The sequence below is a fragment of the Brienomyrus brachyistius genome, unplaced genomic scaffold, assembly GCF_023856365.1.
Source record: "Brienomyrus brachyistius isolate T26 unplaced genomic scaffold, BBRACH_0.4 scaffold27, whole genome shotgun sequence".
Classification (NCBI taxonomy): domain Eukaryota; kingdom Metazoa; phylum Chordata; class Actinopteri; order Osteoglossiformes; family Mormyridae; genus Brienomyrus; species Brienomyrus brachyistius.
Window position 1 is genome coordinate 1394568 of NW_026042306.1, and position 72089 is coordinate 1466656.

General features: G+C 44.1%; 1 protein-coding gene across 5 annotated transcripts; it reads left to right on the top strand.

Moving 5' to 3' along the window:
* Positions 1-11643: 11643 nt before the first annotated feature.
* LOC125720866 (kinesin-like protein KIF26B) lies at positions 11644-44816 on the top strand. 5 transcript variants are annotated; one of them, XM_048996737.1, is made up of 12 exons: positions 11644-12154; positions 14760-14943; positions 19728-19925; positions 24690-24783; positions 25378-25640; positions 25856-26018; positions 27552-27702; positions 27811-27973; positions 29042-32138; positions 40567-40764; positions 41369-41534; positions 42569-44816. In XM_048996737.1, the coding sequence occupies exons 1-11, from the start codon at positions 12120-12122 to the stop codon at positions 41521-41523; spliced, it is 4701 nt and encodes a 1566-aa protein (XP_048852694.1). In that variant the 5' UTR covers positions 11644-12119; the 3' UTR covers positions 41524-41534; positions 42569-44816. The 5 variants fall into 5 exon arrangements, 4 of the variants coding, with proteins under 4 accessions (XP_048852694.1, XP_048852695.1, XP_048852696.1 ...); XM_048996738.1 differs by having other exon boundaries at positions 41369-41519; XR_007385583.1 differs by lacking the exons at positions 41369-41534; positions 42569-44816 and having other exon boundaries at positions 29042-31697; positions 31855-32138; positions 40567-40700.
* The last annotated feature ends 27273 nt before the right edge of the window (positions 44817-72089 follow it).

Genomic DNA, 72089 nt, shown 5'->3' on the forward strand with positions numbered 1-72089 from the left:
TCAGATTCTGAGGACATCTCTTGTGCACAACCCTCTTCACCCCATCAATTTTCAATTGCATTATAGTCTGGGCTCTCATTCCAAAACTTTAATTTTCTTTTAACAAAGCCATTCTTTTGTTGATGTGGACGTATGCTTGGGATTGTCATGCTGATAGGTGAAATTCCTCTTCATCTTCAGCTTTCTAGCAGACACCTGAAGGTTGTGGGTCACAAAAGATTGATATTTGGATCTATTCATAATTCCCTGCACCTTGACTAAAGCCCCAGTTTCAGCTGAAGAAAAACAACCTCAAAACATGATGCTGACACCACTACTTCACAGTGGGTATGGTGTTCTTTTGATGATATGCAGTGTTGTTTCAGTGCCAAACATACCTTTTGGAATTGTGGACACAAACTTCAACCTTGCTTTCATCTGACCATAACACATTTTCCCATATGCTTTTGGGAGACTTGATGTTTTTTTTTTTTTCTTAAAAATTTGTCTGTTGTTCTTTGTAAGAAAAGGCTTCTGTCTTGTGACCTTACCCCATATACCAGACAATATGGGAGATTGTTGTCAGATGTAGTACACATCCAGCACTTACCAGACATTCCTGCAGCTCTTTCCATGTTGCTGTAGGCCTCTTGGCAGCCTTCCTGACCAGTTTTTGTTTTGTCTTTTCATCAATTTTGGAGAGACATCCATTTCTCTGTAATGTCACTGTTCTCCTATATTTTCTCCACTTCTTCATGACTGTCTTTACTGTGTTCCATGGTATATCTCATGCCATGGGCATTTTTTGTACCCTTCTCCTGACTGATACCTTTCAATGATGAGATTCCTTTGATGCTTTGCAAGCTCTCTGCGAACCATAGCTTTTACTGTAGGATGAAACTGAATAAATGTAAGGAAGATCCTTCCACGACCCCTGAACTTTATTTGGGGTTAATCAGAGTCACTTTAATTTATAGCAGGTGTATATCCAAAAAAGACTAAATACTGTATAATTAAATCAAAAAGTGCTTCAACAAAGTATTACTTTAAGAGTGTGCTCATTTATGCAACCAGCTTGTTGTATTTTTTTATTATTTGTTTTTCCCCTTAACAGATTTGTTTCTCTTTCAATTGAATTGTACAGCTTATAGGTCACATGAATTAATTTATCATGGTCTCATTTTTTACGTCGCAAAAAACCTGGCATTTTAACAGGGCTGTGTATATACACTGTATGCAGCAAACCAATCTGACGGATGCACCGTCCATCCATCTATTTTCTGAAACCGCTAAATCCCAATTGGAGTTGTGGAATTTTCTTTATTGTTTGTGAGGGTGCACAATTAAAAATTAAACATGACTAAGTAACTAGTCCTTCCAAAATGGATAATCATTGTCATGACCTGCGCGTACAATCCTTCTGTGTGCCACGCCCCCGATCAACCACGTGTGCTATTGTGCTCAGCTGTTTTCCATCAGTCTGATATGTTCTGTGTATTTAGTCCGTGTCTGAGTCAGTTTTCCCCAAATGTCATTGATATTTGGTTGTCGCTGTGCTGTGTTTTCTCTGTCTGCCCGCAATAAACCCCGTTTACCCGGCTCCCTTTGCCTGCTTCCCTGTTGCGATCACGACAGAATGACGGATCTCTAAGAAGACACACCGCAGCAGAACGATAACCAGCATCTTGGTCTGCTGCAAGAGATAGTGTTCTGGCTAAATCAGCCCGAGGTTTGGGAGGACCCCGTGGCTTCAGAGTGAGGCACCGCCGCCCAGAAACACGGACCCCAATCTTGAGGTACATGAAAATCTCCTCCGACTGATGGCGCGAACCATGGAGAGGCGGATCCAACTGATTATGCAGCCTAGTGAGGAGAGTGCCACTCCGACATCTGCCAGCTCCGACGCACTTCTAGCTTTGTCGCCCTAAGCCGACCGGAGGAAGAAAAAGAAGCGGAAAGAGAGGAGACCAGCGGAGGACCAAATGATATTCGTGGTATCCACCTCTCTCTTCCCCACTTCTCTCCCTGCCTGTGATCGAGGGGAATCCCCGATCACCCCAGACATCACCACCGCTTCTCCTCCGCAAGTATTCAAAGCCCGCCTAGCCACCACAGAGCAGCCGCCGCTGCTAGTGGCTTACCATTTCCAAGTGGCGCGACTGGCTAATATGGGGGCCAGGCCCGTATGGGATGCTATCCCATGGGTTAAAGGGACAACACCCGCTTTTCACTTATTGATGCCCCTGTCCTGCCTTTCCCGCAGGCACATCAGATGTGCCTGTCCTGCCTGTCCCGCTGGTGCCTGACGTGCCTGTCCCACCTGTCCCGTCGGCGCCTGATCTGCCTGTCCCGCCTGTCCTCCTGCTCCGCCCGAAGCCCTGGCACCGCCTCCGCCCTCTGCTCTGCCTGAGGTCCCGGCTGCATCCATACCTCCTGCTCTGCCTGTCCCTGAGGCGCCTGCTCCACCCATCCCGGAGGCGCCTGCACAGCCCGAGGTTCTGGCTGCACCCATGGCTCCTGCTGCTATGCCCGAGGCCCCTCTGCCTCTGCTTGAGGCTCCTGCTACAGTGCCGCCCGCTTCACCGCCCGAGGCTCCTGTACGGCGTCGCCTGTTGCACACCACCCAAGGTGCCTGCAGCACTGCCCGCACCCAAGGACCTGGAGACGCTTCCAGCACCATCCGCGCCAGAGGTCCTGGCACCGCCTGCAGTACCGCCCGCGCCCACAGTATCACCTGCTGCTTCACCTGACACTCCGGCTCCGCCTAATGCCACTGTGCCTGTGACTCATGCCCGTGTGCCTGTGACCCCAGTCCATGTCCCCGTGGTGGTCCTATACTTCTCCTTTGGAGGAGGAGGAGCTCGAATGGGACCCCTCAGGGACCTCCCTGATGGCCCCACTGGACCCCTCTAGCGGACTGACCCCTCCACCTTCGCCCCAGTGTGGTAAGTCCGATCCAGGTCTCTGCCTGTCGGTGTCCCGAAAGGGGAGGGGACACCTACGCAGGGGTCGGGTCCTGCCTGCCCTGCCCCCTAGTTCACCCTCACTCACCTTAGCTAGGGCACGGGGGGCACCTCCAGGTCTAGTGGGTCCCCTTCTGCCGCCTTGTTAGCAGTTCTCAGTCCCGCCTTCAACACCTCGTCAGTCGCCTGCAGGTTCCCTGGCGTCGACTCCTCGGTCGCCTGCGACTCCCCCTCGCTCCCCCTCCTCCGAGTTGTCGGTCTGCTGCTCCTTTGCTGGCTCTGGCTACACCATAGCCTGCCACGGCTCTACTTTCCTCCTTGCCTGCGTCAGGCTCCCCTCCGACTCCCTCCTCACTTCCCCTGGTGCCCCCTCTGACTTCCGTCTCCTTGGCTCCTTTGTGGTCCCCTCCTGCTCCTGCCTCCCGGCTCCCCGTTCTCCCCCGGCCTTTCCCATCTGGCCTCCTGTGTTTGCTCCTCGTCCTTCTGCCTCTCCTGTCTCTGCTCCTCGTCCCTCTGTGCCTCCCGTGTTCACTCCTGGTCCTTTTGTTCCTCTGTTCCCTCCCAGTCCTTTTGTCTCTTCCATTGGCGTTCTCCCGGTGTCTCCCTTTCTGGTTTGTCTGTCCGCGTTCCCTGTTCTGTGTTGGGTTCTCTCCTGGCTTCTGCCTTTGTGCTTGTTTTGTGTTTCGATCCTGTTCCCTGTGCCCCAGTGATGTTCTTGCTCTTGTTTTCCAGGTCCCGTGTCCCCAGTTATGTCTCATCCATCACCCAGAGTGAGCGCCTTTGAGGGGGGGGGGGGTTCTGTCATGACCTGCGTGTACGATCCTCGTGTGTGCCACACCCCCTGATCAACCATTTGTGCTCCCCGATTGTGCCCAGCTGTTTTCCAATAGTCTGATATGTTCTGTGTATTTAGTCCACGTCTGAGTCCATTTTCCCCAGATCCCTCATTGATGTTTGGTTGTCACTGCCCTGTGGTTTCCCTGTCTGCCCACAATAAACCTGTTGTCCTGTACTCATGACTACCTTCGCCTGCTTCCCCTTTGCGATCGCAACAATCATATAGTAAGCAGGTATATTTAAAAATATATGTATAAGTAAATTTAAAAAAGTGTTATGCTGACATTCGCATTTGTGTGGTCTGATAAAGGTACTCTGTCTATGCTAGGAAGATCTGAAACTCCTTTTAAATTTTTTTCTTCACAATTTTCGCATTATGTTGGAACTTGCTACAGGCTCTAAAATAAAGGTAAGTGTTAAATTCCCAGCTGGACCAATAACTTGGTAAATTTTCTTGGGAAGACCAAAACTGAGAAATAGTGTGACAAAGTAAAATTAGACACCTTTATTTATGCAAAAAATTAAAAATATTTTGAAAGGCATTGCTTGGGATATATTTCACAAAAAAATGGGATTTGGTCAATGCTGAATCTAGGTGAGAGTTTAGTTAGTTATGATTTGAATTTGAAGATTTGAATTCTCCCCGTGGATGATTATAAAAAGCATTGGCATGTAGTCCCTGATGCATCGAGGAACCTGTTGTACATGCGAACTAGGTCAGGACCAACTAGATGCAGACGCTGCCTAAAATGAGCCTCATTATCATTCACTATTCAGGTTTTCAACTGGCCTTTCTAAAACAGCCAAATTCAATATCATATTTAAGGATGCATTTATATACAACACAATAACAATTGTTTTTATTTTGTTTTACTGGGAATTTCCAAGTCAAGAAAATACTATTTATATTCACATTTATTTTACAGTTGGCCCTTTTGCATTGTGACATTTGTGGTTTCGATATATTTTTGGGTTCGAATAAGAAAATCAAATGGTAATTTTTTGGAATTTTCAGGAGTTTTGCAAAAGCCGTAGATGAAACACGAAGGCCAAAAGACACACGAAATGTTAATTAACTCATAAATGCATAAAATATTTGTACAGTGCTGGTTTGGAGGACCAAGTGTGTTTACCTCAGCCTCTCACATGCTATCTCATGTTTGTCATTTTTTTTTTATTTACTCACTAAGGGGACCAAAAAATTGTATGTGGTTTATCGCAGACCGCATAGGGCCTATGCCCCTAGCCCCTTTGATGTAGAACTGTATTTATAAATGGTGATGTGTAGAAAAACATATGAACAATACAATTCTCTCACAGATTTTCCTAGAGTCGATCACCTACTGGTTATAGGTCCATAAACATAAATGCTATATGATAGTGCTACTTACTGTAAGACTATGATTATGGCCCAGATTTTATTGCCACTGTAATACTTGACAATTATAATTTACAAAGTATTGTCAAAAGCTTAATTTGCTGCTACCATTTACAAATAAATTGTTCATTTCCAAATCCTGGAGCTGGGAATGGTGTGTTTTTAGAACTAATTAAGATCTAATTAATGTCTAATATACCTCTTTCAAATTATAGCAACATTACCCCATTCTCTGGATATAAGGCGATAATATCAAATGTGTAATTACCTGTACCCAAGTTTGACAAGGGTTAATGAACAATACATCAGGCTAGGTTTGCTTAATATACACAGAGAAATACATTCTCTTTTGGCCATTGATACCAGGGTTAAATTTCTACTGAGAAAGTCAGTAAACAAACGGATCAAAATATTTGAGAAGAACACAAGAGAACAAATGAGAATATGCATGAAAATGAATAGTCTTTTGATGAGTAGAAAGCCTAAATAGTCGCCTCATTTTCATTGTTGATGACTTAGCAGCTTGACCTTGTGACTACAGCTCCACCCACCTTGGCTGTAGAGAGTGACATCATCCTCAGGGGTCTCCTGTGTGGTGTCGCCTTTCATTTATTTATTGCTGTCTGAGCCTGCCAGCCTCTGTGATGGAAAGCACAGCTCAGCCTGTGGGGGTCTTCCTCTAATGGGCTTTGTGTTAATATCAGATTCCTGGGTGCAATATGCACGCGTCATACAGTGGCCAATGAGGAATATCATGACCTGTTAGTGAACAACTTAATGATGACAGGTCTGAGTGTGAAGGCAGAGAAAAGGCCCTCTAACACATGCACACACACACGCACACACACACGCACACACACGTAATCATGGTTTGTATTGCATAACATGCATTTAACTTCTTTTTATTCAATTTGTAACAGATTAGACATATAACTACTAAGTAATATATGCTAAAGTACAAACTGATTGTCATGCCCGGCTCGTCCGCTCCTCCTGTGTGCCACGCCCCCTAATTACCCACGTGTGATTTCCTGATCCTGCCCAGTCGTGTCTTGTTTCCTGCTGTCTGGTTCCGTGTATTTAAGTCCTGGTCTCCCCAGTTTGCTTTGTCTGTCATTAATGTCAGTAGAAGTCAGTCTGCGTTCAGTGTTCCCGGCTCCCCGAAGCCTGAATAAACCCCCGTTTTCCCGTATACTGTTGCCTGCCTGCTCCTTTCCCGCACGATCGCCGCTTTGCTTGCGATCGCTCACCTCGTCCCGTGACAGAATGACAGACCCAAACAAAGCACCTGCCGTGACAGAGGAGGAGTACTGCGGTTACGGCGAGCAGGTGCTCTTCTGGATATCCCGGCCTGGCATCCGGGAGGATTCTCCGGCTTGGAACCTTGTCAGCCGGAACCGGGATATCTTAGAAGGGTTATCCCTGGAGGAAGACGCGCACCTAATCAAGGAGGTGCGCGACAACTTCAGGAGGATAGCCGAGCTCCGGAAAGAGCGATATGTCGCTCCCAGCGAACCAGGGACTATCCTCGCGCCGTCCGTCTTTGCGGGCTTAGCGCCGCCTCCCGCTACCACCGGTCGCCGGAGGAGGAAGAGGAGACCAGCGATCGCCCCGTCGATCGTCCTAGGGGCGTGCTCCATCGCCCTCGCTCCTCTTCCTGGGGAGGATCGGGAGAGTATCCCGATTACCCCGGAAGTCTCCAGCGCTGTTAAGCTGCCTCCCAGGGCAGCTTCCCCTTTCCGGAAGACACGCCGGGACGCTGAACAGCTTGAGCAGCCGCCTCCGCTGCTCGCTGCGGCCGCCTGGTCAGAGGGGCTTCCCCCGCTCCTACCGCCTGCGCATCCCGCGCAGCCGTCGCCGCAGTCGCCGGCGCAGACTCCTCTGCCTGCGCTGCCTGCCGCTCTCAAGCGGGCACCCCCTCAGCCTGCGAATCCGGCTTCCGAGCAGGCGCTCCCTTTGCTCTTGCCGCCGACGCGGCCGCCGCTGCCTGCGGATCCCTATCCCGTGCGGCCGCCGCTGCCTGCGGGTCCCTATCCCGTGCGGCCGCCGCTGCCTGCGGGTCCCTATCCCGTGCGGCCGCCGCTGCCTGCGGGTCCCTATCCCGTGCGGCCGCCGCTGCCTGCGGATCCCTATCCCGTGCGGCCGCCGCTGCCTGCGGATCCCTATCCCGTGCGGCCGCCGCTGCCTGCGGATCCCTATCCCGTGCGGCCGCCATTGCCGACGGACCCCGCTCCCGTGCAGCCGCCATTGCCGACGGACCCCGCTCCCGTGCAGCCGCCATTGCCGGCGGACCTCGCTCCCGTGCAGCCGCCGCCGCCTGCTGCAGCTCCCGGGCCGGCGCCCCCACTGCAGCCACCTGCAGCTCCCGGGCCGGCGCCCCCACTGCAGCCACCTGCAGCTCCCGGGCCGGCGCCCCCACTGCAGCCACCTGCAGCTCCCGGGCCGGCGCCCCCACTGCAGCCACCTCCAGTTCCTGACCGCGCTCCAGTTCCTGCAGAGGCGCCCCCTCTGCCGCCGCCTGCTGCAGCTCCCGGGCAGGCGCCCCCTCTGCAGCCGCCTGCTGCAGCTCCCGGGCCGGCGCCCCCACTGCAGCCACCTCCTGTTCCTGACCGCGCTCCTGTTCCTGTCCCGGCGCTCCTTCCGCCTGCTGCAGTTCCCGGGCCGGCGCCCCCTCTGCAGCCGCCTGCTGCAGCTCCCGGGCCGGCGCCCCCACTGCAGCCAGCTCCTGTTCCTGACCGCGCTCCTGTTCCTGACCGCGCTCCAGTTCCTGCAGAGGCGCCCCCTCTGCAGCCGCCTGCTGCAGCTCCCGGGCAGGCGCCCCCACTGCAGCCACCTGCTGCAGCTCCCGGGCAGGCGCCCCCACTGCAGCCAGCTCCTGTTCCTGACCGCGCTCCTGTTCCTGACCGCGCTCCTGTTCCTGTCCCGGCGCTCCCTCCGCCTGCTGCAGCTCCCGGGTCGGCGCCCCCTCTGCAGCCGCCTGCTGCAGCTCCCGGGCCGGCGCCCCCACTGCAGCCAGCTCCTGTTCCTGACCGCGCTCCTGTCCCTGCAGAGGCACCCCCACTGCAGCCACCTGCTGCAGCTCCCGGGCAGGCGCCCCCACTGCAGCCACCTGCTGCAGCTCCCGGGCAGGCGCCCCCACTGCAGCCACCTGCTGCAGCTCCCGGGCAGGCGCCCCCACTGCAGTCACCTGCAGCTCCTGTCAGCGCTCCAGTTCCTGACCGCGCTGCAGCAGCTCCCGAGGCGCCCCCTGTGACAGTTTCTCCCTCGCCCCGGCGAACTCGACCCCGACCTGGGGTCATGTCTGTGTCCCGTAAAGGGAGGGGACACAGACGCAGAGCTGGGGTCCCGCCCGCCCTGCCCCCTGGCTCGCCCTGCCTCGCCTGCGCTGGGGCTCGGTTGGCGCCTGCGGGTCCTGGCCCTCCGGGTCGGCTGTCGCCTGCGGGTCCCTCTCCGGTGCCTCGTCGCCCTGCCTCGCTCCCCTCTCCGGGTCCTGGTCGGTCGCCTGGGGGTTCTCCGACGGCGGCTCCTCGGTCGCCTGCGGGGCCCTTACCTCCGGCCCTCCCCCGGACATCGCCGCCTGCTGCGGCTCCCCCCTCCTCCGTGCCTTCGCCCTGGCCCCTTCCAGCTCCCTCGTCCCCTTCCCTGGTGCTCCCTCCTGCTCCCTCCCTGGCCCCTCCGCGGGTCCCTCGCCCTGTCTCCTCTGCCCCTTCTCGGTCCCCTTCTCGCCCGCTGGGGCTCCCACGGGCTCCCCTTTGTTCCCCCGCCTTCTCTCCCTTCTCTCCTGCCCTGGTCCCTCCTTTGTTTGCTCCTCCTCCTGTCTGTCCTCCTTTCTCCGTTCCTCGTCCCTTTGTTCCTCCCGTCTCTGTTCCTTGTGCCCCGGTGTACCCGCCTTGCACTCCTGGCCCCTTTGTTCCGCCCGTTCCTTCTGTGTCTCCCTTCCTGGTTTGCCTGTCTGCCTTCCCGACCCTCTGTCAGGTTTTGTCTTTTGTCTTGTCCCTCGCTCTGTTTTGTACCTCGGTCCTGTTCCCTGTCCTGCGTTAATTCTGTTCTTGTTTTCCAGGTCCTGTCGTGCCTCGTCCCGTCCGTCGCCCCCTTCCTTGGCGCGCCCGGTGTAGCGCGCCTTTGGGGGGGGGTTCTGTCATGCCCGGCTCGTCCGCTCCTCCTGTGTGCCACGCCCCCTAATTACCCACGTGTGATTTCCTGATCCTGCCCAGTCGTGTCTTGTTTCCTGCTGTCTGGTTCCGTGTATTTAAGTCCTGGTCTCCCCAGTTTGCTTTGTCTGTCATTAATGTCAGTAGAAGTCAGTCTGCGTTCAGTGTTCCCGGCTCCCCGAAGCCTGAATAAACCCCCGTTTTCCCGTATACTGTTGCCTGCCTGCTCCTTTCCCGCACGATCGCCGCTTTGCTTGCGATCGCTCACCTCGTCCCGTGACACTGATGGAAATGCTTGAGTTTTTTCTTTGATGTCAGCATCTCCTTTAAGAAGTGGACTTGGGTGTACCCTGCACAAAACTAGCACTGGGTCTAGTTACAGTCTTCTTTTATTCCTCGATATAACAGCAGTATTGGGTGTGTTAAAGAAAATTCTGGATACTACTTCTACTGTACCACTAAATGTATTACTAACATAGCTGGAACATGATTTTGATAGAATGATGTTTTTCTCTGGGGTGGCACAGTGGTTAGCACCTTTGCCTCAAACCTCTGGGAGCAGGGATGAAGTCTCTGCCATGGCTCCATGTGTGTGGTTTGCGTGTTATCGTATCATCATGGAGATTCCTCTGGGTACTCCAGTTACCAAATTGTGCATGTGTGAGTGAATGAAGTGTGAGGGTGCACTGCAATGCCTCCAGGATAGACTCTGGACACCCCGCAACTCTCAGCAGGATGAGCCGTTACAAAAGATGGATGGATGTTTTTTTTCTTTTTTTCAAGAATATTTTGTTTATCTTTATAAAGTTTGTTATTAAGATTTATAAAGTGTTCCATGTGTAGAGTAATATTCTAGCAATTTATTGGGGTTCTGCGATCTGTCCTATTCTAATCACAATGCAAGGGTACCGTGTATTTTCTAGGTTTAAGGTTTGTTCATAACTAAGCAAAATTCAAGATCACTTGATGAGATGCTTTGAACATTGGCTGAGAAAAGAGTGCAGTACCAAGATGGTAAATAAGCAACCAACCCAAACATTTCTTGGAAATCATAAATGGACAGAAATATTGTTCTAAGCAAGTTAAAAGGGCATGGAGATGGTTGCATGCGCAGCTTTAAATCACATGACCATTTTGGCGATAATGCACAGGAAGGTGGCAGCTGGCTGGTGTTGTAACCTGTTGGTTATTTCAATTACTAGGAAAATAGGTTGTTCACAGGAGTGTTTCACCTGGCTTGCTCCAGGATAATATGAAAATGGTGAAACGCTGTGTACTGTTCCATAAAACACCTAAATGTAAGGTGCTTAAAGATGGTTACTTTTGGGAAGAAAACTCTGAATAACTATTTATTGAATTATGTCATATTAAGAATGAACAAAACCAAGGTTCTCTAAAACCTGGAAAACACTGCAGTTGCCACATTTCAGGAGTCAGAGCAATAACAACTGAAACATCATTGTTTTCAAGAGATTTGAGAAATAATTGTTTATGTAACCTTGAAATTACTGTATTTGACACAGGTTTCAGAGAAAATCAGTTGAAAGCAGGCAGACTTTTTTTATTGTATTACATCAGAGTGCACTATGAGCCTAACTCTCATCAAAACTGGGGCCTGACAACTATGACAAGAAAGTGAACCTGCAATTTAAAGATTTTCCTTCATAGCATTCAGTATCAGATAGTCATCCATGGGAATATGAAGGTAGAAGGTGTGAATATGCAGAATGCAGGCAAAGCCAGGTTCCTTCAGTGGTAACGTCACCATCACATCTCCTATTTATAGTCAAGCACCAGTCTCTGTGGCCAATCAGCATATTTACTGGTGAGTCAGGAGGAAGGAGAGTTCAGCCCACAATACACAGCACTGAAAGAAAGAAAGAAAGAAAGAAAGAAAGAAAGAAGGGAAAAGGAAAGTGAGGGGAAAGGGAGGGTTAAGAAAATAAAAGAAAAGGAGGAGGTAGAAAGGACAGAAAATAAAAGGAATGGCCAAGAAAGGAAAGGAAAAGACGGGAAAGGAAAGGAAAAAAAATGGAAAATGACAGTGTCATTATATAATATAATAAAAACACACAGCACATAAACAAACACACTCACACAGAAAGAGACAGCTGGCCCACTTGTTAGTTTGATAGCTGGTGAGAATGTGAACCACCCACCTACCACGCCCATGGAGATATGATATTCTGCTGGGAATGACAGATAGCTGGCCTCTCCACTGGCTCTGGCTGAGAGAGAGAGGGAGAGAGAGAAAGAGAGAGAGAGAGCATAACTGCAGTCTCACAGCGGACAAAGAGAGGGAGGGCTTAATGGAGAGAGAGGGGGAGAGAGAGAAAGCAGTTTTAGACAGGTTGAGAGAGAGAGAGAGAGAGAGAGAGAGAGAGAGAAGACAGTGTTCAGGCAGGGAAGACTGGATCCCCTGGGCAGTAAGGAAGGAATCAGACAGATATATGGATGCATAGCTAACTGGAACCCAGCTGACATTTAAAGGCTGGGTGAAAGCCCAGAGGGAGGGTCACATCCCAGCACCTCCACTGCTAGGTAGACAGCGCCGCGGACAGCAGCATGGTCACTGGAGGCATCTCCCGTATGCAGCACTCCATCAGCATGTGGGGGGGGGCGTCCCAGTGGCCCTCACACAGGAAGACCGCACTTTGAGCTGCTGGTGAGCCGTGTCTGGCCCGGGAACACGCCCCCAAGCGCGCATCATGCTGCCGGCACGGTGGCTTTCCCCTCACACGCGGACCTCGCCCCATTTCCAGCCCCGAGACACAGACGAACACGACGTTCTGCTCCTAGCCTGCAACGCTGATGAGTGCTGACTGGCTAATGGATTGGAAGGAACTGTGAGTAAACCTCTCTTTCTCCCACACCTCTCATTTCCATAATCAGCAGCCGCCAATGCTGGATGTGCTGTTCTCTGTGCTATCTCTGCCAGCTCGCTGTTAGCCTTGGTGACGCACTGAATTGTCTGGGGCGTATGTTCCCTCGGTAGCAGGGCTGAGAGTTTCTCTTCATCCTAAGGATGGGTCCAAACTGCAGACATTCCCTATATCCTGCTTCAGCTTGTTCTCTCTCCTCCAAGGGGGAGGTCATGCAGAAAAAGTCCAAACTTCGTTTTATCAACGTTTCTCCATCTAATAAAAATAGAAGATAGAAATATATCAGATATGGAAATTATGTTCATTCTCCTGCATACATATGCATTATATTTTAAGGTTAATAATAGCTGTTTGCGAGAGAAGCATTAGTTATACAAAGTATAATGATGCACTGCATCACTCATGCATGCTATAATGAAAAGGTGGCACTGTTAACAGACCTTTAAATTGATTGTGCAATCACAGACATCAGTTAAATGAAGAACGGGGTAATAATGGTTTGTTTTTTGTCATATTTACTCAGTCCCATAAAAGAGACAGGGGGCATCACTGAAAAAAGGAGGGAGCAATCATGTTTTAAGAAACTCGGGGGCAGGGGGGGGGGAGTAATGCATGTGCGAAAATGGGGTAAATGCACAAGCCCCCAAGGAAGCAGCTGGGCCTTCGAGGGAACAGCACTAACTGTCATATAATGCCGCCAATCACATTAGTAATGTAAAACCAAGCATCATATTTTATATTAATGAAACAATCTTGTTTGTTCACTGCTCAGTTATATGACTGGAGCTAAAATCTGTGATTTAACCATAGATTCAAATAGTTGCAGTGTTATATTCTGTATTTTGGAAGTCGTGTTTTGAGTGTAATGTAATGTGTAATGTTTTTTGATCCCAAACAATAACATTTGATAGTTTCTGCTTTAGTTTCTATATTTATAGTATGTGGCTCCAGAAATATTGCCAGATAATAACTCTGAAAATCATTTCAGGATAAGATAATCCAAGGAGAAACACAAGTTGAAGAGAAAGTACTGCTCTTACCTTTTTGGTTAGATCTCTAGTTATGGACCCAAAGCTCAGTCCTAACTGCATCTCTTAATGCATGTCCACTTGCTAAGTGTACCATGATTGATGAAGCATGGGGTGGGAGTTGGGGGGGGTTATCTTATTAGTAGGCCCTTCATGAGACATACAGATAAAAATGTGTGGGATGATGGCCTAATGGCTGACTACAATGCTAGCCTCAGTTCCTCCTTTCCAGTCACCTACATTTTACCCTGTCCCCAAAAGTAAGAGAACAGACCACACCCCTCCCCCTCCTCAGATAACAACTCTGAAACACCTGCCGCTACGGCCCAACAGGTGCATTACATCCAAACAGGAATATAATGATCTGATCTTTATTACTGCTGTTTTAGGTTCCCATTGTTTTAGGAGGCTTATTCAAAATTCATCACAGCCACATAAAAACATCTTATTTACAGGCAACTCGTACTTACAGACTGCTATGAAGTCTATTATATAAAAAATTCAAGTTAAATACAATGGTTTATAATAACGAACACATATTACTTTGTGGGGCGGCATGGTGGTGCAGTGGTTAGCACTGTTGCCTCACACCTCTGGGACCCAGGTTCGAGTCTCCGCCTGGGTCACATGTGTGTGGAGTTTGCATGTTCTCCCCATGTCGTCGTGGGGTTTCCTCCGGGTACTCCGGTTTCCCCCCACGGTCCACAAACATGCTGAGGCCAATTGGAGTCTCTAAATTGCCCATAGGTGTGCATGTGTGAGTAAATGGTGTGTGAGTGTGCCCTGCGATGGGCTGGCCCCCCGTCCTGGGTTGTTTGTTCCCTGCCTCGTGCCCATTGCTTCCGGGATAGGCTCCGGACCCCCCACGACGCAATAGGATAAGCGGTTTGGAAAATGGATGGATGGATGGATATTACTTTGTGACTCTTGTGAAACATTGCATGGCCTAAATGGTTCATTCGCTCAAGGTACAGTATAGTACCATACGTAGTTACTTTATTTACAGTATTATTACTCTATCATCATTATTATGTACTGTTATATAATTTTTCTGACAAAGACAGATTTAAGGAACAGATCTCATTCATAACCTGGGAACAGCCTGTATATATTACCAATAACTTAAAGAAATAGATAAATAGAAACAAGGCCAGATAAAGCAACAGAAATAAATAAGGCAAATAGTTATAGTCTATTACAGAGGAATCTGAATGAAGTGACTTGCTGGCAGTTCAATGCAACCTGTCCCTTTTGAACATTTAGCTCATTTTTATAGGGGATATTGTCCTTCACATTGTCGCGGAATAGCTGGGGTATGTGGTTTTCCCATCTCTGCTATGCATTTGTCAGATATTCTAGATCAGTGTTTCTCAATCTGGTCCTCGGGGATCTACAGATGGTCCACATTTTGGTGAGGCTGCAAATATATGGACTGTCTGTGGTTTCCCCAGGACCAGACTGGGAAACATTGCTCTAGAATATTAGTGATTGACCTGACACCAGCACATCTTCCTCACTGTCGTTCTGTGCATTCCTTGCAGGGCAGCCCAAAAATTGAATCTCTCTTCCAAGAGGAAGAAGAGCCACCCTCCTTGGCCCCACACCCAGGGGCCTTCCCTCTACCCAACTAATTTCCGGGGAATCCTGCAGCACGCACCACCTGCTGTTCCCCCACACCTCCTCAGGTCATTAGTCAAGGACAAGAATGGACCAGGTCTAGGAAAGGTAAGGAAGACACCTCAGACTCTCACACATACAGTACTCATTGCTAAGACATGTGTTACACAAGATTGCTTGGAAATACCTAAAAATGAAAACTTATTCATGACTTATTCTTACAATGACACCTAACTAGTAATGTCAAGAAACCAGAAGTTTAATGATCCAGCACAGTTTTAATACAAAAGCAAAACAATAATGCAAGTTGTTATGGAGTGGCAGCACCAAGAACAGAGAATTGAACAAACGTAGCCTACAACCAATAAATACTCTTACCAGGGCTGGGGACAGCAGCACCAGCAAATAAAATGACAAACCACGCACATACAATACAAGGACAACAAAGTCTTTCTTACATACTCTCAAAAGGAGGTAAAAAAAACAAGGAGTGGTGACCACCATAAGCCTAGTGTACTAGACGGTCCAGGAACCTAACAGATTGTAGCTGGTTGATTGAAAGGTACATGTTCAGTAAATCAATCATAAGCAGCAAGTCTAAGCTTAGGCAGCGGCTGGTACACTCAATCCACAAAAGAACTAAGCAAGAACCAAGCCATGCCCCAAAGAACACTGGTCTCTGTTGCTCTGGATCTTCAGCTCCTTTTTATTTTATGCACCTCTTCGAAGTCAGATGCACCTCATTACTGAATGTACAGCCAGGTGCAGGTAATTTCTTCTCCCAAGACAGGAGCAGCCTGTGCTCCCTCAGGCCAAATGGAACAATACACACACAAACCCACCACAGGGCTGTATCAGTAATGACAGTGTGTGTAGTTGTATCATGTGCCAGCACCAGACCCTACAGTCTGTTGGCTCCACACATTTATTAGAGTTGATGCAGTGCTTAGGCTGAGCAGGCTGTACTAAGCTGTCTTTTACACCAGCACATACAACACTGGTATACAGTGATTTTGCTGCCAACGGAGTCTGAATGATTTTAAATTAAGTTTATGGTGCTCATTAAGAATATGACTTTGGTTTTGCCAGATCGGCTCTAGTTTCTGAGATATTTAATAGTTAATTAATTAATTACCGCAACACGTTTGAAAAGCATTCAGAATTGCAAGAATATTTTTATTTTAGTTACAACTAGTAAATAAATAGTCTAACATCAAAGAAATTTTTAATATCTAACAGTGTTATGTATGATTTGATTAATTAATACAATATTATTTAGTTATTAATTGTTATTAATGTCAATGTTTCAAAAAACGCTGTTTATGCAATTTCCTCTTATGTGTGTCATCAGACAATCCTGTTGGAGACTCCAACAGTAGTCTGTCATCATGTGTATGTCCCATCTGCCTTGATATCTCTCCTCCATCACCTTCATATCCTGGTAGAACCTCTCGCCTTGTTCCTCGCTGAAATCCCCAAGGTTGTCTGGAAATCTGTTTATATGCCTATGGATGCTCATATTAACTCCCAAATTTCTGAAATTAGCAAGCATATCTTGCACCAATTCTTCATACTTGTCTGCTTAAGTAGTTCTTCACAACAGAGGCAAAACTCTGTTGGTGATGCAGGCTTTTCTTGATGAAGTCATAATTTTTACATGTATTTATATACTTATTAAGACAGAACTTTTTGGGTATAAACCAAGCCTGGGTTGACAAACTTATACTGCAGACGACTTCTTTCCTCTGCAAATTCACAGTTGAATTCTGGCTTCAAAAAGTCGCTTTTACAGCATTATAAGCCTACAAATTGAAATACAAAATAATTATACTGTATGGGATATTTCATTACCTAAGACACTGTTAAAAAGTCATAAGACAGATCAAAAGCTGTTGCATTTGTTATCACACACAAGTCGCATTGGGGAAATGCATTATTTTCATGGATGTCCATTATCTCAAAAACTAGAACCAATTCAGCAAAAGTAATGGAATTTTTGAACGCAGCAGCCTCAAAATACCCTAAATCCATTCAAAAAACCTTGGCAACTGATTTTTTTTTTTAAATTGTAGAACTGTGTAATTGATAAATAAAACAGACAATAACCTTGCCGCTGTGCTGGGTTTAAATCATGCTTAGAAGAATGCACAGCATAATCAGACTCAAACATAAAACAGATGCATCCAGTACTCTCATATATACAAGATGAGACAAAATTGTTTTACATAATTTCGACAGTGATGGAGGTATTGCTTTAACATTTTAAATCACAAAGTGCTAATATTTCATTCATTCATGAATAATTGATGTATAAATAACTACTAGTGGGCCTTGATATGGCCTCATGAGGGAATAAATGAAATACATGTGAGGTAAATTGAGTACATAGCAAATGTATCTCCAAAGAAGAAGGATGAACTGTGCTTCTCTCAGAGATCTGAGAAGGGCCATGTGACTCAGGCACAACCCACAGACCTTCGGGATGTCACTGAAGGAAATCACAAAAAAAGCTATGATGCTCATTCTGCTCTACTGCTTCCTGCATCCATTTCCCATAGTGCCACCTGACAGCATCTCAGCGTACGAGCTGGCGGCACCATCTGCCAAAGGGCCTGATTCATGTTGTTTGAGTTCCTGTATGTCATGCAGTCATTACTTCCTGGCACTGAATGGGATGAGGGCCAGCAGACCAAAGGAGGAGGGGTGGCAGTAGATAACCTTTTGTTGCTCCGCAGTTACTCTACAGATGCTCCTGTGTCTATAGAGAAGTTGTGTCTGCCAATTATCGGTGTAACTATGCACCGTGGCACAATATTTCGCAATTCGAAAACATGATGATATGCACTGTAGGGGTATAGCGATGCACTAAGGCAAAAAATCATTTATTAATGGTAACACAAGAGGACACCTTGAGATTTTATTTTTGCATTTTGCACTGGAGTCTGCAGCATAAGAAAAAAAATGCAAGAAAAAAGTAATGGTTTGAAAACAGCTTTTTGTAAGTGTACATGCTTCAAAACAAAGAAATGAGAAATCTTAGTTTGTTTTCAGTCTTATGTTGTTCAATATATTGTGAGTGTATTGAACCATGAGCTCCGAATTGTCCATTGAACCAAATCCTGAGTAGATGGTACTGTTACTCTCCTAATATCAATAGTGCCTGACAATTATTTTCTGACCTACGTTTGATTAATTGGTACTGTACATAGGCAAGGAAATAGAGATGTATAGGAAAACCAAATGGATACAGGGTGGTCAGCTGGCTGGTGGTTTTATTACACTGTACATAGTCTGTAGGGTTTGCAGACTCCCTCAACACTTTTGATGTGACTAATTTTAGATTTATGATGGAATAATATAGATTTGGTGTAAGATTTCTTGTGTGAGTGTAAGAATATTTAAGTGTGAGCATCGCACCAGAAGCGTGACAGCTGGCAACCCTGTAGATAAATGTTAAAACAAGTAAAAATTCATGAGTTGTACACAATGATATAGCTTCATGAACATGTTATTTCATTTGAGCCATCCTGTTACACACCTGTCGATAACTTCACTGTTAGTATTCATTAGTCATTAGACAACTGTCCATCACCAAGTGTTAGCTATCGCTTTAGCTACCTTTAGCCTTCATGTTAGTCACATTAGCGAGTTTTACAGGAAGTCCTAAGTCAAAGCAAATGGAACTTTTATGAGTGAAATATGTTCCTGGTAACAAGCAATATTATCTATTCTTCATGCCTCATAAGAATGCTGATTGGTACATATAACAGCAGTAGAAGGAAAATCAATTCTTCAGGTCCAAGGCAGATGGGACAATTGCTGTTAAATACAGCTTCAACAAATAAACAACAACAAATAAACAAATTGGAACAAATGGAAAGTTGTTTGATCTGACCAGCCATAGATTATTAAATAGGCTATTGATCCAGGTATGTGAATAGAGTACAATGAAAAAGTTTTTATCATTTTTTTCTATTTGCACCAGTTGAAATGTATATTAACAATATGTAATATTATTGCATTCTCTAAAAGATGGGCCACTCCAAATTAATGGAAATGACTTGGCTGAAGTATAGGCAGCATGGGAGGATTAGTTGATGGCAGCACTGTCTTCAATCCTTATCATTACATTTACATTACTTGTGTTTTTTGCAGCTGCTTTTGCACAAAGTGAGGATCATGGTCAACCAGCATCCCTGGAGCAAGGGTCTTGCTGAAAGGGACTGCAGTGATATCATTATTCTGCTGGCTATGGAATTTGAGCCTATGATATCCTGGGCACAGTTCACTAATACATTACACTCTGCCCTAAAATTCAATGTTTTCATATCTGATCATGCTCTCCTGTTAGACACACACATACAGGTGAAATCAAAGAAAGAGAGAACAGGGTCAGCCAATTACCTGGCACCCCAGGAGCAGTTCTTGTAATTTAGGGTCCAAGAGTGATCTAGATATTCTGCCTCCCGCATAACTTGAACAAGTGACCTTCTAGACATATTGTAAGCACAGCATCCTAACCCACTGAGCCACACACCAACAGTCCGTGCCCATTTTCAGCTACAGCTCATTGTAATATTTATCTTCAGTGTAATTATGTGACAATAAATGTGACCTCGATGTGCTGGAAGTATTGGTTATATTAATTTCCCATTGGATTTCATACTGTATTTTTATCAGCGATAAAGGATAGTTCAGGTCTAGAAAATAAAAACTCTTTATACTCAGCTGGTTGTTTGTAACAAAATGTTGGTCTGGATTTGTACTTTCTGGACCTGAACAATCCACCTTTGCTTGTTTTACATGTGAATTTTAAAATAATAGCTAGGACTATTGACTATTGCTGAATCGCTTAGTTGCCCAACTAGAACAGCACCTTTTTTCCCATACAGGTGAAAGTAACAGTCCGCATCAGTCCTTTCCAGGGTGTCCATGATGCCTTTGAGTCCTGTATCCTTCAGGTGGACTCCTACAAGAAGCAGTTGACTCTTTATGAGCCATCCATGGGGGCACGTGCTAGACATGGGTACTCAGTGCTGGGTGCCACCATGTTCAACTTTGATGCCATTTTTACTCAGGACATGTCCCAGGTAAGTCTGCTAAGATACCAGTTTGCACATTACATTGAGCAGAGCTTTTGTCACAGTGAGTGGGAATAAACTCTTCTGCTAAGTAAGGGGTAAGGTTGTCATTGTTGGGACTGGGGTTCTTCCCATGACATGCTTTCACACCACAGGAACTTTTTTTATGGAACCTTTTTTCAGAACCAGGGAGTTTTGTTATGTTCACACTGCAGGAATTTGACCCAATTGTAGTTCCTCAGAGGCAGTTCCAGAACCCTTTTTTAGTAATTCCTAGTAACTATACTGAACAAAAATATAAATGCAACACTCTTGTTTCTGCTCCCATTTTTCATGAGATGGACTTAAAGACCTACAATTCATTCCAGATACACAATATTACCATTTCTCTCAAACATTTCTCACAAATCAGTCTAAATGTGTGATAGTGAGCACTTCTGCTTTGCTGAGATAATCCATCCCACCTCACAGGTGTGCCACATCAAGATGCTGATCTGACATCATGGGTAGTGCACAGGTGTACCTTATACTGCCCACAATAAAAGGCCACCCTGGAATGTGCAGTTTTTTGCTTTATTGGGGGTCTGGGGACTCAGAACCGGTCAGTATCTGGTGTGACCACCATTTGCCTCATGCAATGCAACACATCTTCTTCGCATAGAGTTTATCAGATTGTCAATTGTGGCCTGTGGAATGTTGGTCCACTCCTCTTCAATGGCTGTGCGAAGTTGTTGGATATTAGTGGGAACTGGTACACGCTGTCGTATACGCCGGTCAAGCACATCCCAAACATGCTAAACGGGTGACATGTCCGGTGAGTATGCTGGCCATGCAAGAACTGGGACATTTTCAGCTTCCAAGAACTGTGTACAGATCCTTGCAACATGGGGCCGTGCATTATCTTTCTGAGTGGCTGGTCTCAGACGATCTTGGAGGTGAACCTGCTGGATGTGGAGGTCCTGGGCTGGTGTGGTTACACGTGGTCTGCGGTTGTGAGGCCGGTTGGATGTACTGCCATATTCTCTGAAACGCCTTTGGAGACGGCTTATGGTTGAGAAATGAACATTCAATGCACGAGCAACAGATCTGGTTGACATTCCTGCTGTCCGCATGCCAATTGCACGCTCCCTCAATGCTTGTGGCATCTGTGGCATTTTGCTGTGAGACAAAACTGCACATTCCAGGGTGGCCTTTTATTGTGGGCAGTATAAGGTACACCTGTGCACTACCCATGATGTCAGATCAGCATCTTGATGTGGCACACCTGTGAGGTGGGATGGATTATCTCAGCAAAGCAGAAGTGCTCACTATCACACATTTAGACTGATTTGTGAGAAATGTTTGAGAGAAATGGTAATATTGTGTATCTGGAATGAATTGTAGATCTTTAAGTCCATCTCATGAAAAATGGGAGCAAAAACAAAAGTGTTGCGTTTATATTTTTGTTCAGTGTAGTTTAGAGTAGGTACTTTTCATTTGAACACAAACTACTGGGGAGGGGATTATAGCCATAGTTTATTGATTGGTTGACCACAAGCACCGGCACTAACTTGAAAGTTACATGGAAATGCAGAAAGAGAGATGTGTTGGAGCAATTGAGCAGATGGAATTATTTTTTTTAGTCCCATTTACATTTAAAGCATCAATGAATACTTTTTTGCTTGCTTTTTTGTCTTCATATTTCTGCATAGGAAAATTCGATCACTAACCAATATACTTTAGTCTAATATCACTAGTGCTGGTGGTGAAACTTGTTAGCACTTATTAGCGGAATAATGTTAGATGTTTTTTTTTATTCTGTGGAGAATGAAAGATCAATCTGAAATTATATGTGAACTTTTTGCATCTCCAGTGCTTATTTAGCATGAAGTTCTGTTCTGTGGTGTGAAAGCGACATACAAAATGGCCAGGAGTTACAAAGTTTCAGGTTGAGGTGGCGAGGAACTTGTAAACTGGGACCAGGTTCTGGAACTTCGGTGTGAAGGTGCCTATATAAATTAATATTATATTAATTAATACAAGGATATGACTACAAACGTGTGTGTGTGTGTCCATGTTGACTGGTTATAGATTGCTGTAGATTTGTTGGCTACATATTCATGCTTTGAATCTCTCATTCCCACACCACACCACACCCCACAAGTTCTTTATCAGACTCAAATCTGGTGACTGGAGAGGCCATTGAAGTGCACTGAACTCATTATCTTAAAGTAGCCATTAGAAGATGGGCAAATTGTGGCCATAAATGATGCACATGGTTAGCAACAACATTCAGATAGGCTGTGGCATTTTAATTAGGCTAAAAAAGGGCAGTTTTTCCACTTGATCCCATTAAGGCAATAACTCAAAAAGTTTCTTATGGACCTCCTTCAAACTTTGCAGAACCATTGGTCGCAGGCTGGAAAGGAATTAAGTAAATTTTGAGATAGATTGCTCCAAAACTGAAGAAACCTAGAGGAATCTAAAGCCTAGTTCATACTTCACATTCCGTGTGTGCATCTGTGCATTTTATGGTTGGAGACATTCATCTGCTCGGCGGCTTCTGTTCATACTACATTTTGCTGTGGACGAGAATGGTTTCGCGTGGTACATACAGCAGTGATATTCCATCAGACCAGGAGAGGGCAACAAACACAAATACAAACAGTGTAGTGATACGGGTAAACTTTCATGAGCAGTTTTAAAGTTAAGTACCATATACCTCTGTATTATGTTAGTATGAAAAATTAGATATGCAAGTATCTCCAATCCTTCTCATACAGCTGCTTTAACTATTACAACAGCTATTCTTTTTCAAATTTTTTGTCATTGACTGCTGATCTGTGACAATCCGCACTGTCACCTACTGGAAAGACCTAATCAATTATCTTGCACATGTGCAGTCGATGCACATGGCTTCCACTAGACAGAGAAATCGAAGCTACATGCGCACCAACCACAGTCATCTGTAGCCAACCCCTGACGTTGACTATTACATCATGTCCCTTTGTCTGCAACTGAAAGCGCACAGTAACTCTAAAACTATTTTACAGTTCATATTCAAATGTTTCAGACACATTGTAATGGTAACAAGCTGGAAGTGATCAAATATTGAGACATACTGCCCTCAAAATTGAAGCAGCGCAGCATAGTGAAAGCAACAAAAAAGGGCAGTTTTGACACTTAATCCTATTAGCGCAATAATTAAAAAAATATTTGTGAGATCTTTTCCAAAACTCATCCATCCATCCATTTTTCAAACTGCTTATCCTACTGGGTCGCGGGGGGTCCGGAGCCTATGCTGGAAGCAATGGGCACGAGGCAGGGAACAACCCAGGATGGAGGGCCTGCCCATCGCATGGCACACTCACACACTATTCACTCACACATGCACTCCTAATCTTTTCCAAAATTTGCAAGCAAATTACATGTGTGAGTATCTGGACCTGATAAAATCTTTTATACACATTGTGCCAAAATTAAAGCAACTACAGTTAGTCATAGCAAAGAGAAGAATTGTGAACAACATAACATTATTTGATATTTTTAATTGATGTACTCAATTTGATCTTTTCTGTATCTTATTACCACTTTACAAAAACATTATATGGATGAAAATCTTCCGCATGATAAACCTCAAATAAACCTAAAATTGGAACTCTTAGACAGAGCAGAGCGACATGTATTGTTGCAAACTCAGCAAAAAAATTTTGTGAGAGAATTTAATGATGTTATGTTTTTTGAAGCGGTGGGGAGATTATGAAAGGTAGGTTTGTAATAATAATATTGTCATTATACTGCAGTATTATCTTTTGGTGAAATTTATTATGGTGCAATTTAATTAGCCAAATCAGTGGTGATAGATAAAACAACAAGTGCAGATATCCATCCATCCATCCATCCATTTTCCAAACCGCTTATCCTACGGGGTCACGGGGTGTCCGGAGCCTATCCCAGAAGCAATGGGCACGAGGCAGGGAACAACCCAGGATGGGGGGCCAGCCCATCGCAGGGCACACTCCCACACCATTCACTCACGCATGCACACCTACGGGCAATTTAGCGACTCCAATTAGCCTCAGCATGTTTTTGGACTGTGGGGGGAAACCGGAGTACCTGGAGGAAACCCCACGACGACATGGGGAGAACATGCAAACTCCACACACATGTAATCCGGGTCCCAAAGGTATGAGGCAACAGTGCTAACCACTGCACCACCATGCCGCCCCCAATTGCAGATATGGTGAAACTAATTGCATTAAGCCAAGTCACACAAAGTGCACCAGCGGTGCCGGATAAATAACTTCACCCTGCACTTGGACCCCAAACTTCACTCTCAACTATGTATGTATGTATGTATATTTCTGTGTGTGCCTAAATTGAATTCAGTTTGATGTTATTTGTATGTCCTTATGTGAATTGCAGTTCTGCATCCTGTTTTGAATCACAATTCAAATTCATTTCAGATTCACAAATGTGTGTGCACGTGTGTGTGCGTGTGTGTGTGTGTGTGCACACGCGTGCGTGTGTAAGCAAGACAGTTTACCATTTCTGGCTGACGTCCTGATGGTTATCATGCAGTATTTGTAGCTGTGACATTTCAAGGTTAGAAATTCAACATGACAGGGTTCAGTGAGACATCTCTTCAAAGAAAGTCTTAGGCTGAATAAGCACTGCTCTTCACAATCCAGTGTGTGCCTTGGGAGAGAAAAGAATGCCGAAGAGATCGGATGTGTCTTCTTTCACACAGACTGAGCTCACAGACTGAATTGTGATGGGTGTCTGTCTTCACAGGCTGATCTCTGCTCCGAGACTCTGACAGACATTATACAAGCTGTGCTGAATGGTGCTGATGGCTGTATCTTTTGCTTTGGTCATTCTAACCTAGGTGAGCCATTCAATATTTCAATTTTTAGAATAAACCTGCTAAGCAATACACATAGATTGCTGTAACACAACTTGCAAGCAATACAAGTACTTTTTTACGTGTATGTTGCTGTGACTGTGAACTATGGTTGCCTGTTATCTAAAATCAGTATAGTCTTGCCATTCAAATGGTCATCCAACATTTATCCCATAGATGGACAAAAAGATCAGAGGTTCCTAGCCCCTGGTCCGTGGAGGAAGAGTTGCCATCCGTCCCGTATGCAGGCAGTCCTGAGTTTAAGAACTCGTACTTAGTAATGGACTGCCATAAAGAGTATTACATTAGAAATTTGATTTAAATGCAATGGTTTGTAATAACAAATGCAAGCACTATTTTTTGATTAGACAGCTTCAGTGATTTGTCAGTTCGAGGTACAGTAAAGTATGTAGTTACTTTAATAATACCTTATGATTATTACTATTATGTACTGTATTTTTATTTTTTTGACTTAAAGACGTTCATAGCCTAGGGACTGCCTGTATTATGTGATCGTGACTATGTTTAGCTGAGAAGGGGATCTGGAGTCATCTAGATGTTTCTGTTGACCCTCCTCAGGCAAAACCTACACCATGGTTGGGGGAGACAGTTCCACACAGGGCCTGGGAATAATGCCATGCAGCATCTCCTGGCTGTTCACGCTCATTGCCAAGCGGCAGGAGAAACTGGGCACGCACTTCTCTGTCCACGTGTCTGCCGTGGAGATCAGCGGCGATGAGGAGATTCTCACAGACCTGCTCTCTCACATGGTCTGTGAGGGCCAGGCCGACATCTCCTCTAAGGGGGTCCATCTTAAGGAAGACCCTGTCTGTGGCTCACAGGTACTGCTTGATTAATGGAATGTTCCTCAGACCCCTGGGACTAGCAGCCCCTGCTTTTCATCAGCAGTATTAACGTTTGAATTTATCCATCAATCTCTATGTCTCTTATCTTATCAGTGGTACTTATACATTAAACTGCTTCTTTGATTGGTCCTGGATAACATGACCATTCCTGAGGGGCACTTAATGTACATTTGCAATATTATTTTATGCAGTTGTTGAACCAGAGCAAGCTGCAGGCCCCCAGTGCTGACCGAGCTGCGCTCTACTTGGATTCGGCACTGGCGGCACGCAACGGGGACAAACGCCACAACTCTCACCTGCTGTTCACCCTGTACATCCAGCAGCAACCCCTGGATCAGGCCGCCACGGCAGGAAGTGAGGCCGCCCCTCTGTGTGTTGACTTACGTGCTTAGGGCAGGAAGGCTCTAAGTGAGGCCCTTTGTGTGTGTGTGTGTGTGTGTGTGTGTGTGTTTGTGTGTTTAAGTTTGCTTAAGTCACATTTTGTCCCCAAAGTGTGGTAAAACCTGAAACTTGCTTACTTTTTGGGATATTTTTCAGGTCCCCTTTTGGATTTTATAAAAATTTGTAAATGCAATATAAAAAGTAAAAATGCCAAAAGTCTTGTATTTTGTTTGGTTACTTATGGCTAAGGATAGGGCTTGGTAGGGTTTAAGGGTATCATAATTGGGATTATGGCTTTTCCCATAGAAATGAATGGAAGGTCTCCATTTAGATAGGTACCCCAACGTGTGTGCGTGTGTGTTTAAAGCAAAAATTGATTTTCCCCTGTTATTCCTTCAAAATGTATATGACTAAATTGCAAAAAAGGTTTGCACTTTGCAGATATTAGGAGTCATGGGATCATTAAAATGGTGGCATTTAACTCCATAATGTCCCTAACCCTACCATGCACAGATGAACACAAGAGGTTTATTGCAAACTTAGATTTGTAAATCCGCAGGATTTCTAACAGTAATGCATTCTGATATAGATTGACATTGGTGGTGGGATTCAATGGTAAAGTGCATTATTCAAAATGGACAGATGCCCACAATGCATTAGTGGCCATATCCTCCTTTGATTTAAATTTATGTCCCAGTTTGCTTTGATTATCTCTCTTAATGTTTCTCTTGGGTTTTTTGAATTGTATATAAGCCAATAAATTCTTGTCTAGTAGAGAAAACCAATTTGAATATTTTGAAACATACAAGACTAGCCACAGATTCATTTGCTTTAGAGAATGGTGTAATTTTTCAGTCTCGAATAACATTTTAGACATAGCTGCCTATAAAACAATTGTGCATTACTTGGATATTGCTCATTTTGTTATGTTAATTCCTGAGATTCTACCCACAAATATACCAAAAATAGATGCTACCAACTTTTGACCATGTGGCCACACATTGCCTCAGATAGCATAATGTACAGTGTATACCCACATGTACTTTACATGTGACCTCACTCGCGGGAAGGTTATTGTATGCAGCACATTAACAAACATGATGAGCCAGCTTTTGTTTTTGTTTCGTTTCTGACACATATGCCTCAGCCACAAAGCAGGATTTCTCAGTTAGCTGCGGTAACTTAAACTAGGAGTCATGATTGTCCAATAAAAATTTAGGTAATGAACATTCTTATTGGACAATCATGACTTCTAGCCTAGGTTTACACTGCTAACTGAGAAATCTTGCTTTGTGGAACACCCCAAGGTGTATAATACTAATACCTACAGATGGAAATACTGGAACTTCTAAAACATTATTTGGGTGTGAAGTTGTAATTTCTGTCTTATCAGGACATAAATTCTATTGCGTAGTGGTAGGATTGCCTAGTTTTCTCCAGGCTGTAATCTGGGGAGCTGATGCAAAGGATGAATATTTGTAGTTCTTTAGGTGTTCTTTTTATCAGTGTCAGGGGGTCATAGCTGCCTGCACATCATCGACCTGGGAAGTGGAGGGATGTTCCTGAACCAGCGCCAAGATAGTCAGTGCCTGTCGCTGGCAGCTGTGGGAAATGTCATTCTCGCCCTAGTTAGCGGGGCCAAGCATGTACCGTACAGGTAGGTTAGCTGTCAATCTCTTATGCACATTGCTGTTTTTATGAGAGCTCCTTTACAGCATAGCTGCTCTGCCTCTCTATTTAAAGGGTGTCTTAATGTGCGATTCAGGGACAGTAAGCTGACGATGCTGCTGAGGGAATCACTGGGGAACGTTAACTGCCACACTACCATGATTGCCCACGTCTCGGCCCATGCAGAGCAGTACAGCGAGTCGCTGTCCACGCTACAGCTGGCCTCCCGCCTCTACCATGTGGGCAGGACACAGCCTAAGGTGTGTTAGGGCGCCATGAGGGACAAGCCTATTCATATTGTTATGGTAACGCTTCAAAACCTGATCCTCCACGTTAGCTACAGCCATTCAAAATCAGCCTTAAACTTGGGAAGCAGGAGCATTTATTACAACACGTCCAACAAACAAAATACCAAAAAAACACATAAAGATTAGCAAAAATAACTTAGTCTCCCAGATCCTACCTGCACTAATTAACATAATGACAAATTAATAAAACAACATTCAGAAATAATAAAAGCACTTTCCTTAACAACAAATTATGCTGGTCAAACTGAAGAAAATCTGAGCCTAGAACAGAAGTTTCTTCTATTTTGGTTGTAATTTACAATGTGCCTAAGTGTTGTTCCATAATAGATCACCACTTTTCCCTGAATTGCTGAGTCAGATAATAAAGCAGTCTACAATCATTACTGTAAGCCTTCATCCAGACTCAGTAGCACAGATGAAATATCTGTATATCTTAATGTGTAGACCTTTTAGTATTTGAATAGTATTTGATTGTTTTTGAAACACAAGTGCTCTTGAAACATGAAATCCTGATAACAAGGCAACATGTAAAAAATACTTGTATTTCATTGTTTTTGTTTGTTTTATTACAGCAGACTTAACTTAGGGAATACAGTAAATTGCTGGCACAGTAAATAATGAGCCTTACTTCCTTCTTCAGAGTGTTGGCTCAGGCTAGGGCTCTGTTTCACCAATCGGAAGGTTGATGGTTTGAATCCAGTGAATGCCAGGAGTGATTCTACTCTGTTAGGCCTTTGGGCAAAGGCACTTAATCTGCAATTGCTTCGTCATGGGTATGACGTTAATCTATATCCAGCCCTGCAAGCAGGTTCTCCAACTTTCAGGGCAAATTTGGGGGTTGGTGACAGGAATGGCACTTCAGCCACCGGAACTTTCATTCCATTCAAACTACTGTAGTGCTGAGGTATAGCCCACTGCATGGCTGCACTTGGGCTCTCAAGCCTGAGATGGTGGGTGCAGCAACGTGCTGTACCAGTGCATGCTCATTACCATACCTTGCTCTCTTCTGTATTTCCACAGTGCTCCTCCTTGACTGGGGAAGGCTCATATGAAGAAAGTATAATCCTCCACCCTGCCAAAATGAAAGCCTTTCACCTGCCAAATGTGACCCTGGATGCAAAGTTTGCCAGTATGCCGCTGTATGACAGGGACCACACCTCCAGCAGACAGCAGCCCTATGACACTGTGATCTATGTGGGGCCTGGGGGAGCTGTCATCTCAGACCGGGAGCTTTGCGAAAACGAGGCCCCCTCTTCCTTCGTCCCCATCATCCCCTCTCTGAACCGGAAGCAGGTCAGAGAGTTGCCACTGGTGGAAGGAGACCGCTTCAAATGCAGCACGTTTGCAGAGCTGCAGGAGCATCTTGATTATATGGATGGAAGGGACAAGCCCACAGGCTGTGGAGGGAACAACGGGTCCCAGGTAGCCCCTGGGACAGAGAGCAGGATGACTAAACCTGTCGGGGTGGCGGCTCCTTCTCTTAGAGCCAATAAAGCTTCCTTATTGATGAGCAATTCCCTGCCACCAAGAGACTTTGTAGCAGCCAGAGGCTTCCCCCTCATGGAACAGCATGCACGGCCGATACTAACCTGTGATAGAGCTGACAGGGGATTACCTTTTGGTTTTAGACTAGTGAATACAGACAAGGATAGGCTACAGGCTTCTGACAGTCATTCTGTCATGTTTAAACATAGGATAGTGTCACATGACCCTGAGCCAGTGGTCCGTGAGAAGGTCCACTCTAATAAAAGGCGCCAGACTCCATCCAAACAGAAAAGCCCCATAAAATCCACAAGGTCTCCCCCAGTAGGCATGAGTCATCCATCTCAGAAGACTGAGCCCAGAGGCTCCCTGATGGTGAATGTAGGTCATCAAGCGAGCCACAGACCTGTGGAGGTAAGGTGCTTTGACAGGGACATGTTCAAGACAACGGTAACGCTACAGCAGCCAGTTGAGCTGAACGGTGAGGATGAGCTTGTGTTCACTCTGGTGGAGGAAGTGCCCCTTAGAGGCATGGTGGAGCAGGGACATCCCTCTGGCTTCATGAGTCTTCATAGTGATTGTTCCTGGCAGGCCTTAGCCTTCCACTCCCGCCCAGTCAGTATTATCACAAGTATCAACGATGAATATGACAAGTACATCTCTCAGGTGGTTGCTTGTGGACCTAAGACTAATGCTGTCCCAAATTTCCAGGGAAAATCAGGCAGTAAACATTCCTCTGGCAGGATCAATAAAGACAATGAACTCAAGTTAAAGAACAAAGAAGCTCACGCCTCATTTATCGCCTTGCCCCAACCGCACTATGTTATCCCAGATGATGCTTTCAACTTAGATTCACTCTTCCAACAAGAAGTCAAAATCTCACTGAATGACAGGGATTTGTATTTAATAGAGCCTAATAAGCACAGTACTGTCTCCTGCAAGCCTTCCATAGGCATGACTAAATGTCACTATATGCAAGTGCCAGAGTCTACCAAAGTGTCTGCCAAAGGACCTCGTGCAACTAAGGCAAACATTATTCACTCTACGCAGCACTCAAATAACCTGCAATCTGACCTGCCTAGGAAAATCAAACCTACCTCACTACTTGCCCAAGGCAGCAACAATAGTAACTATGGGCTACAGATGCCTGACAATGGCTCCTGGCTATTACTGGACAATGTGACAGATTCAAAAAGAGATTCTGGTAGGAAGTTCTTCCGGAATAGTATGAATGGCAGCTCCTCCAGGAAACAAAGTATGGGCGGTAGCACAAATCGAGCACGAAGAGGGCAAGCGACATCTGCATCACAAAGGGTGATTGATGGCTCTGAGAGGTCACGAAGTAAGAAAAATAAAGTTGGAGGCAGGATTCCCATTCTTCACCCACTGGGCACAGTTCCCATTATTTACAAATCTCATTCCAAAGAGAATCAAGACAGCTCGTCGGGAAGTGGAAGTCTGAGGTTTTCATTCTTTGAGAAGAGTGCAAATGGACAGAAAAACAATATGCCTTCAAAGCCGGGTTACATCCCTGTTATTGCTCCAATAGTTAGCAACTTTGAGCAGCCAACACAGATCTTAATGCCTGCTAGTGCCTTAACATCTGTAAGCAGGGAAGCAGGAAAATCTTCAGCGTTCAAAGTATCAGCTTCAGATAAACAATCTGACTTATGGTACAAAGAGCACTCTAGTAGCTATAAATCATCCAACTCACATAAAACAGCATGCAATCGTAAAACACAAGAGCCCACATCTGAATCTGAACAATACCATACTACTCAGACTGCCTCAAAGAAATTTAATAGCCAAGCATCAAGGGGATGCAAAGTTGAACTCTGTAAAGATAAAGATAATGGTGGTGCTTTCTGCAGCCACAATAAACTAAGTCATTCAATTCAGAAGACTGAAATTGCGACCTCATTGTCAGACCCAACAGATATTCCTGACTGTCAATCTGATACACTTGGAAGTCCATGCAAAATAGGACAAATGAGAGGCAGCATCAATCCCAGGACCATGGGCGTCAATGGACGCAAGATCCAGACAATGCCTAGCAGTTTCAAGCCCCTGAGCTCTTCTGTCAAATCCTTAGTGTGTCCAAGTAACCAGAATGGTAAAGTCCTCATCAATGAGACATCAGTGCCTCCATCTGGAATGGCTTTCAGTAGCCTGAAAGAAAGAGCTACTGCAACAGGTACCAAACAGGCCGCTCGGGTGGCTAACAGTCGTGTCAGTGAGCTGGTATTTGGAAGCCCTAGAAAACAATTCTGGAGCTCCAGGGATGGCAATAGAAGTGTTCCAAACCTTAGCGACAGCAAGTCCATTAATTCCATACCACCGTCCCCTTACAGCAAGATCACGGCTCCACGGCAATCGCAGCGATACGGCAGCAGTCACTGCAGCGACAACAGCAGTGTACTTAGTGGGGAGCTGCCCCCAGCCATGGGTCGCACCACTCTCTTCTACCACAGCAGGGACAGCGGGGGCAGTGCAGGCAGCAGTGGCTATGAAAGCATGATGCGGGACAGCGAGGCCATTGGCAGCACCTCCTCTACCCACAGCTCCATGAGTGAGAGTGGGGAATCATCACCAAGCCACACCAAAAGTTCTAAGCTTTCCAAAAAGAGAGCAAATGGTGAGTTCTGCCAAGCACCATCATTGCCACCATTCAATGTAACTCATTTATTCTTGCATTTAAAGCAGATTCATAGTGATTCATTCCCTTCGAACCTGAGGTGTGTTTCCCAAAAGTATAGTTGCTAACTACACTACAGGCCAGAAGTTTGGGCCCACTCTCAGATAAAAATAAATAAATAAATAAATAAATAAATAAATAAATAAATAAATAAATAAATAAATAAATAAACAAATGATACACTGCTTTGTCAAACTTTTAGTACAAAAAAATTATAAATTATTATAAATAATTAAAACAAATGTAACTGGTTTTCAGTATTTTATAGCTTGTAATTTAGCCACAAAGGGTGAAATTACTGGTTTTGTAGAAGACATATCAGGTCTATTTTTAGTACATTGACATTCACTTTGTGTTGAAATACTATTTTCTAATGTCAGAGCTTGATTTGCTCTTGACCTCTCTTGATTGTATCTTATATAAACTACATGATAGCCACTTGTATGCCTTGTCCCAGATCTGCTCCTCAATCTTCTGATCTACTGAATTACAACTGATAGGTCAGAATTTTTGAGAAATATTTGTTATTTTTATGCTTGTAATGGTTAGAAATGCACAGCTAACAAATGAATCAAATGGAAATTTTGAGTGTAGAAGGGTTCTCTCATTGATGAATAGCCAGAAAGTTAAATGATTCAAAGCATGGAGTGACCTACTATTTACAGAGAAAAAGGTTGACATGAAGCAACAGTTTCCATGGGACGAGTTGGACCAGCAAGTTTAAAATGAGTGTCTAGCAAATGAGACAGATTTGTTTGCATGCTTGAAAAGTTGCTGAGAGGGTTTGGACATAAGTTATTTCCAAAAATTGCTGGAAAGGACGTTGTGAATCTGTAGTGCTGTGTTAAAGGCAATGGGTGGTTATTATGATGAACAGCAATTATTTAATTCATTAAATTGCACTTACAATGCACAGTAAATGCCTACATTACACTTCAAAATCAGTCAGTTACATTTATTCTAAGTATTTCTAATATTTTTTTGTAAGAAAAGTTTGAAAAAGCGGTGTATCGTTAATATTTAAAAAAAAATAGGAGGGTGGGCCCAAACTTCTGGCCTGTATTATACATTAACAACTTGTGTATTTGGAAGTAAGCAAGAATGATGCAGGAGTTTCCCAAACCATAGTTAAAACTATGGAGGTAAAGAGGTTGCAAACTTACATAGTGCGATCCATTGTTAAACGACACAGGTGATTCTCAAAACCATAGTTCGAACGAACCTTCGAAAATATGGTAGAATTCATTACATAGATAAATATATATTCAGAGCTGCACGATTAAGATGCCACAATATCACATCAAGTAATATTGCAATATAAATTATAAAACCAAAAAGGAGATGAAATTACCCAAAATAAACCACTGCCAAATAGAAGATATCTAACAAAGAGTATGTCTAGTAAGTTGGCGGTGTTGTCGCGAGTTGTGTCAGCAGACACAAAGCAGTTCTAACACATGCAATATGATTATTATGCAAGCGCACATCATGATGATACTGAAACAATTTATCATTCAGTGCTTAGTATTAAATAGGAAAAATCATAAGGAAAGCAAATAAAACACGGGCAAATTAATTGTTAGAAAAATTTTATCACTTTTTTATCAGTGAGGGCTTTCCTTGTAATATGAAAAAGGATTATAAAAACACACTGGTGCTTGGATATGATCCCAGGGTTATGTAGGTGATAAATCTGGAATACCATGGTAACCACCCATCATTTCCACTGAGCCATTATTAGGCTATATGAACAGTAATGTAATCCATGTCATGAAATACATTGTAGCCAAATAGCTAATAGTTTTATTTTTTTTCCTCTATAGAAAGCACCATTGGGCGGCATGGTGGTGCAGTGGTTAGCACTGTTGCCTCACACCTCTGGGATCAGGGTTTGAATCTTCGCCTGGGTTAGATGTATGTAGAGATTACATGTTCTCCATGTTGTCGTGAGGTTTTCTCTGGGTACTCCAGTTTCTCTCCCCATAGTCCAAAGATATGCTGAGGCTAACTGGAGTTACTAAATTGCCCATAGGTGTAAATGGTGTGTGAGTGTGCCCTGTAATGGGCTGGCCCCCCATCCTGGGTTGTTTCCTATGGTGTGCCCATGGCTTCTGGGTTACGCCCTGGACCCCCCATGACCCAGAAAGATAAGCAGTTTGGAAAATGGATGGATGGAAGAAGCATCATGCAAGTATCATATTATGACACTAGTGCTGTTTTTGAATGTTTAATATTATTATTGGTGTTATATGACTTACGCAATAAATTAATAATCTAATATCGGCACAAGTGTCGTATTTAGAAATAATATTACAAAGTTTGTGATTTTTTGCCTGCAACCTATGCAATTAGTGGGAGAACATTTTAAAATGAATTTGAGGAAGCACTTCTTTATATAGCGTGTAGTTTGAGTATGGAATAGTCTTCCTGCTAGTGTAGCACAAGCTAAATCCCTGGGTTCCTTTAAATTAGAGCTAGATAAGATTTTACCAACTCTGAGCTATTAAAGTTCTCCCCAGACGAATTTGATGGGCCGAATGGCCTCCTCTTGTTTGTAAATGTCTTAGATTCTTATGTAACCCATTGCGTGACCAATCACCTCTGGAACCATGGCAGTTACAATAATTGTGGTTTAAACTATCGTAGTTCAAACTACTGTTTTGGGAAACAGTTGTACTTCGGATGATAGGTAACATAGTACGATGCATCATTAACATCGATCCAGTAACTTGGATCACTGTATGGTAAACACACCCCTGGTCAGATTGGTGAGGGTATGGCATGAAGATGCAAGTTTCCATGCAATTTCTGAACTTGTCCTATTCAGGGTTACAGGGGGGTCTGGATACTGTGCTTGAGGTTATGAGCACAAGGCAGAGAACTGACTGAATTGAATTGACTGCCAACCCATCACAGGGCACACTCACACACCATGCACTCACATGGGTGATTTGCTAACTCCAATTAATCTTAGTTTGTTTTTTGGACTGTGGGGAGAACAAGCAAACTCCACACAAATGGAACCATGACAGAGACTCAAACTCTGTTCCCAGAAGTCTAAGAGAACTGCTAACCACTGCACCACCACAAAACATCACAGATGCAAGTTTCATTATCACAATTTTATTTTCAGAATATTCATTTAATTTATTCAGTTGTGGATGTCCTAATTATCAAACAAATTTTATGACACAATCCCTGCTTTCTTCAGTAAACATCCTACTGGAAAATATTTATGCAGAGTTTGACTCATAAGGTTAAGAACTCAGCATTGCAGATGCAAATATTATGGAACAAATGCTCTTCATTTTTGAATTACTGTCCCTTTCTGAAAATGTTTGGGCAGTTTGGTAGATTCCTTACATAAATTACAATATAACAGTGATCATATTAATTGAGAATCTCTTTAGCCTTGTAAAGCAATATGATTTAATTTATTAGAACTGAAACAGGAACTGGGAACAGGCAGTTCCCAAGATATGAGATCTGTTCCCCAAATCTGTCTTTATGTCACATTTGTAGATAAGTCGGAAAAACAACAACACAGTACCCTTCGTTAATAATTATAATAAAAATATCCATCCATCCATTCATCCATTTTCCAAACCACTTATCCTAGTGGGTCGCGGGGGGTCCGGAGCCTATCCCGGAAGCAATGGGCACGAGGCAGGGAACAACCCAGGATGGGGGGCCAGCCCATCGCAGGGCACACTCACACACCATTCACTCACACATGCACACCTATGGGCAATTTAGCAACTCCAAATAGCCTCAGCATGTTTTTGGACTGTGGGGGGAAACCGGAGTACCCGGAGGAAACCCCACGACGACATGGGGAGAACATGCAAACTCCACACACATGTGACCCAGGCGGAGACTCGAATCCGGGTCCCAGAGGTGTGAGGCAACAGTGCTAACCACTGCACCACCATGCCACCCCCTAATAAAAATATTATTATTATTATTATGTGTGACGCCCGCTCCGTCCGCTCCTCGTGTGTGCCACGCCCCCTAATTACCCACGTGTGATTTCCTGATCGTGCCCAGTCGTGTCTTGTTTCCTGCTGCCTTGTTTCATGTATTTAAGTTCCTGATTTGTACTAACCCGTGTCTGTCATTGATGTTTGTTTGCGTGAGATCCCCGGTCCTGTTATTAAATTCCTGGTTTACCCCGACTTCTGCCTGTCCGCCTGCTTCCTGCCCGTTCGATCGCCGCTCTGCCCGCGATCGCAGCGTATCTCCCGTGACATTATGCTGTACAGTAAAAGTAATTCGGTGCTGCACTGTATGTTGAGCCAACGAATTGCTGAGGCCATGTAATGTTTTTACAAGCATCACAAAGTTTTACATGTGTTTGTTATTACAAACAATTGTATTTTAATAAAAATTTTTATGTAATAGACTTCATGGCAGTCTGTCCATAAGTACAAGTTGTCCGTAAATTGGATGTTCGTAGCCCAAGGACTGTCTGTAATTACGAGGACAGCAAGCTGATCAAATTATTTATTGAAATTAGAATTTCTTTGTATCAGTTTTAACATACATAACCACAAATCTAGAAAAGGAAACAATTGTGCACACATATCCAATGTGTCACGATCTCGCTGGCAACGCGGGCGATTGTCGGGCAGAGTGAGCGTGCAAAGAGCAGGCAGGCAAGCGGGATACGGGGAAAACGGGGATTTATTTGGAGACAGGAATGGGCAAGACGGAACAAGGGAAAAGACGCTCACCAACATCAATGACGGACAAGGGAAACCGGGGAGACCAGGATTTAAATACACAGGACTAATCAAAGTAACTAGACAAAGCTGGAGACGATCAGGGAAAAACACGTGGGTAATCAGGGGGCGTGGCACACACGAGGAGCGGCCGAGCCGGGCATGACAGAACCCCCCCCCAAAGGCGCGCTTCTCCGGGCGCGCCAAGGAAGGGGGCGACGGACCGGACGAGGCAAAACAGGACCTGAAAAACAAAAACAGAATCAATGACGCGGGATCGGGAACGAGACAGAGGCACAGAACACAGCGAGGGACAAGACAAAGGACAAAACCTGACAGAGGGCCGGAAAGCAGACAGACAGACGAGAAAGGGCGAAACAGAGGGCACAGGCGGGACACAAGGGCCAGGAGTGAATGGAGGGAACACAGGAGGACGTGAAGCAGAGACGGGAGGAACAAAGCGAGGGGGAGCAGAGACAGGCGGGACAAAGAAAGGGGAAGCAAACGAAGGAGGGACCAGGGCAGGAGAGAAGGGAGAGAAGGCGGGGGAACAAAGGGGAGCCCGAGGGAGACCCCGCGGGCGACGGGCGGCAGCCGGAGGGGCCGCAGGCGGCCGGGAGGCCGGAGCCGGAGGGGACCTCGGAGGGGCAGAGGAGGCAGGGCGAGGGACCCGCGGAGGGGCCAGGGAGGGAGCAGGAGGGAGCACCGGGGAAGGGGACGAGGGAGCTGGAAGGGGCCAGGGCGAAGGCAAGGCGAGGGGGGGAGCCGCTGCAGGCGGCGACGTCCTCCGACGAGCTGAAGGTGGGGACCCCGCAGGCGACCGAGGAGCCGCCGTCGGGGAGTCCCCAGGCGACAGACCAGGCACCGGAGGGGGCAGCGAGGCAGGGCGCCGAGGCACCGGAGTGGGACCCGCAGGCAACAGTCGATCCGGAGGGCCAGGACCCGCGGGCGCCAACCGAGCCCCAGCGCAGACGAGGCAGGGCGAGCCAAGGGGCAGGGCGGGCGGGACCCCAGCCCTGCGTCTGTGCCCCCTCCCCCTGCAGGACACAGACAGGCTGACCCCAGGTCAGGGTCGACGTTGCCGGGATGAGGGACAAGGAGTCACAAGTGCTGTCCCCGAGGGGTCCCCTTCCAGCTCCTCCACCTCCGAAGAGGGAGGAGCCAAGATGGAGTCATCCGGGACCACCTCGGGGACTAGAGTGAAAGGAACTGGGGCAGCAGGCGGAGGGAGCGCCTCTGGAGCTGCTGCAGGCGGAGGGGGCGCCTCTGGAGCTGCTGCAGGCGGAGGGGGCGCCTCTGGAGCTGCTGCAGGCGGAGGGGGCGCCTCTGGAGCTGCTGCAGGCGGAGGGGGCGCCTCCGGAGCTCCTCAGCCATCCTCTCCAGATCTGAATACGGGGAGTCTGGAGAGAAAGAGGTGAAATCCTGCCCCAGTTGCGCAGCGAGCCTTTCCCCCTCTTGGGGGCCCTGTGGGGCCGGTTCCCCCATCACCCTCCAGTACAGTCCCTGGAGGGTGAAGTACCTGTCGGCGAGGGCTGCGGGCGATACGGGCGTGGCCCCTTTAAGAGGGCGGGGTATTCGCGGGATGGCGTCCCTCACCGCCTTACACCCTCCCCAAGTTGTCAGCCGCTCGGGCCGGTTATCGCACCGCTTGGGGGGCGGCAGCTGTTCCGCAGGGAGGGACTCTGGGTCCGGGAAGATGAAAGGCTCGTCCTCTTCATCCTCGCTCGGAGCCCAGAGCCTCGCCAGGGAGCAGGGTCCCAGACCGTACGGTCCCAGGTCGGGACCCAGGACGAGCTCCTCCTCCTGAGGGAGTCAAGGGCTGGAGAGCGAGCAGGCGCCCAGACGGATCGGCTCTTCAGGGAGCTTCTTCTGCCTTCTCCGCTTCTTCTTGTGGTCCGTCATTCTGTCACGATCTCGCTGGCAACGCGGGCGATCGTCGGGCAGAGTGAGCGTGCAAAGAGCAAGCAGGCAAGCGGGATACGGGGAAAACGGGGATTTATTTGGAGACAGGAACGGGCAAGACGGAACACGGGAAAAGACGCTCACCAACATCAATAACGGACAAGGGAAACCGGGGAGACCAGGACTTAAATACACAGGACTAATCAAAGTAACTAGACAAAGCTGGAGACGATCAGGGAAATACACGTGGGTAATCAGGGGGCGTGGCACACACGAGGAGCGGCCGAGCCGGGCATGACACAATGTGTGTGTGTATGTGTGTGGGGGGTAGTTGGATAGGGGAGCATGGGGTATAAGGCATGTGTACATCATGCATATTATAGCAGTATGTGAATGCTGAGTCACCTCTACGCATGGGTTTGCACTGAGGGAAGAATCTAGGATGAACAGAAGAAGTACAACAGAGTAAAACTGCAAACACACACACACACACACAAATTGTGTCAGGTAGCAGTGCTACCCACTGAATCAACTTTTCTTTGTTCAAAGCATATGTATCATAGTTTTGATCTTCAGACTTGCCACAACACGAACTGGTTTAAAGTAGGACTTGTTTGTAACTGACTAAGTAAATACTTCTACTGGGCATGCAAAGCTGATGCCAAACATACAAATCAATAATACTTCCCTCTTTAGGTGGGCAGGATCATTTCCTACCTATATACATCCAGCAAGTTGCTCTTTTGACTGAATTCACTGTTTATTTTAACTGCATTGACATTTGCCCGCAAACTGTTCATTTTTAACTTATAAGTCCCAACAATGCTTCATGTAGGATGTGTCCTTTAAGAGCAATTATACATACGCAGACTTTTCATCATATTTTAGACTTGAATAAAGTTTATGATGTTTCCTTTAATTTGTATATACAGAATCTCCTCTACTTACGAATGAGTCACGTTCGTAAGCTGCTTGTAACTTGACATGTTCGTAACTCATTATTCAACATCATTTTAAGGGTATACGCCAGTACAAAGAACTAGGATGCTGGGAGTACGTGCGGTACACTGCTGCGTAGTGGGAATAGCAGCCAGAAGTTGTACTAGGCAGAATTGGGGGTGGTGTGTGGCTCCGTGGGCTAAGCTTGTATGCCTGTATAGTAATTACAACGTCATAGGTTCAAACCCAGCCTCAGTACATCTGGCAGTTCTTGAGCAAGACCCTTAACCCCCACCTCCCTGGGTGCCTCAACAGATGACTACCCTTTGCAGATAGCTTACTTTATAAAGAGGAAGTTGAGGGAGGTGTAAACATAATTTCCCCATGTGGATCAATAAATTATTATTATAAAGAAATTGATGTTGTGGACAGGAAATGGGAGCCCAACAAGCACAATTTGGACTTTCAGTGCTCTTCGTTTGTATGTCTGAAAGTTTGCAAGTTCATAAGTAGAGGAGCGTCTGTATATCCTTTATATATCTGGAGCAGACACAGATAGCATTAATGTGCAGACAGTGCTGCATAAATTATATGACTGTTATAGCAGTTCGGGGGCACTAAACTGTACTTTCCTGTTGTAATATATCATTGAATAATACTTACTGCTCCTGTGTCTGCAATAAAAGTATCACTCTGGACAACCTGTTATTGTATCTGTTTAAAGCTGGATAATACTACTACATTCCACATTGGTCATTGGTCTGCATGACTGAATCATAATCTGTTCCTATGTACCTCTGTTCCAGGCAGTCAGAGGCGACGGCTAATTCCAGCTCCCATGCCCAACATTTTGTCCCTCGGCAGAAAATTCACTAGCCAGAGGTCAGATCACACTTTGCCTCTTAAGACGCCCTTTGAGATCAAGGTATACAAGATCGATAATATGCCGGAGAGGCCGCAGCAGGGGGCGCCAGATGCTGGCACCACCCCCCTGCTCAGCTACAGTACGTTTTTCCAACTCTACCGTTATTATCTGGTGTGTTTTCATTGTTTTGTTTTGACCATTTTTCTACCAGTTATTTCAGTATATTATTTCTATAGTTGGTTCACATCTTTGGCTAATAACGTAAAAGATGCATGTGATGCACCCAAAAAAATGAGTTGCTAATGAATGGTTTGATGCTAAAGATTATATTTCACGTGCAGCTCGCCTCCAAATAGAGCAGTAATTAAAATCATTGTGATAAATTTTTATTACCTGCATTTGTGATTTAACTTCCTAATTAGGAACTTGGGATTTATGCAGGAAACTACAGTATAACACTTTGACTTTGGAGGACAAAAGATAATAAGGGACACTATAGTGTGCCTTCAACGTGTCTGTCCTAGGAAAAGAAAGCATTTAGATTAGCATTCAAATTTTCTATTTTTTTTTCTTAATAAATACAGCCAGTGCACTCTGATTAATACTATGCAAGTTGGTAGTCTTTGATATGAACGATTGTCTTTAGTACAAAGCAGCTTGTTTAATTCCTTTTGCAGCTATGATTGAGAAAGTCATTCATGCAGAAATTGGACTTTATGCTGGCGGTGTGATCCTCCTTGCAGGGCCAACAGATATGCCGCGCCAGGATGAAAATGGTAGGGAGGCGCCGGCTGCAGATTCAGCAGCCAGAAGGCCAACAGCGGAGGTTGAAGGAGGAGCTGGGAGAGGCCAAGCAAAAGTGGATGATAAACACAAGAAAGCCAGCAGGAAGAAGTGAGAAACAGGAAAGTGAGAGAAGGATCATGTCACTGATGTGATTTATTTCTTTTTTAATATGGATATGTTTGACTGATTAAAAAAGATAAAGAACTAAAGCTGTTTTACATGTGAAACAGCAGGTTACAGAAATAACACCAATCATGGTCAAAAGATCTTGAAAATGAGAATTTAACCCTGAGCTGTAACACTATATAACACTGCATCATCCATACACGGGGGTAATCACGTTCGTCCTGTTGAGCTCATTGTGTTCACTTGTGTTACTACAGTGATGCTTATTAATGCTAATGGAACTTTTAATGGATTAACAGTTGGTCAGAAGTGAACAACTTTCTATAACCAAAGTTCAAAAATGTATTCTATTGTTTTCAAATTTATTAAAACTTACATGATTTCTTGCTCATAACTGTAGCTCAGTAAGAAGGGCATTGTGCTAACAATGCAAAGGTCTTATAAGTCACATTTTTAGAGAGGTAAATGTAAACTAAAGTTCTTTGGGATATAAGAAATAAAAAATTAAATACAAATGATGCAATCTAATTTAATTATTAAATCCTTTTACAACATGCTTAATTTATGGCAAACAAATCATTCATAGTAACATATATTCTGCTTTATCTTATACATCTTATACTCAGCAAACTGAGTCCAAAACTGTAAATTTTTTATGATTTGCAGATTTGAAGCATTACTTAGTTGCAATTCATTGTCATATTCTATCAAGTTTTATCTTATTTTTTTCTAAGTTAACAGTTTTATCTGGAATGAAAATGAATAACAGATATATTCACATGCATATGGTACTGCTGTCAGATGCAGAGCTGAGGAAGCAGAAGATCTTGTGCAACAAGCATATATCACATATGAAAATAACCATCAATCAAACACTCTCCAGGGAGGTTTATAAAGACAAGTATAACAACCTGCAGTCCATAAAGTACCATTCTGACAGTTTATAGTCTTCACATCCTTTACATGATATGCAGCAGCTATCAGAGGCGTTTAATCCCTGAAGTGTTCACATCCTTTTTCCTTTCCTCTAGCTGAGATAGAGCAGAAATGGGAAAAAGAGTCTCAGCTGCCATTGAAGGCTCCAGAGCAGACCCAGGACACCTGGAATACCATGTTAATGCATACAAATTGTGATAAAGATCTGCTTTGATATTGTGGTTTAGACATTCAACATGCAAGACGCAGTCAAAGTCTCAACACATTGAATTTGGAGGGCAATAATCTGTGTGCTGGGCATCAAGCATCGTCTTTGAAGAGGCTAAGAAAAGCAGCTGAATGATGGGCCACACCAGAGAAAGACAGAATGTGGCTTTCATCCTTCATAAGAAGAAAAAAAACAAACTCATTTTCACAGATATTTCCATGCAACTGTAGTAGCACTGAACATTTAAGAAAGCAAGAAGTTTATTCCTTAAAGCAGTGTCATTTGAAGCATATGTTTGACCACTTTCACATTTCAGCCAAAGCTGTCCTCTTAGGCAATCTATTTCACTTTTGCCATCTTTCCTATAGTTATTTCTTTCAAAAATGAATACGCTTTAAAAATATGTACCTATGTCATGCATAAATACAGAATGTCTCAATTTTTCCCTGCATGATGAGTCAGAAGTCAAATAAGATTTTGTTTTCAAAGTGCCTTTTATGCTTTTAAAGTTATGGGAATTCTCTTTTATATCTATGAACAGTATTATGGAATGTTTCCTATAAATAAATATTTCAGAAAGGAGAGGGGTGGCCAGTAATGTTATATAGGGCTTTGGGACTGCAGGTTTTTTTTTGTATTTCAGTACTCAGTATATTTATCAAAGCCATCATTTGGGTTTTGCGGGTTTGAATAATATACAGGATATTATACCGGTGGTGCCCAACCTTTTTTTACAGTAAGACTTGTTATTACAAAGAAAACACCGTGACGAATGACCAAATCACAATGGTAGGCTTTTTGGGGGCTCCACCTCACAGTATATTTTGTAAAATGAGGGGGGTCCAACCTCACAGTATATTCTGCAGGTCAAGTGGTGGGTCCCCCTTTAGTTGGCTACCACTGACATAAAGAAGTATCCTTTAATAATCGTGTGATCCACATGGAAACATGTGCAATGAACCATAAAATTCTGACCGACTGGTCAGACAATACTGTAAAAAAGTCTTAGGCAGTCAAAGAAAACTTTACTTAAATGATGTTGATGAAAAACTATATTATTTAAGTACTTATTTATATTATTATATTATCAGATCATAGATAGATAGATAGATAGATAGATAGATAGATAGATAGATAGATAGATAGATAGATAGATAGATATTCATTAAAGTCTTACCATTTCAACCCCCTCTTGTTTCAAAACCCCTGTACTTGCAGGGACACCATACACCAATGTAATTTTTGACTTGACCAGTAGAATACTATTTTTAGATAATTAAATACCTCACTAGGTCATTTAACTGAGAAATTAATTATGTGAGCTGGTAGTGAATTTTAATAAAAAATATGGAATGATTGGGATGCCCCTCGGTTTGCTTTAAGCCATTTATTTGAATGCCTAAGACTTGTGTCCAGTACTGTATATACTTTTCAAATTCAAGTGATATTATTTGAAATTAATAATTAAAAAAAAATTTCTGGTATGCAGAAAAGTGTTTTTTAAATCCCTACTGCAGTAACAGGGAGTTATTAAAAACCAGTGAGCATTTTCAGCTTATATTTGGTTATAAATAAATAAAACAAAGCAGATGCCAGGGGGCCGGGAAATAATAATCTTACAGTTTTGATTGTTTGATTGTTTTTGTCACGACTGAGATCGCGGAAGCAGGAACAGGGAGACGAGGAATCAATTCTAATACAGGACATCAAAACACGCAACATCAATGACTGGACTGGGGAAACATACTCGAACACGGACTGAAATACACAAGACTAATGGCAGGAAACATAGAACAGCTGGTAAAAGTAGAGATTCCACACGACGTTAATGAGGGACTCGTTTATAACGGTATATCGTCTATAACGGATGAGGTCCGCTGGTCATGCGCCTTTAAAAGCATGCAGAAAAAGCATTGGATATAGTGGGCTTGCATATAACGGAATTTTGCTTATAATGGAGAAACAAGTTGGTCCCCAGGGCCGCTTTTAGCTGTAGTTTTGTTCACTGTAACGGGCATGCAGGTCAGGTAGAGTTGGCTTACTACATGTACAATATAATAATCTATACCATATGTGTGTGTGCTGGGGTGTGGCATGAGTAAATGCTTTCCTGTAATTGTGTTCTGCATTTTAGTGTGTGTTTGTGCGTATATATATATATATATATATATATATATATATATATATATATATATATATATATACACACAGGAGCGAGCAACAAGGAACAACTCAGGACACACTTCAGTGACAGACCTAGGGAATTGGACTCGGACTCGGACTAAAATATACAATGGCAAAACAGGAAACAGCTGATAATGAGGAATTCACACAAGGAAAATGAGGGGACGTGGGACACAGGAGGATCAAATGAGCAGGTCATGACATATGATATAAATATATATATATATAAGGAGAGAGAGACAGAGAGAGTATGAGACTACTTTATGCTTAAGACTTTTTAATTGCTCAAAAATTAACCCATTTGATATTACAATAACTCCGGTTTCCCCCCACGGTCCACAAACATGCTGAGGCCAATTGGAGTCTCTAAACTGCCCGTAGGAGTGCATGTGTGAGTGAATGGTGTATGAGTGTGCCCTGCGATGGGCTGGCCCCCCATCCAGGGTTGTTCCCTGCCTCGTGCCCATTGCTTCCGGGATAGGCTCCGGACCCCCTGCAACCCAGTAGGATAAGCGATTTCGAATTTATCAGTTATTGAAAAGTCATTGATACCTAGTCAGATACCTAGGTGATCATTGCCTCAGAGTCCAACCCTCTCCTCAGGGCCACCTTAGCCATTCCATGCATTTCTCAATTTTACACCAGCTCACATAATTAACTTAATTTTAGTTTTCATGAGGCACTGATTACTCAAATAATACAACACTATACTAGTAAATTCTGTGGTGACTTGTTCCAGGCACTGGAAGTCTGCACAATAGTACAAACAATTCCTGTATATACAATAATTGCATTAGAATATTCTACCTGTACAGTCTGCAGACAGGGGTTTCTAAGAGAGCTTTAAAGAGTGACATAGAAGAATACTGTGACACCGCAAGGCCAATCAGTACCATTCATTAAGATCATTAATGATCATTAAGATTTCCATCTAGCTTTTCGCTACACCACTTGTGTTCATTGTGCTGTTTAATATGTGTAACCAATGCTTTTACGTTGTAAATAGAAAGTGCTACCCCCATGTAATTCCCATATAGCGTCTCCCATGGACTGCATGTCTTTTCAATGGCATCAACCCCAAGTGTGAATGTCATGTAAATTGTGGGCTTCCCTTGTCTGTGCCACAGATACTAGTCTCTGGCAGTGCACTGTTAATAAACACAGAACTTCCATTCCTTTTCATAAAAAACTGATTCCTCTGGATTATTAAGAGTATGACCCACCACACAGTATTTTTTTTTTACTTATTTTATTGGGCTGATAACATTTTTTATTTGTTATTATTATTATTATTATTATTATTATTGTTGTTGTTGTTGTTGTTTTGTGGCAATGCTTTCATTTTTATTATGTATTTTTTGAATGAAGTATTGGTCTTATTGTCTATCATTATAATAACCTTGTCCACTGAGTGAACACTCAACTGAAGAAGACCCAAGCTTCCATCCATCCATCCATCCATCATCTCCCGCTTAATCCGGAGTCGGGTCGCGGGGGCAGCAGCCTCAGCAGGGAGACCCAGACTTCCCTCTACCCGGCCACTTCGTCCAGCTCCTCTGGGCGGATCCCGAGGCGTTCCCAGGCCAGCCGAGAGACATAGTCTCTCCAGCGTGTCCTGGGTCTTCCCCGGGGTCTCCTCCCAGTGGGACATGCCCGGAATACCTCCCCAGGGAGGCGTCCCGGAGGCATCCTGATCAGATGTCCGAGCCACCTCATCTGGCTCCTCTCGATGCGGAGGAGCAGCGGCTCTACTCTGAGTCCCTCCCGAATGACTGAGCTCCTCACCCTATCTCTAAGGGAGAGCCCAGCCACCCTGCGCAGGAAACTCATTTCGGCCGCTTGTACCCGCGACCTCGTTCTTTCGGTCACTACCCAAAGCTCATGACCATAGGTGAGGGTAGGAACGTAGATCGACTGGTAAATCGAGAGCTTCGCCTTTTGGCTCAGCTCTCTCTTCACCATGACAGAGCGATGCAGCGCCTGCATGACTGCTGACACCGCACCGATCCGCCTGTCGATCTCCCGCTCCATCGTTCCCCCACTCGTGAACAAGATCCCGAGATACTTAAACTCCTCCACTTGGGGGAGGACCCCATCCCCAACCCGGAGAGAGCATTCTACCCTTTTCCGGCTGAGAACCATGGTCTCGGATTTGGAGGTGCTGATTCTCATCCCAGCCGCTTCGCACTCGGCTGCGAACTGCTCCAGTGAGAGCTGAAGGTCACGGCTCGATGAGGCCAACAGAACCACATCATCCGCAAAAAGCAGAGACCTAATCCTGAGGTCACCGAACCAGACGCCCTCAACGCCCTGGCTACGCCTAGAAATTCTGTCCATAAAAACTATGAACAGAATCGGTGACAAAGGGCAGCCCTGACGGAGTCCAACCCTCACCGGAAACGAGTCCGACTTATTGCCGCCCATGCGGACCAAGCTCTGGCACCGGTCATACAGGGACCGAACCGCCCTTAAAAGGGAGCCCGGTACCCCATACTCCCGGAGCACTCCCCACAGGACCCCCCGAGGGACACGGTCGAATGCCTTCTCCAAGTCCACAAAACACATGTAGACTGGTCGGGCAAACTCCCATGAACCCTCCAGAACCCTGCTGAGAGTATAGAGCTGGTCCACTGTTCCATGGCCAGGGCGAAAACCACACTGCTCCTCCTGAATCCGAGGTTCGACAATCCGGCGGACCCTCCTTTCCAGGACCCCCGAATAGACCTTGCCAGGGAGGCTGAGGAGTGTGATCCCCCTGTAGTTGGAGCACACCCTCCGGTCCCCCTTCTTAAAGAGGGGGACCACCACCCCGGTCTGCCAATCCAGAGGCACTGCCCCCGATGTCCACGCGATGCTGCAGATGCATGTCAGCCAGGACAGCCCCGCAGCATCCAGAGCCTTGAGGAACTCTGGGCGAATCTCGTCCACCCCCGGGGCCCGGCCACCGAGGAGCTTTTTGACCACCTCAGCGACCTCCACCCCCGAGATAGGCGAGTCCACCCCCAAGTCCCCACACTCTGCTTCCATATCGGAAGGCGTGTCGGTGGGATTGAGGAGGTCTTCGAAGTACTCCCTCCACCGACCCAAAACGTCCCGAGCTGAGGTCAGCAGCGCACCATCCCCACCATAAATAGTGTTGATGCTGCACCGCGTTCCCGCCCGGAGCCGCCGGATGGTGGACCAGAATCTCCTCAAAGCCATCCGGAAGTCGTTCTCCATGGCCTCACCAAACTCCTCCCACACCCGAGTTTTTGCCTCAGCGACCGCCAAAGCCGCATTCCGCTTGGCCTGCCGGTAGCCGTCAGCTGCGTCTGGAGTCCTACAGGCCAGAAAGGCCCGATAAGACTCCTTCTTCAGCTTGACGGCATCCCTTACCACCGCTGTCCACCAGCGGGTTCGGGGATTGCCGGCGCGACAGGCACCAACCACCTTACGGCCACAGCTCCGGTCAGCCGCCTCCACAATGGAGGCACGGAACATGGCCCATTTGGACTCAATGTCCCCCGCCTCCCCCGGGATATGAGAGAAGTTCTGCTGGAGGTAGGAGTTGAAACTCTCCCTGACAGGGGATTCCGCCAGACGTTCCCAGCAGACCCTCACTATACGCTTGGGCCTGCCAGGCCTGGCCGGCTTCCTCCCCCACCAGCGGAGCCAACCCACCACCAGGTAGTGACCGGTTGACAGCACCGCCCCTCTCTTCACCCGAGTGTCCAAAACATGCGGCCGCAAGTCCGACGACACGACTACAAAGTCGATCATCGAACTGCGGCCTAGGGTGTCCTGGTGCCAAGTGCACATATGGACACCCTTATGCTTGAACATGGTGTTCATTATGGACAGTCCGTGACGAGCACAGAAGTCCAATAACAAAACACCGCTCGGGTTCAGATCAGGGGGGCCGTTCCTCCCAATCACGCCCCTCCAGGTCTCACTGTCGCTGCCCACGTGAGCATTGAAGTCCCCCAGCAGAACAAGGGAGTCCCCAGGAGGAGCGCTCTCCAACACCCCTTCCAAGGACTCCAAAAAGGGTGGGTATTCTGAACTGCTGTTTGGCGCATAAGCGCAAACAACAGTCAGGACCCGTCCCCCCACCCGAAGGCGGAGGGAGGCTACCCTCTCGTCCACTGCGGTAAACCCCAATGTACAGGCACCCAGCCTGGGGGCAATAAGTATGCCCACGCCCGCTCGGCGCCTCTCCCCGCGGGCAACTCCAGAGTGGAAAAGGGTCCAACCCCCCTCAAGGAGACTGGTTCCAGAGCCCAAGCCGTGCGTCGAGGTGAGTCCGACTATATCTAGCCGGAACTTCACAACTTCGCGCACCAGCTCAGGCTCTTTCCCCATCAGAGAGGTGACATTCCATGTCCCTAGAGCTAGCTTCTGCAGCCGAGGATCGGACCGCCAAGGTCCCCGCCTTTGGCCGCCGCCCAGATCACCTCGCACCCGACCCCTATGGCCCCTCCCATGGGTGGTGAGCCCATTGGAGGGGGGACCCACGTGCCTTGTTCGGGCTGCGCCCGACCAGGCCCCATGGGTGTAGGCCTGGCCACCAGGCGCTCGCCATCGAGCCCCACCCCCAGGCCTGGCTCCAGGGGGGGGGGCCCCGGTGACCCGCGTCCGGGCAAGGGAAAACGTGGTTCCAAAATTTTTTCCATCAAAGACCCAAGCTTAATTTTCTAAAACTGTGGAAAAAAAGGGAAAAAAAACACGTTATATACAGGTTACACACAGAAAACAAAATCCCAAATCATAGTCCAAAGTTACACACAGGCCTACAGTAAGTCCAGGGCAGACCTGAAGCGGGGCATCAAGAAAGCCAAGCTCAGCTACAAGCTGAAGGTGGAGAAGCACTTTGTCAACTCTTCAGGGGGCATTCAGGCCATCTCTGACTATACGCTGCGTTCCAAATTATTATGCAAAACATATTTTTCTTAGATTTTCCAAATTACCTATATGAATTGCAGTCATTGTAATTTTCCAGTCATTAACTATTAGAGTACAATTGAAAGGTTTTTGAACAAACTGCCCAATGATAACAGTATATTTCAAAAAAATAAAACACTCAAAATGCACTCAAATGCATGTTCCAAATTATTATGCACAACAGAGTTTCCAAACTTTTCATTTTTATAAAGAACAAAAAATGGTCATTTGTGAAATTATAAGCATTAGCAGGTTATTACAAACTGAAATCAAACAGTATTCAAGTCAAAACTTTATTATAGGTGATGTTACATTTGCACATAGGACCCCTTGTTCGAAAGGAGCTTCTGAACTCTCCCATCCATTGAATTTGTCAGGTTTTTGATGGTGTCTGCTTCAATTGTTTTGCATGAGGACAGAATAGCCTCCCAGAGCTGTTGCTTAGATGTGAACTGCCTCCCACCATCATAGACACTCCATTTGATGATGCTCCAGAGGTTCTCAATAGGGTTGAGGTCAGGGGAGGATGGGGGCCACGCCATAAGTTTGTCCCCTTTTATGCCCATAGCAGCCAGAGATGCAGATGTGTTCTTTGCAGCATGAGACATCTTGCTGCGGAATGCACGGTTCTTCTTTTTGAACCATGGCAGGAACTGCGCTTTGAGAAACTCCACATACTTTATGGATGTCATTTTTACCCCGTCAGGGATCCTAAAGGGGCCGACAATCTCTCTCCCTATGATTCCAGCCCAAAACATTACTCCACCTCCTCCTTGTTGGCGCCGTAGCCTTGTTTGCATGGGGTGGCCATCAACCAGCCATCCACCACTCCATCCATCTGGACCATCGAGGGTTGCACGACACTCATCGGTGAACAAAACAGTTTTGAAGTCAGTCTTCATGTATTGTTTGGCCCACTGAAGCCGTTTCTGCTTGTGTGCAGTGGATAGGGGAGGTCAAAAGGATGGCTTACGCACAGCTGCAAACCTCTGGAGGACCCTGCATCTTGTTGTTCGGGGCACGTTGGAGGCACCAGCAGCTTCAAAAACTTGTCTGCTGCTAAGACAAGGCATTTTTGCAGCTGCTCTTTTAACCCAATGTAATTGCCTGTTGGAAAGAGTCCTGGATCTTCCCGTATCAGCACGCACACGTGTGTGCTCTGAATCAGCTACATACTTCTTGATTGTGCGATGATCGCGATGAAGTGTCTTGGCAATGTTGATTGTTGTCATGCCTTGACCTAAACACTCAACAATTTGTTGCTTCTCAGCAGCTGACAGGTCCTTTTTCTTTCCCATTTTGGTTGAAAATGTAGGCTGCTTAATAATGTGGGACAGCATTCTTAAGTAGTGTTGCCTTTAATTGGACACACCTGCCAAACTAATTAGCACAGGTGTCTGCAACTGCTTTCAGTGATATAAAGAGCCTCGACACATATCACCATCCATGAGTTCAACTGACAAAAAAAAAAATTCTTACCTTATCACTCCTAAACACTTTTTGCATAATAATTTGGAATGCAGTGTATATTATAATATCAAGTCATTCAAGATCTTATAGCAAAACGCATATTAGTCAAAAATGTTCTGGTAATACGAACACAAGAACACATGTTAAATAATCGAAGAGATCAAATTTTATATGGTATTTTCACTGTAAATTTACTTACACCTCTGTGAACTATATGTACCTTGCACATTTTAGCATATGTCCAGGTTTTACACACATGGAGAGCTGCTTGAATTGTTGGCTTGCTTTTGGGTTGTAGTGTGTTCCCAATGATTGCCACATTTCCCAGTGCTGGAATGGCCTTGGTTCACCAGTAACGCCATTTGCCATAGAGATTTCCATACTACTTCTGTCTCCCTGTCATGCCTGCTCATTACATCAATTGTGCACTGGGTATTTCAGACCCTTTGCCTCCAACTTAGTCTAGATGTCTGCTCATACCTCTTGCTAAGTCAGTCTTGCCTACTGACTCTCATTTCCTTACAATCCACACTCCTTTCCCCCAGTCTTGGTTCAGTTGCATGCATGTCCTTTACATGCACTCCTCTCTCTCCCATATTTGTCCTACTTTCTGTTTCAGAACATAATTGAACTGCAATTGAACTCCCTCCATCATGCTCGCATGCTTTTTCTCTCCTCCAGCTCCTTCCATTTTCTGTGCAGCATTTGGCATCTCTTCTATCTTTCTCCATTATTTCAGGGATGCCTTGCAGCTTTAGCTAATCTTATTGGTCAATTTTAACAATGTAAAATGGAATTTTCAGAGGAGGTTATTGTGAGGTGTATACTGTAAGACAATGGCCCACTGGAAATCCACTGCCCACCAGCAGGGGACAATTAGTGCCACATAGGCAAACAGCAGAAATGGCTTCCTCATGGTCAGCACAGAAACCACCTGTGAGGAATCCTACCTGGCTGATAATTGACCCAACCAGGGGGGCGGGACTGTCTCCCTGAGCGCAGCTGAAAGCTGACTTAATGTCAGCATCGGGGAGAAGCTAAGGGAAAGCATTTATTTCTCACTGGCTGTGTTTAAACAGGCTCAAGGATGACTACCCACAGGGGACCAGTGCCTCGGGAACTGTACAACAATTCATACTGGTCTGAAATCTGACTTCAGGTCAGTATCTGGTGTTCCCTATGACTGTTAAACTTACCGAACACTCCTGTTTTATCATAGGTTTGCAGAGTAGTTTTTCCACTAGATTTAGAAATAATTCATACAAAAACCATAATCTGGTCAATCCTATGTTCTGCGTTGTTGGAACTTGATACTGTATTCGAACTGCGATATAAACTTTGTAATTTAGCCAGTTTAACTGTGGCTGCCTTTGTTTAAATTGACACTCTTGTTCGTCTATTTAAAACTGAAGTTATTCTGATTTTAGTTACAGCAATGTTTTTTTGCTAAATCTTCAACTACAAAAGACGATAGATTTGGATAAAATGGGAAATGGTGGGTTTTGTGGGTAAAGTCCTGACCAGAGGCTGATATAAATGTGGCTGGCACTCTTCTGATGGATGGGTGGATGGATGGATGGTGAAACTTTATTAATTGGGAAGGAATTAAAAGAATTACAGCTTTACAGCACAATACACACATTGAAATAGTAAAAAACACATTTAGACATTAATGGACATTAACGATAAATAATAACAATAAACACTATGATATAATGCAATGATGCTTTAGGGGTGGCATGATAGCACAGTAGTTAGCATTGTTGCCTCACATCTCTGACACCTGGGTTTGAATTTCCACCATGGCTCCATGTGCGTGGAGTTTGCTTGTTTTCCCCATGTCATTGTGGGTGTTCTCCAGGTACTCCAGTTTACCCCCTACAGTCCAGAAACATGCTGAGATTAATTGTAGTTACCAAATTGCCTATAGGTATGCTTGTGTGAGTGTGCCCTGTGATGGGTTGGTGCTCCATCCTGGGTTGTTCCCTACCTTTGGCATGGGATCTGGATTCCCCCCCATATGGGACAACTGGTTACAAAAAATGGGTGGAATGACACTTTATTGATCCATCATGGGGAAATTCTTTTTTTGCTTAACCCATCTTGTTCTCCATGACACACAGACACACACATGGATACAGACTTTTTGATCTGCTGCTTTCTGGCAGACGATATAGATGCCTGCAGACCAGGACACCCGACACAGGAACAGCTTCTTTCCCCTCGCCACCTCCCTCCTAAACAGCTGAACTGTCACACTGCTAAACACCTACAGTATTGCAACTACATGTACAAATGTACACTCTGTGGTATATATTTTTACGTAATCTTTGTATTTTCTCTATATAAGATTTAGATTGCTTATTATATTGTATTGTTCATTTATACACTTTTAATTTGTGTGTGTACATATATATATATGTACACACACACACACACTTGTACATATATACATATACAAGTATATATATATATATATATATATATATATATATATATATATATATATATATATATATATATACACTCACAGGCCACTTTATTAGGTACACCTTGCTAGTACCGGGTTGGACCCCCTTTTGCCTTCAGAACTGCCTTAATCCTTCGTGGCATAGATTCAACAAGGTACTGGAAACATTCCTCAGAGATATTGTTTCATATTGACATGATAGCATCACACAGTTGCTGCAGATTTGTCGGCTGCACATCCATGATGCGAATCTCCCGTTCCACCACATAGCAAAGGTGCTCTATTGGATTGAGATCTGGTGACTGTGGAGGCCATTTGAGTACAGTGAACTCTTTGTCATGTTCAAGAAACCAGTCTGAGATGATTCGAGCTTTATGACATGGTGCATTATCCTGCTGGAAGTAGCCATCAGAAGATGGGTACACTGTGGTCATAAAGGGATGGACATGGTCAGCAACAATACTCAGGTAGGCTGTGGCATTGCAACGATGATCAATTAGTACTAAGGGGCCCAATGTGTGCCAAGAAAATGTGTCCCAAATGACACCATTACACCACCACCACCAGCCTGAACCGTTGATACAAGGCAGGATGGATCCATGCTTTCATGTTGTTGACGCCAAATTCTGACCCTACCATCCGAATGTCGCAGCAGAGAGAGGAATAAATAATGTAACATAAAACAATTTCAGTCTATGCAGGTGATTTAAATAAAAAATTACAAACAGAAAATGAAATACTAACTTGTGTACCAAATTTAATAATGAATTAAAAACATGTAACATGCCGCATAAAACCACCTCATACTGTAGGCCGATTCTGGCCTGCGAGCTGGCAATATGAGAGCTAAAGGGTGCCTGCAGGATTTTATCTCAGAATACAAAAACCCTCTCCTGTTGTGCTAGGACTTACATCATGTAACATGTGAAAAGGGGGCAGAAACACAGCTGCTATAATAATTGGGAAATGAGTAGTTTGTTAAAAACCAGGAGTGTGCCCTTTCTGTTCTGCAAAGTTGCCATGACAGTCCCATTGAATATTGTTAGTGTTGCACAAAAAAATGGTCCCCACAACGTCAAAATAACAGGTTTTTATTGCATTGTGGTGTCAGTTGGTCCCTACAATGTAAAATATACATAACCCACACAGACACACACAAAGCCATGCACAGGAAATGAGGGACAGATATTTATTACCCACCAAGGAAAGTCAGATGGTTCTAGTCATGTATGTTCATCACAGAGTGGCATGCTAGTTTTTCAGTGCAGGATGCTCAAAAGTGGGGCATGAAGAGTGAGGGAGTGAGACAGCAGTGAGTGCTGGTGATCCCTGCAGTAATGAGCCTGACAGCTTTTGAGAGAATGAGGCCATAGTCAGTGCCTGAAAAGAACCAAGTTAATGGCCTGGATTCTGAGACTCTGACACTGTTTTTACTAAAGAAAGTGCTTCAGTGAGTATTGGGCATTTAAAACTGGAAGCCAGTAGAGCAATCAAGATGCAGTTCAATTATGTGCTCGAATTCATTCTTTCTAATATTTCTGCCATGACACATTAGTCGTAGGGCATTTTGAGTCAAGAGATGTATACCACATCATGACTTTACAAGTTTCTGTGGAGGCTTTTGGATATGTGATGAGGTCTGAACCTGTTACTTCACTTTATTATATACAAGGCATTCAGAATATTAAAACATGAAGTTTCACTTGTTTTCTTAAGAATACTTCAGTTTTATCAACATTATTTCATTCATTCATTTATTCCTGTGATTGTAAGATAATTTGCAGTTTGTAAGTGGTGTGTACACCCGTGAAGTGTCTCACTTTGGATGTTATCAATCAAAAACAATGAAATGTCGCTTTTAATTGAATGCTTCTTTTCATATATCCAATCTTGCTGTCTTATCCTCTTCTTCTTCTTTCCAGCCCCAGAGTAAACAATTCGGACTCACAAAATAGGAAGACTTTCTTCATATATGGAAATTGCACAACCTGCTGCTATTTTCATTTTTATTTATCAATGCTGCTATTGACTTTGCACTGAAAACTCATTGCTGCCAGTTCCTGACTTTAAGTCTTTCTTAAGTTCAATCCACATGCACTTTACATGTTGTTCACTCACTGCTTACTGTACATACATGTTTTCTGTTGTGCTGTACTTATACTGTTGTGCTGTACTTGGACACTTGTTTGTCTGTCCTGTATTGTCTGTCCACTGTATTTTTAGTGTTTATAAATAGCGTTAGAAAATGTTCTGTGCACTTTATAGTTCGTCCTGTCCTGTATTGTTTGTCTAATGTACGCAAGGGACAGTGGGAAACGTAATCTCGATATCTTTATATGGCTAGTACATGTAAAGGAATTGACAATAAAAACTCTCTCTGACTCTCTGACTCTGATCTTGTTTTGAGACCAGGGGTGAGTGGAGTGCTGTAACCGTGCAAATGCCTAGAAATTCAAATTATGTTCGACAGATGATTTTTATTAATCAATTTCCTTTAAACTATTTAACCCTTTCAAATCTATCAATTTTTGAGGATTTTTATATCCTTTGATTTTAGGTTTATTATATGGTATGTACAGGAGTTAGCCACATATTGCTGTATGTTTCTGTTTTCAGGACATTCTGGGCTACTCAGATATGTCATAATTTGATGTGTAAATGTTGAAAGTCTTGGTATCCTTTTTATGAAGTAAAAGTACTTGTGCCTATCGAGATTTCTAAATTTTTAGTGCCATCTAATATAAAAATTTGCAGGCACTACAAATTATTTAAATATATTAGAAATGTTGAGATTAGAGTCTCTATGATGTGTGAATGTACTGTAGGGGTGTTCTTTGGGGACTTTTCTATGTCTTAGTATTGTGAAGGGATACATGGTTAGTGCCAGTTGGAAATGAATATCTATGATTGTGCATCCATCCATTTGATAATTTGTTGAAGTTATCTGATAGACATTGATGCATGGTTTATATACGTATACGGTATATTATTTCATTGAAATAAAGAGAAAATGAAATAGAAAAGCATTGCTTAGTTTATGATCCACTGAATAAACAGAGACATAACAAACAGTTTTAGAGACTAATGCTGAATGTTTATTGCCATCATTTATCTGCCTACATACGCTTTGATTGGTAAAGTGAAATTTGAGAATGAAACTTTTAGTTGGCATTTTAGCCTCAGGCAACAAGCCAACTCCAACCAAATCCTACTAGGGGTGGATAGGCAACAAAAAGCTGCCTGGGAATTTTCCAGGGGAAGCGAGATCCCCCTTGGTACAGTATATCACAATCAGCAAAATAAGTAACTAACCATTAATCCTCTCCTGCAGTCGACCTGGAAATATGCCAATATCGACTCCCAGGTCAGGCACCCATGGTGTAATGACTATATACTGTAATGCCGGGTTTGGGTACCCCTGATATAACAGCTATGTAATGCCGAGCTTGGGCAGCCCTGATATAACAGCTATGTAATGCCGAGCTTGGGCAGCCCTGATATAACAGCTACATAATGCTGGGCTGGTGGTGCAGTGGTTAGCACTGCTGCCTCATGCCTCTGGTACCTGTGTTTTAGTTTCTGTCTGGGTTACATGTTTGCGCAGTTTTCATGTTCTCCTCATGTCGTCGTGGGGTTTCTGCTGGGTACTCCGGTTTCCCACACAGTCCAAAAACATGCTGAGGCTAATTGGAGTTAATACTGTAGGAGTGCATGTGTGAGTGAATGGTGTGTGAGTGTGCCCTGTGATGGGCTGGCCCCCCGCCCTGGGTTGTTCCCTGCCTCATGCCCATCACTTCCGGGATAGGCTCTGGATCCCCCGCGACCCAGAAGGATAAGCGGTTTGGAAAATGGATGCATGGATGTCATTGCGTATTCACGTCGTACATTAGTTTTTGGTGAGTGAATTTGAAATTGAGGACACACCCCCCGATCTTAAATCAGCGGTGTGGCAGTATTTTAGCTTTCTGGTAACCACAAATGAAAATGGTGAGAAAAGCACAGACAAGACAAAAACTGTGTGCAAACATTGTATGAGTGATAACATACACAGTAGCACAACGAACATGCTTCAGCATGTCCACCGGCACCTCAGTGAGCTCAATTCACCACCGCCAGAGCGTAGATTATTAAAACGGCAAACCACACTAAAAAGCTACACATGCAAGCCTTAGTTTATTTGGTAAAGCTTTATATCAAGTGCACCTTTATTATGCATTCATTATGCGATTGTAGAACTTTCAGTGTGCCTCTACATGAATAACAAACATTACATGATTTACGGTTATGTAAATACATTATTTATAATAATAAATGTTATTATTATATAATGTTTGTTATTGATCCTCTCCTGGAGCCGACACCTTATCGTGGTGGAGGGGTTTGCGTGTTCCAGTGATCTCAGGAGCTATGTTGTCTGGAACTTTATGCCCCTGGTAGGGTCACCCAAGGCAAACAGGTCCTGTGAACAGTGCGGCTCAGAAGACTCCAATGAAGAAACAGATTTTGGACCCACGATTTTCCTTGCCCGGACGCGGGTCACCGGGGCCCCCTTCCTGGAGCCAGGCCGGGGGGTGGGACTCCAGGGCGTGCGCCAGGCCTACACTCACGGGGCCTGGTCGGGCACAGCCCGAACAAGGCATGTTGTCCCCCCTCCAATGGGCTCACCACCCATGGGAGGGGCCATAGAGGTCGGGTGTGATGCAAGCTGGGCGGCGGCCAAAGGCGGGGACCTTGGCGTTCCGATCCTAGGCTACAGAAGCTAGCTCTAGGGACATGGAATGTCACCTCTCTGGTGGGGCAGGAGCCTGAGCTGGTGCGCGAGGTTGTGAAGTTCCGGCTAGATATAGTCGGACTCACCTCGACGCAGTTCGATGATCAACTTTGTAGTCGTGTCGTCGGACTTGCGGCCGCATGTCTTGGACTCTCGGGTGAAGAGAGGGGCGGAGCTGTCAACTGATCACTACCTGGTGGTGGGTTGGCTCCGCTGGTGGGGGACGAAGCCGGCCAGGCCTGGCAGGCCCAAGCGTATAGTGAGGGTCTGCTGGGAACGTCACGGCGGCAATCCCCAAACCCGCTGGTGGACAGCGGTGGTGAGGGATGCCGTCAAGCTAAAGAAGGAGTCCTATCGGGCCTTTTTGGCCTGTGGGACTCCAGAAGCAGCTGACGGCAACCAGCAGGCGAAGCGGGATGCGGCTTTGGTAGTTGCTGAGGCAAAAACTTGGGTGTGAAAGGAGTTTGGTGAGGCCATGGAAAATTACTTCCGGATGGCTTCAAGGAGGTTCTGGTCCACCATCTGGCGGCTCAAGGCGGGAAAGCAGTGCAACATCAACACTGTTTATGGCGGGGATGGTGAGCTGCTGACCTCAACTTAGGACGTTCTGGGTCGGTAGAGGGAATACTTCGAAGACCTCCTCAATTCCACCTTCCGATATGGAAGCAGAGTGTGGGGACTTGGGGGTGGACTCGCCTATCTCTGGGGCGGAGGTCGCTGAGGTGGTTAAAAAGCTCCTCGGTGGCCAGGACGGGGTGGATGAGATTCGTCCGGAGTTCCTCAATGCTCTGGATGTTGCGTAAGTTTGCCCGACCAGTCTACATGTGTTTTGTGGACTTGGAGAAGGCATTCGACCGTGTCCCTCGGGGAGTGCTGTGGGGGGTGCTCCAGGAGTATGGGGTACCGGGCTTCCTTTTAAGGGTGGTTCGGTCCCTGTATGGCCAGTGCCAGAGCCTGGCCCGTATGGGTGGCAATATTTCGGACTTGTTTCCGGTGAGGGTTGGACTCCGTCAGGGCTGCCCTTTGTCACCGATTTTGTTCATAGTTTTTATGGACAGAATTTCTAGGCACAGCCAGGGCATTGAGGGTGTCCAGTTTGGTGACCTCAGGATCAGGTCTCTGCTTTTTGCAGATGATGTGGTTCTGCTGGCCTCATCGGACCGTGACCTTTGACTCTCACGGGGACAGTTCGCAGCCGAGTGTGAAGTGGCTGCGATGAGGATCAGCACCTCCAAATCCGAGACCATGGTTCTCAGCCAGAAAAGGGTAGAATGCTCTCTCCGGGTTGGGGATGGGGTCCTCCCCTAAGTGGAGGAGTTTAAGTATCTCGAGGTCTTGTTCACGAGTGGGGGAACAATGGAGCGGGAGATCAACAGGTGGATCGGTGTGGCGTCAGCAGTGATGCGGGCGCTGCATCGGTCTGTCATAGTGAAGAGAGAGCTGAGCCAAAAGGCAAAGCTCTCAATTTACCATTCGAACCATGTTCCTACCCTCACCTATGGTCATGAGCTATGGGTAGTGACTGAAAGAACGAGATTGAGGGTGCAAGCGGCCGAAATGAGTTTCCTCCGCAGCGTGGCTGGGCTCTCCCTTAGAGATAGGGTGAGGAGCTCAGTCATTCGGGAGGGACTCAGAGTAGAGCCACTGCTCCTCCGCATCGAGAGGAGCCAGATGAGGTGGCTCGGGCATCTGCTTAGGATGCCTCCTGAACGCCTCCCTGGTGAAGTGTTACGGGCATGTCCCATTGGGAAGACCCAGGGTCTCGGCTGGCCTGGGAACGCCTCGGGATCCCCCCAGAGGAGCTGGATAAAGTGGCCGGGGAGAGGTAAGCCTGAGCCTCCCTGCTGAGACTGCTGCCCCCACGACCTGACCCCGGATTAAGCGGAAGATGATGGATGGATGGATGGATGGGTTTGTTATTGATGTATATTACAGCTGTTAATGGATGTTAGGATGTAAAGGTATACAAGCATGATGTTTATGAATGATTTCTGAATACTTAATGAATACATTATGAAGGTGTACTGAACGTTTTATGAATGCAATATAAAAGTATTATGAAGGTGCAGTTAATTTAAAGCATTAACGTTTATTTTTTTAAACATTTTTTTTATTTATATTGATTGGGTATTTTTTTTTACAGTATTTTATTCAATTTCAGTTGCACTGTTAAAAAGAGGACATGTAGAAAGATAAATAAAGGAATATTTTTGAATAAATTTGTCTGCAGCTCATTCTGTTAAAAAATCGTGAGAAAATCGTATCGTGAGCTCAGAATCGTGAATCATATCAAATCGCGAGTTGAGTGCATCGTTACATCCCTACTTCTGAGATTAGTGTTCTGTTACATTTACTGATTTTTATTTTGTATTTGGTGGCTTTGTAATTACAGGTTGTAGGTTTAGGGTACGACAACTACAATAAGAAGTAGTTTAATTTATGTAGCACCTTTCACCAACCCAAGGATGCTTAAAAAAGGAATGAAAAACAAACAAAAGGTAATTATTACAAATAAAAATGAAAGCAATAAAATCACAAATAACATGGACAGAGACAACAGACTAACTCAAACACAATTTATTCCTTGTTTTTGTTCAAGAATTTTTTGAATGCACAATTTCTTAATGTTTTATGCTTTTTTCTTTTAATTCAAGACAAGTTTGAATGTATGCATTGCTTTATAAAGGCATGGTAACTTATGGGTAGCTCTACTGCCTTTGCTCCTAATATAAATCACATTACATTTTGTCTCACAATATGATTTTGTTGAAACTGAATGGCTATTTTCTATGTATACCCCCCCCCCCATCCTGTTCTCATTTCTCAAACACCAAAACCAAAATTAAGTCCCTGCCTCTTCCCAAGTCCTTGCTTTACATAGTCTTGCATGTGATTCTGACCAAAGTAAGTCATAGGGAGCAAGTTAAAAAATTAAATCTGTTTCACAGGCAAATGATTAAAGCTTTTGGAAATTTATGTAAAGTGAAATTCTTGCTTGTGTTTTAACTCACAAACCCATAAGAAGTGATATACAAAGAACAATTTAAAATATTAAAATGCAGTAAAAAACAATAACCGCTAAGTAGTCTTATGACCTCTGGATAAAAATTGCCCCTGAATCTTGGTGTCCAGATAAGAACATAAGAACATAAGAACTTTACAAATGAGAGGAGGCCATTTGGCCCATCAAGCTCGCTTGGGGAGAACTAAACTAATAGCTCAGAGTCGTTAAAATCTTATCTAACTCTGATTGAAAGGAACCCAAGGATTCAGCTTGCACTACATTATCAGGAAGGCTATTCCATACTCTGACTTAAATCTTAAATCTTCCTTAAATCCAGCTTGAAATGTTTTTCCGCTAATTTCCACCTATGGCCACGAGTTCGTGTATTTAAACTAATGCTGAAGTAACTATTTGGTTGAACAGCATCCAAACCTGTTAGAATCTTATATACCTGGATCATGTCCCCCCTCAGTCTCCTTTGCTTGAGACTGAACAGATTTAGCTCAAGTAACCGTTCCTCGTATGACATTCCTCTAAGACCAGGAATCATTTTTGTGGCCCTACGCTGCACCTTTTCTAAGGCCACAATGTCCTTTTTAAGATATGGTGACCAAACCTGCACACAATATTCTAGGTGAGGTCTCACCAAGGAATTGTATAATCTTAGCATTACCTCCCTTGACTTAAACTCCACACACCTGGAGATATACCCCAACATCCTATTGGCCTTTTTTATTGCTTCCCCACACTGGCGAGAATGGGACATGGAAGCATCAACATACACACTAAGGTCTTTCTCATGATCAGCTACCTTTATTTCAGTGACACCCATGAAATACCTGTACTTTATATTTCTGCTCCCTAGATGGAGTACCTTACATTTATCGACGTTAAATTTCATCTGCCAGGTATCGGCCCAGTCACTAATTAAATCAAGATCCCGCTGTAGCTGCTGAGCCGCTAATTCAGTATCAGCTACACCACCCACCTTGGTGTCATCTGCAAATTTCACCAGTTTACTGTATATATTGGTATCCATATCATTTATGTAAATTAGGAACAATAGTGGTCCTAAAATCGAACCCTGCGGTACCCCACTATGAACACAAGCCCACTGTGACATTGTGCCTCTTATAACTACTCGCTGTTTCCTATCTGTTAACCAGTTATCAATCCAGGTCGCTACGGTACCTAAAATACCTGTCGCTTTGAGTTTAAGTAGGAGCCTCTTGTGGGGGACAACATCAAAAGCCTTTTGGAAATCTAAGTAGATGACATTATAGGCATTCTTATCATCAACTTCCTGAGTAGCTTCCTCAAAAAACTCCAACAGATTTGTTAAACAGGATCTACCTCTCCTAAATCATGCTGGCTATCCCGCAAAATGTTATTGGAGTCCAGGTAATCTACCATTTTCTCTTTGATTATAGCCTCCATAACTTTACCAGTTATACAAGTTAGACTGATTGACCTGTAGTTAGACAAATTACTTCTATCCCCTTTTTTGAAAATGGGCGTTATGAAGGCGTGCTTCCAATCAGAAGGTACCACACCTTCAGATTAAACCTGTTAGAATGTTTCAGATGTTTACATCCCTGAACCTGCTGATAGTGGCAAGGCAAGAGAAAAGAATGATCAGAATCCTTCAAGATGCCCAATACCCTATCTGCGGATCATGTTTTTTTTCCTCCTTGGACCACTCTCACCAGGTTCTCACCAGGGAGATGCTCTGACCCAGTTGTTTGGCCGTAATGATTTGATCCTTGTCATATTTCTTCCACATTCAACATGTTAATGATAAGTACTGAATATTAGATATGAGGAAATCAGCATTATTTGCTTCACAATTCATTAATCACACATAGCATCACACTTCATTCCTTAAATAATTACACATTGAATCCCTAAATTAATGTACAATTAAAATAAAGGTGAGTATATGGGTCATTCTATCAACTCACTACTATAACATACCCAGTTTCTCAGATATTTCTCTTTGTAATTGAATTAATTTGAAGACAGATTCAAAATATTCAACTTCATTGTCTAAACTGTTGATTTTTGCCTCTGGGATAATTAATCGGTTTTGTTAAATTAGCATTTATTTCTGAAATAAACAAAAGTTTTTCCATCAAATTCAGGGCAAGACAAAACTAACCAAAAATATATATCCATCCATCCATCCATTTTCCAAACCGCTTATCCTACTGGGTCGCGGGGGGTCCGGAGCCTATCCCGGAAGCAATGGGCACGAGGCAGGGAACAACCCAGGATTGGGGGCCAGCCCATCACAGGGCACACTCATGCACCATTCACTCACACATGCACACCTACGGGCAATTTAGTAACTTCAATTAGCCTCAGCATGTTTTTGGACTGTGGGGGGAAACCGGAGTACCTGGAGGAAACCCCACGACGACATGAGGAGAACATGCAAACTCCACACACATGTAACCCAGGCAGAGACTCCAACCCGGGTCCCAGAGGTGTGAGGCAACAGTGCTAACCACTGCACCACCATGCTGCCCCTAAAATATATATCTTATCATTTAAATTTAGTGTATATTGTGGGTTGAAAAGATAAAGTTGAAAGATTTAAAAACATTGGTAGCACTGCATGGGGATGGCATGTTAGCACAGTGTTTAGCAGGACCCGGGTTAATTAATTAGCAACTTCTTACATGGTGTATGTACTGACTCACATCAGTATATAGTATAGGTGTTTTGGGTTGCACCTCAAAAGATGTTACACTTTGGGTAAATTGTACAGAGATTACATTACATATTCACATTCAAACAGCACATGTTACCCTTAGATTGGCGTGGTCATTAGTTGGTGGTAATACCAATTTAAATTGCACATCTGGGAACAACATATTTTGGTTGGTGTGGCTTAATCCCAATTGATCTTCTCTCCAGAATTGATAATGTCCAAATTTAGTTATTTTAATGCAGAATAGTAGGACAAAGAAATGCTAACGGACCACAAAGATCAGATAAGGGCCACAGAGGAAAGTGGAAGAATAAGGGGGGGGGGAGTGTTATTAAACAAAGAAAGAACCTCTGATAGTTAGGAAACTCTAAGATACCTGGTTACACTATTTAATTTTCAAGATTCTTCTGGTATAACCATGAGAACATATATGCAGCGGTAGCTATACATATTTATTTATTCAAATTTATATACGTGTTCAAGTCGGAGGGGTAAAATAGGTGATACCCCGTGAACAAGGTTATAAGGGTGGCACACAAAACACTAAGATTGTATAAGGACACACACAAACATAACCTATCTGGATATTGAGACTAGTAGTCATGAGCAAATCAATATACAGGGTATACAAAAGCCATACTTAAAAGAAACTTTCTTGAGGGTGTTAGGTACAGTAAGTGGTATGTAAGGCAGGATGTGCGGGGAGGGGGTTGTGTGCCAAGTCGAGGGACCTCTATCCTTGAGATCCACTCTGCTGTCTGTAGGTCCCTAAATCTTTGGTCCATAAAAGTTGGATTGCAGCCTCCTTTGTTATCTGTGTGTTTATGTGTGTGGGGTCACTAACCCCCCTTTGATGCCTAGGCCAATGTGTGCCTCTCGTACCAGGGTAGGTCTTGTCTCAGGCCACCTGGAATCTAAGCTCTGTCGTATGTGCATGTGTGATCCTACACTGATTTCCTGTTAATTCATCATTAATGAATCATGATGTTTTACCTCAAGCAGTTACTATATTTGTTACTATATCTGTTAATTCTGGGAACCTTTGTGAAATACCGAACTAACTACTGAAGGAATAAGTAATGAATAACACAAGTGAAATACTGATCTCATGTTTGTACATTATTAATGAATCATGATGCATCTTTTTTCTCAAGCAGTTACTATATTTCTTCCTGTTTTATATTTGTGCCCCCTCAAATAAAGTGTTACCAGGTACAGCAGACAAATCTGAAGCAAGTGCCTGATGCTATTGTGTCAAAATGGATTCAAAGTCTCTGAGTGTCAAGCACCTTGCTGAATCTATGCCATGGAAAATGAAAGCAGTTCTCTTGACAAAAGTGAGTCCAACCTGCACTAGCAAAATGTACCTAATAAAGTGGCCAGTGAGTATGTTTTATAAAGATAAGTGGTGAGGTCATACTAAAAAAAAACACTTACTGTAAAGGAGCAGAGGCTGATCCACTCAGGTTTTGTTTGTCCTCCAAAAGCCCCCTCTACTCTGTTGTTTCAACTGAGAGACTATCGATTTATCTAAAATGGTGATGAACTGAAGCATTCATTACTGGCCTCAGATTATTTAATTTAAGTACAGTGTAGGGTAATGACAGTGTAGGTCAAAGCTAATCAAAGGGATAAGGCAACTGTACTGGGAGCTTCATCTCTCTCAGAATGTAGAAGGTACAACTATTTTTTTTGCAGCAGAATATAATCTTTGACTTATCATATGATTGTTTTTTGAGTAGTTTAAAACTAACAGTTGAAAGAATAAAAAAAAAAACATAATAAGAAGCAGGGCTGACAGGAGTCAGACGTGGCTGGTTTGGCCACCACCGGGGGGGAAGGGAGGACTGGGTTTGCAGGTGGGCAAGGCATGACAAAAATTATGCAGTCAGTACAAGAATAATGTTCAAAATCTTTTTCTACCAAAAATAACAATAATAAAAAATATTAACATGCTTATAAAGGACTAATGGCCCTTGAACTTTCAAATTCAAATATGCGCAATGTACGATGCATTGAATTAAACATTAATGTTATGTTGGTTTACTCCTCAAGATTATGACATTAGTGGATTAATTTTGATAAACAATGTTCCGCCTGTCAGGACCACTAGAAGGTTGAAATTTCAAAAAAAAAAAAAAACTTCAAAAAATGAAAGAAAATTCAAGAAAAGAAAGATTTGTGGGCTTGTTTGCTTTTACCTGGATTTCATTTCCTGAGTAAGCTGGCCTGCATGGACACAGGCAGCCGTCTGCTGTTTTCCTGCAGTCTCTGAGTGTCCCCCATCTCCCAGCTTCAGCCAGATTCTTATTTAATAAATGTGGCCTCTCTGGAGCTCATGCACATGCACACACACACACCATTGCCTGTATGCTTTAATTAATCTCAACCCTACTTATATAGCGTTGCATAGATGGCTCACAGCTTCCCTTTGCTTGCACTGTTTGGTTCTAGCACTGAGTATTTCTTTAGCTGCATGTGACTATCTAAAAGCTGTAAGGTTTGTGTATGAGAAGTTACCTTGAGTGAAGGCTGCTCTTTAGGTTTCTCCTGACATCTGCTGCTTCTCCACTCCTTTTCCCCCCATAAATTCCCCCATAAATTGCTAGTGTCAATCACCCATTATTGATGTTATAATAAAGTCAATGTTTCAATTAATCCAGTAAGTATTGATTAAGCCACAGCTGGTTGTACCAAGTAAGTGATGATGTCAGGTGATGCAAACCATTTCAGTCTGACATTTTGATGGATTAACCTCATTTGGTCCAATTACAAACCTCTAAAGAAAACACTGGAGTGCTTCTCAATGATCTTTTTCAAATGTTACTACAAGCATTACATTATTCCTGCCTGGCATTTTTACCATCAACCTTTTTATCATCTGCCCCTTAAGAATCTAAAGCTACTGGTGGCAAAAAGCCAAAAATTAAGCAGAGCCTCACTATTTGCATTATCGATTGGCACCATTAAGAACGTCCGGTCAGTCATATTTGTGCAGTAAGTGACTGTCTGCCTGCATACTTGTAAAGCTTGTCACAAATTAAGTACTAGCTGGTCATTTCACAGTGATAGAGGCTTCAAAGTGAGAATAACGTTTTGCTACTGGAGGAGGCTTGTGAAATGTCATCTTTGTGCATGCAATATTATACACTGCTCAAAAAAATTAATGTAACACTTTGAAAACACGTCAGATATCAATGGGGAAAAAATCATTCTGGATATCTATACTGATGTACTGTAGACTGGGTAATGTGTTAGAAACGAAAGCAAGCAGTTAATAGCTAGGGAAAAAATCTACTTTAAAATGAAACTTTAAGCAAAAGGGTGCATCTGCTAGATAGACACAGTATCAGTTAAAACAGCCACCAAAGCATGAAAGGATTTCAGAAATGCACAAAGATTACAGTCATCATCACACATATAACAACACTGTTAAAAATAATAAAAACATGAGGATCCAGGGTGCATTTATTAAACTTTTCACAGTCAGACTCAAATAAAAAGCATCCGTATAATCAAACAGGCAAGGTCTGAGAATGACAACATTATACAATATATACAAACATTTAGAATTCTTAAATAGAATTTTACATGTCTCAATATTTACACAAAATTTTGTAGCATAGCTTGTAATTAAAGATAAGTGTTTTAGAAATAATATGTAATATTTAAGGCCAGCATTTAAATATAAGTGCTTACAATGACTTAATGAAAATGACAAGCAGTCACAAGCGAAACTTGATCAAAGGGGGCATCTTCTTGATACTGGCCCAGGTGAGGGTAGGAATGCTGAACAGAAGGAGCTGGGGGGGGGCAGTGGGTGCCAGAAGATGATATGCCATGCATCAAGGTCAGTTAGTCTGAATCACATCAATATAACATACAGTAAAACAAATAGATTTATAACAAACAAAATATATGGAACAGGAAGGTTGTGAAGATGAAAGTAACTATATTAATATGTTGTTAGGTATCAGTGTTTTACAAATAAAAGTGTGGACTGTGATCATAAAGAAAATCCTTTTAGAAATAACATGGAACATTTAAGGTCTGACTAAACTGTTGACTGCTGACCAACCATCAGTTGACTAAACTGAAATGACAAGCACACGCATACGATTAAGATCTGGGCTCATGGAGGTCATTTAAGAATAGTCCAATGTTTGTTTTCTCCGCCATTTTTAAGTGCTTTTAGCGGCATGTTTTGAGTCATTATCCTGTTGCAGGACCCTTGTAATGCAATTAAGGCTGAGTTTTCTGACACTGGGCAGTATCTTTCACTCCAGAATCCCTTGGTAGTCTTGAGACTTCTTTGTGCCCTGCAGAAATTTAAGGTTCCCCATATCAGATGCAGCAAAACACCCCCAAAACAAAACCGAGCCCCCTCCGTATTTCACAGTAGATATGGTGCTCTTTTCTTCTAAAGATTCATTTTTCCTTCTGTAAACATCGAGCTGATGTGACTCAGGGAACTGTGATGGGAAACTGGGCCAGAAAGCTCCAGTTTTGTCTCATCAGTCCAAAGTGATTAACAGTCTCATTTTCTCCCAGAAAGTTTGGGGCTTGTCAATATGCATTTTGGTGAATTCCACTCTGTTTTTTTTCTGTCAATAGTGGAGCCCTCCTGGGTCCTGTTCCATGGAGCCCATGATTGTTCAATATGTGACAGATGGTGATTGAGGTCAAGATACATCATTTTCTGAAATTCAGCTTGAATGATTTTGGATGGTTTCCTTGGCTCTTTTTCTACCACCCGCACTATCCTTCTGATCAACCTGGGCTTGCATTTCTTTTTGCTTCTGCGTCCTGCATTGTTTGCTACAATCCCTTGAACCTTGTACTTTTTTATAATATTGGCAACTGTGGTAACAGGAACATGAAGCTGCTTGGAGATGGTTTTATAGGCTTTACCTTTAACATGGTTATTTGTAATCTTATTTCTGAGCTCCTCAGGCAGCTCTCTCTCAGCTTTCTCTGGTCCATGTTCAGTGTGGTGCACAAAATGTGTACAAACAAGTAGCGTGTTCTTTCCCTTTAAATTGGCTGAATGGCTGATGAAAAGCTTGAAAACCTTACTCCATCACGCACTAAAGGTATGCAGGTATATATTAAACTGTTGCTTTTAGTTGAATCACTTTTCAGGAAAAATGAAACAGTTCAATGAGCTGTAAGGCTACCAATAAATTTGTCCATGTGTGTATATCGGTGTGCTCCAAATGACTCTTAAAAAAAGAGAACAATAAGTACATGTGTACAACAAAATAATTCAAATTATGTCCAGTTATGACAATATTTGCATATGTATATTTTAATATTTCCATTTATTCGGAATCTACCCTCAATTAAAGGGAAGCCTAGAGAACATCCAGAACAAAAATTTTATTCACCCTTTGAAGTATAAAAATGTAAATAATTTCTTCCTTTCTTCCTGCCATCTTTGTCTGTCTGACTTGTGGAAAAGAGGCCCCTTAAATTACTTGCAGTTCATCTCCTTGGCTATGCCATTATCTCTAAATATTCAGTTGGTTTAATTAGACAAGAGAAAATTCATGTTATGTTGTCAGAAAAATGAATGCATCAGTCGAAAAGGTGGGTTCTGTTCCAAAATACTCTAGTTGTATAGAACCACTGTCCACAATTCCATTGAGTTAATTCAAAGCATTTTGCATAAAAACTAGTACTGCTCAAAACATTAATTTCACATGCATTGTACATTACTGTAAAATGTGTTATATGATTGACAAAACATTAATTTAATATACATTTTGCATGAAAGTAGAACATCCATCCATCCATTTTCCAAATCGCTTATCCTACAGGATTGCGGGGGGGGATGAACGTAGAACATATTAATTCGCATATCTATCATGGATGGTATACATGAATGTAGAACTTCTCAGGCTCTTTTGATCATACCATGGTGATACCACTCACTTCAACAAACAAGAGCAAACCAAACTAAATGTCTGTAACTTAAATAAGACAGGCTCCACCAAAAAACCTCAGAAATAATGGTAATTTTCACCTGATTAAGTAATGGATATGAGGGTGTGTTAACTTTTTCCTCAGTAGGAACTGGCATCGTCGTTAACTTATTTTGTTAAATAAGTGAATTTGTTTCTTGTTTTTGCATTGGTAATGCAATTACATCACCTTTATCTATAAATATAATTTAAAACAAGATTTACAGTTTTTTTCCAATCATTTTAACGCGTGTGTCAATACCATGTCCACTTTTTCAAAACACTTAACACATGCACCATACCATTGGACTATGTGAGCTAAATTATGTATATTTTTGCATTGCTTTGACACAATATGTATTCAATCACCACTTCCCCCAAATTCCATGAACACTTTCAGTCAGTGTTTGCCACCAGCAAAAATTTACACAACTACAGAAGATTTCAGACGTTTAGATAATCTGCTAAAAAAACCTGATAAAACTCAACTTTCAGGTCAAAACCTAATGAAATTCAGAGCACTGTAAATTGAAATATGCTGCATTTTGACAGACATTGGACACTATGCACTTGCACTAACACAAATAATTATGCTTTTAGCAGAAATTTTGTAATTTTGTTTTTGTTTGCTGCTTTGTTATCATCTATACGATCTATACAAATGAGGCAATGGAATGTCCCTTTCCTTTTTGCAATGCAATACAATGTATTCTGTGCAAAAACAGTGGGTATGGCAACACATATTACAGTATAACATTTACATTTATTCATTTAGCAGACACTTATATCCAAAGCGACTTACAGTGAAGTACTGTACTGTAACTACAGGGACAGTCCCCTTGCAGCAAGATGTGGTTAACTGCCTTGCTCAAGGGCACAATGGTGGCACCCGCTGGGAATGAACTCACAGTCTTCCGATGTTCCTAATGGGAGCCCAGATCCATAACCACCTGACCACCACCATCCCTCTAGATCACCAAGCTGGAAAGCTGAATGAAAACACACACCTGCCTGTTATTTCAGCTAAGCACCTATCTAGGAATTTGTGTGTTTAGTGCCAATTTGCCATATGTACAAAAGGGGCTCTCTTTGGATTTGGATGCAGCAAGAGGCAGAGGATGAGCAAGAAGACATCAATGGAGAGGAAGAGGAAAAACCATGGTTACTGATGAAATCAGAGCCACAGTACTTGACCATGTTGTAAATCATGGTCTGTCCCTGAGGGAAGCGGGTCTAAGAGTTCAGCCCCACCTGCCTAGATCCACAGTGGCATCAATTGTCAGTATTTTCAATTCAATTTTATTTATATACAGTCATTGTCACAAAGCACTTTACATTTAACCGGCCAGAACCCCACCAAGCAAACCTGAGACGACAGTGGCAAGGAAAAACTCCCTGTAGCAGGAAGAAACCTTGAGAGGAACCTAGACTCGGAAGGGTACACTGTAAAAAGTAATAAGTTGACTTTACTTAGAAAAGGCATGGAAACTGATTGCATCAAAATTCTCAAGCAAATTAGGTCATACTTTTTGACTTGATTCTACTTACGTCATCTTTGTAGAGTTAACTTGCGTATTTGTAGATGTTACCATAAAACTTCAGTACTGGTAACTAAATTTCAAAAGTTAAGCTAACTTACAGTTTTAAGTTGAGCTTTATAAGCAGAACTCAGACAAAAGTTTTGACATACCTGCTTGTTCATTTTACTAGAAGAATTTGTGGAAACTGATTGCCTTAAATTTCTCAAGCAAGGTGTACTCAAAGTTCTAAGTACACATCTAAGAATGTACTGGTGATCTAAGAATACAAAGACAGATTTAGCACGACACTAGAATGTTTATTTGCTCTATAGACATTACTTAAGGCATGCCTGTCAACATGGGTTGCCAAAAACAATTTAGACAAAAAAAAAA

Coding starts and splice junctions, on each gene's coding strand:
- LOC125720866 (XM_048996737.1), top strand. CDS start 12,120: ATGAGTGCTGACTGGCTAATGGATTGGAAGGAACT. Junction 25,641..25,855: donor ACCCTGTCTGTGGCTCACAG/GTACTGCTTGAT, acceptor TATTTTATGCAG/TTGTTGAACCAGAGCAAGCT. Junction 27,974..29,041: donor TGGGCAGGACACAGCCTAAG/GTGTGTTAGGGC, acceptor GTATTTCCACAG/TGCTCCTCCTTGACTGGGGA.